This window comes from Haliotis asinina, chromosome 2 (genome assembly GCF_037392515.1).
Source record: "Haliotis asinina isolate JCU_RB_2024 chromosome 2, JCU_Hal_asi_v2, whole genome shotgun sequence".
NCBI lineage: Eukaryota > Metazoa > Mollusca > Gastropoda > Lepetellida > Haliotidae > Haliotis > Haliotis asinina.
The window spans coordinates 7,854,648-7,926,736 of record NC_090281.1 but is presented as its reverse complement, the minus strand read 5'-3'; the positions used below and the strand labels follow the sequence as shown (position 1 = coordinate 7,926,736).

General features: G+C 42.0%; 2 protein-coding genes across 2 annotated transcripts; both read right to left on the bottom strand.

Annotated features, from left to right (window-relative positions):
* Window positions 1-14,748: 14,748 nt before the first annotated feature.
* LOC137273192 (serine-rich adhesin for platelets-like) lies at window positions 14,749-38,814 on the bottom strand. Its single transcript, XM_067805689.1, has 2 exons — window positions 29,448-38,814; window positions 14,749-18,591 (listed from the first exon to the last, which is right to left on the bottom strand). Exons 1-2 carry the CDS (start codon window positions 38,587-38,589, stop codon window positions 18,578-18,580), a joined length of 9,156 nt encoding a protein of 3,051 aa, XP_067661790.1. The 5' UTR covers window positions 38,590-38,814; the 3' UTR covers window positions 14,749-18,577.
* A 12,430-nt stretch (window positions 38,815-51,244) lies between these two features.
* On the bottom strand, window positions 51,245-52,968 carry LOC137273193 (E3 ubiquitin-protein ligase TRIM50-like). The gene has a single exon (XM_067805690.1). The coding sequence runs from the start codon at window positions 52,930-52,932 to the stop codon at window positions 51,979-51,981; it is 954 nt and encodes a 317-aa protein (XP_067661791.1). The 5' UTR covers window positions 52,933-52,968; the 3' UTR covers window positions 51,245-51,978.
* Window positions 52,969-72,089: the final 19,121 nt, after the last annotated feature.

The window sequence follows — 72,089 nt, the reverse complement described above, 5'->3', positions numbered from 1 at the left end:
TGTTTGGAATCTTGCACACTTACTCTAATAAATTAATCTTAAAATTAAACTACAAAAGACATTGAATAAACGTTGAATGATTTGTTGACTACACAGTTTTGAACAGCGTCTGATAAATCTTAGTAAACTGTCTGACTTAGCCTGTGATATAGTAGAATTTGATGAATCCGTATTTACGTTTTTACGTTAATGCCATATGAAGCACTGGTACCAGGTTCACATTTTGAAAAAAACAAAAAACAAAAAAAAAAAACAACCCAAAAAACCAAACAACCCCCCCCCCCCAAAAAAAAAACCCCAAAAAACCCTGACAAAAAAACAAAAAAACCCAAAAAAAACCCCAAAAAACAAAACAAAACAAAAAACACCAAAAAACAAAAAATGCAACTGTCGAAACAATGAAATCGTTAAAGTAAAAGTTCATGTTTATGTTTCGATTTAAAACAGTGACCAAGAAAAACAGTGCTGCGTTTATTTTGCTGTGCTGTATAGTATCAACTGGATTAACCTGCATTAACACGACACCCGGGATGGGTGCACAATTACAACACTCTTTTCACCGTACTGTCACAGAGTATTCCATTTTCGTCACCACACGAGGTCACGTGTGTCACGAGAGGTCACGTGAGGTCACTTTGAGTAAATAACATGGCGGCCAGTTGTAATGACTTGGCGTGACCATGTAAGTTGGATGCAATAAACCATGGTCATCATTGCCGCCCGCTGCTTGTCAACGAACGTACTCGTACTTATGCTCCGTTTCAATATTGTGTAACTTGACACAGTTCCTCAGTGTGAACCCGGTGACGTCGATAAGGTTGTTACAGAGACAAAAACATTCACGTTTCGTGGGCGTCACCAAAGACATGTTTGTTTGCCGTAGAGTCGTACATGGGTGGAATGTATAACCGTCCCGATAAGGAGTCCCGCCTAGGCAGATGGTTTGTGAAGCCATGGTATGAGAAAGCATTAAAGAAAGATAAATGAGTGTTGGCAGAGTGAGTTATGTTTTATGCCGTCTTTAGTAATATTCCAGCAATATCACATGCAGAACACCAGAAATGAGTTTCAAACATTGTACCCATGGGGGGATCGAACCCGGGTCTTTGGCGTAACGTACGAACGCTTTAACCACTAGGCTACCCCTAGCAATAACTGCTTAGTTGCTGTGAAAGTGCATGTTAGACATATACCACCGGGTCCAATAATACACACGTTTCCAAGTTTGTTCATAAGACTTCCCTTGGTCTTCATTGGCCTCTTCATCCTAACAAATGTCGAAGACTTGCATTACTTCGGGTTTTCCTCCCTCATCAGGCAGGCAGGCTGTTTTTGTAGGAGTTCCCCATCCCAAACAATATTTATAAACTGATACAAACTAGAATTATTAACAAAACCTATCACAACAATTACTAGAGGACTCAAAGAAACTAAAAGTCCCTGATTAAGTACAATATATAGGGTTGAACTAGTTAGTGTTACCTCTGTTAATCTGCGGAAGAAAGAATATCGGGGAACGGAAGAAACTCTTGCCTACTGTTGTATTAAACTGATGAGAAACTCACTCACAAGATAGAGCAAGTATAGTGGACAAAAATATATATTTTTACATTTTGAAATTATGAATAATGATGCATTTATTCACTGAAATACTGATAAAATATCTGTCATAAAAGTACCATTATCCCTAACTTATTTTGTCCAGTATATATATGGATGACAGCTTCTTAAGTTCTAGTGCACGACGTTGCGATACAGGTTCTTGTATCGTTTTCAAGGATTAAAGAATCTAGACTTAAAGAGGTTGTCATCCATTTATACATGTTCTGTCAGACACATAATGAAACACCCATTATCCCTACCCTGAACCTTGTGGGCAACAACTGCTGGGAAACTCTACTACTACCCCAGATTCTCCTCCAGCAATGGGAGACCGTGAGAAAACATCCCGCGAACATTAACAACCTCAGATATCGGGATTACCTTCAGCGGGAACAATAGGATCCGCTCCACCCTGACGCTTCTCAATGCCGTAGGTTTTAACACTTACTCAATATTCAACCCAGTATATGTATCGTCGTACACCACGAGGTCACGTTACAATGAAACGACACTTTCTAAGGACTGATAAAGCAAAACCCTTTCAGTGATGCAGGAAAATATACCTGTATAATCGCAAAAGGGCCAAACTGTAAGCATTTATATATACAGTTATGTTTTATGTTTTGACAACCTTATTTCCACGTTTATTTTTCACGCGCTGTGGGCGAGCTGGCTAAGGATCCAGGCTAGTGATCCAGCAAGGTTGAGGTGTCGGGATCGGGCCCACCTGTAACCGGTTGTAAAATCCTTGGAGACAATTTTGTGTGCAAACTGTTTCAGATCTGTTACAACCCTGTGCACTTAAAAGAACCCACGAATCCGTTGGTATATGACCAGGTGGTGGCCACATGAATACGTGCAAACACATAGTTGCGTATACACCACGTGGACAAAGTACTGTGACTATGTGTCCCAGTCCACCCATCTGTTAATGGGTATCTCTTTTGGATAAGAAAGCCAAAATAACTCGGTGCTCCTAGTGGCTGCAAGAGTTGTATACTCCCCAGGGAGTTGAGATTAATAATATGATGTGCTGTTGAGATAGACATCCAGTGATCGAGGGAAAAATACCAGCGACCTGAGCATGCACTATGTGCGCTATATGAATATCCTATATCATATTTCAATGATTAGCTCATATCCAACTGAAACAGACTGACTGAATTCGTATATATGCGTCGAGTTAGGCAATGGAGTCGATCATACCGCCTTCCCCGTGGATTTCGAGTAACCATGTTTGGATTCGAATAACCAACGCCATGGAATAAATCGCTGTAACACCGCCTTGGTTCTACTTACAGCAACCACGTGACCTGGATGTCTTGTGTAACGACGTTTCATATATTTATTGTGTAATGTAATTGGATTTGTGGTGAGGTGATGTTATTTAGAGCCACACTGTTCAAGCCTGTCATTAATCTTTACAAGAACAGTAGCGCAGACGTCCCCTCCACGACAGGCAGTCGTGAATCTATCTATTCGTTTCCCGCTGTAGTCGACATACAACAACCATGGGACATGTGAGACCTGCATGTACTCCCCACGTCAGAGTGGAGACAACGATCGTATTACCGGCCAATCAACTGCCAGCAATAGCATCCCTAACAATTAGTTAAGCTCCTTTTTTGACAATGACAGCGACACCGATGTACACATCCGAACGTCATAACCTGCGTATGGAATGACATGCCTCGTCCACTTTAAACTGGGTCAGGCGCCGAGACAGGACTGATCTGATTTCCTGGCCTCTGTTAATCCGTTAATATTTGAGAGCCTGGACACACATGTTTATGTGGTATTTTAGGCAAAGGTCATCTCTCGACTGTCAATATGTGACATCGCAGTGTTTTGGATTATAAACGGATGTGCTATAAAACAAGGGGCCTAATGTCTGATCCGTCCACTGTCACTGGCATTGCAATGTATATATTAGGGTTATATAGCGATGCTCTGAAAAACATAAAGACAGAAAGTAAATTTAAATCTTTTCTGAAGTTGCCATTGACTACAGATAGGCCTGATGCTAGAGAACGTGTATACCGAAGACGTTACGCGACGTTGCTGAGTACAACTATGGTGTTGGAAGCGTGATGGTCTGGGGAGGGATTTGCCTATCGACCTCATCCGCTGCACTAAGTCAGTACATTTACATCTTATGCTAGAGGAGCTTCAAGATACGAGTCAGGTTAAAACGTATAATACACGGTTACGGTTGATCAGATTACGTCACCTGCCTTTGTTAGTTCAGATTTACGTCACCCGCCTTTGCTAGTTCAGATTTGTGCCACCTGTGTTTGCTTGTTCAGATTTACGTCACCTGCTTTTCACAGTTCAGATTTATGTCACCTGCTTTTGACAGTTCAGATTTACGTCACCTGCTTTTCACAGTTCAGATTTATGTCACCCGCCTTTGCTAGTTCAGATTTGTGCCACCTGTGTTTGCTTGTTCAGATTTACGTCACCTGCTTTTCACAGTTCAGATTTATGTCACCTGCTTTTGACAGTTCAGATTTACGTCACCTGCTTTTCACAGTTCAGATTTATGTCACAAGCCTTTGCTAGTTCAGGTTTATGTCACCTGCCTTTCACAGTTCAGATTTACGTCACCTGCTTTTCACAGTTCAGATTTATGTCACAAGCCTTTGATAGTTCAGATTTACGTCACCTGCCTTTCACAGTTCAGATTTACGTCACCTGTCTTTGTTAGTTCATATTGACATCACCTGCCTTTGACAGTTCAGATTTACGTCACCTGCTTTTCACAGTTCAGATTTATGTCACAAGCCTTTGATAGTTCAGATTTACGTCACCTGCCTTTCACAGTTCAGATTTACGTCACCTGTCTTTGTTAGTTCATATTGACATCACCTGCCTTTGACAGTTCAGATTTATGTCACCTGCCTTTGACAGTTCAGATTTACGTCAACTGCCTTTGTTAGTTCAGATTTACGTCAACTGCCTTTGTTAGTTCAGATTTACGTCACCTGCCTTTCACAGTTCAGATTTACGTCACCTGTCTTTGTTAGTTCATATTGACATCACCTGCCTTTCACAGTTCAGATTTACGTCAACTGCCTTTGTTAGTTCAGATTTACGTCACCTGCCCTTGGTAGTTCAGATTCACGTCACCTGCTATAGTTCAGTGTCGAGGGAACTTTTCAACCTAATCTGCTAATGGAAGTAGCAACACCATCGTATAGATTCGCTTTTTGCATCACGTTATTGATCAGTCGGGATACATCACGAACAAGTAATCTGTTCGACCTGATCAGATGACTCATGACAGACAGTGCGCGGTTCGCTGCTTATTATGCCAACTTTACAATTTATTGACTCCACATTGGTCCACATTGGATCAGGTACCATCAGTCAAGATAAAAACATATGTATGCGTGTAGTTGCGAGTGGATATGTGTGACTGATCATGCATATAGTCTGGGTTCGATTCAATAAAGCAATATCTACAGTGACTTCATTCAGTCCAGTTTCAACGCCAGTTGTTCCACTGGCAAGTCTTCCTAAAGACGCGCATTCAGAACGTAAATTGATTTTGCTTCTTAGCACCGCTTCTGAAAACAAATGAAAACAAAAACATATGACGAACAGGCCAGTTTTGTTCATGACTCCTACTGCTCCCCACAGTTCTTGTAATACATTCTCCAATTGTAGTCTCTAGGGAACCATAATTTACATGAATACATGTTAGTCTATGTCGCTACCTACTGCTCACCTGACCCCGCAGTGAACGGAGTTCTATAATGGCGTCTCTCTGAACATGGTCATGTTAGTGCCATCACACGGACACCACGATTTATGGTCTCTGCACCCATAAAAACACCGGCTGTGAGATATCACGTCTGATCCACATGTTATAATGCATTCTGTGGATATAGCAGTACATGGTAAAACGTGGGAATCAAAAGAAAGTGAATAAACAAGGTTTTGAAAATTGTGGACACTGCAAAAACCCAGGATGACATAAATGTTGATTTCACTAAACGTGAAGTCACCAATAATGTCCTCCTTTTACACAGTACTCTTATCACCAACGTGTATCTAGCGTCCTGGACGGTACAGTGTAGTACTAATGCTGGTTATGGACGTTCAGAAGCCGTCAGTCCGTGAATAGTAACCTGACTAGTTTGATATCTAGTTTGATACAGACAACGCCATCGAGGCAGGAACACAAGCACCGTGCTGCGTATCACAGAACCTCAGCACTGGATTATCCAACCAGGTTCTGCCCTACCTCGGACGCAGTATTGCTGACTAGGCACATGTAAAAGCAACATAAAAACATGCATACATTAACTTTTAATTTGAAAATATACCTATGTGTTGCCGTGTTAATTTTTATTCCCCCCTTTCCATTGTGAAAAACACATCCTTCGCCTTTGTAATTACGGGCAGACAACAAGGTGTTTTTTTCAAACCATCCATATTTATCCAGCCACTGTCCCAGCTCACTCCTGTGACACACATGGGGTCACAACAGAGTGTCACAAACAAATGACGTAGGTTTTCAGATACGAACTCCGCGCATTGTTTGCACTACCGTTTAGACCACAGCCGTGTAAAAGCAGTACACAAACATCCTCTGTGTGGAAACTCCGCACAGCATCACAGCAGTTCTGGACAAACTTGCACCACAAAGACACCAGAATTACACAATACACCACAAAGCCGTATTTTTATATATATTTCACAAGGCCACGACTGTGAAGGGTTTGTTTTTGTGGTATTTGATCTGAAAGGGTATGCAAGACACGGAGCCCTCCTGACTGGTAAGCCTCGTTAAGAGAACTTTCTCTGAAATAAAACCAGATCAAATTTCCAGTTAAAACAAAATTGTAAAGTGATATTTCTTTCACTATTCATTTAGCTTTTTAATCGGGACGAAATGAAGATTTATTCGACCTCTGAGATAATCGGCTAAAAAATGAAAACTTACACAGTTTTCTTGACAAAAAAGATTTCTTCCTGAATATGTTCAAATCCAGCTGCCTGGTATCGCGCGGACTGTGAATTACTGAGTGAGTGAATTAAAATCAAACATCACATTACCTATGTTGCCACCAAATGGCGCTGATGATCAAAAGAAACTACGCTTTTCAGATGATTTTATAACCTTTGATTTTATATTATCAATAAGTGCACTGGCGATACTTCTAAAGTGTATTATTTTAAGAAATATAATTAGTTCCATATACAAACTATCAGAAATCAAAATGAAAAAACTGTCTCATTAAACACAACAGCTGAACGGTATCATTGATATATATGTTATCGTTAATTCATTTTCTACCCTACTCTTCGTTAGACATATACTTCACCCAGACACTACATTTACAAATTGTTTTCAAAATAATCAAATTTACTTACATAAAAACAAACTCGGTATAACAGCTTACACAGAGAACGCAAATACACGTAAATTTACTTACATACCAACAACATGTATATGTCATAAACAGACAATTGTATAACTTAACGCTTATAGTTTACACTCCACGTAATGTCTTCATAAACTCAACAACTACTTCAAGTTTGGATGACTTAATTACGTACCTGAAATAGACCTCTGGAAGGATATGTTATCTAAGAAAGGGATTTGGAATTTTGAACTCCAAGGCTCATCGCCACCCAGAGCCTGCAGCGCAGGAGTCGTAATGATGTCCGTGACGTAATCCGGAGTCGAGTGACAATTTGTGAGGTTTGTAAAACCCTGTGTAATAAATCCTACTCTGTTTGGCTATTATACTAGTCGGGGTTAACGCCGGTTTATAGTGGTACCCACTAAGCTATCACAACAGTGTTCAATATGGCTAGCCAAGCGTTATAATTGTTATATTGACCAGTCGTGGTATTATTCCATAAAAGACCGGAAGGGGCCAGGTACCAGCTTCTAGTCCTGGCATGACAGGACCGGGGTTTCGAACCACGGACCTTTACTACATGTATTCTGTCGATTGGATGGAGGTGATAATTGTTCCTATAGCAACTGTGGAATATTTATACATCATTTGGTACGTTCTGACAGAGAGCACATGCTCATGAATGCTTATAAATAATTAACGGGACACTAATAGAAATAGCAAGTCTTATACCCAGCTATTGGGTCTTAGTCACGGGTCTCACAAGGAAAGTAGTCCATACCAGCTGTCAGACCAAAGTATTTGTGAACGGGGGCACCACCTGTTGTGGCGTAAAACAAAGTCTGGTCGACTCCGAGACAGTGTCTGAAGTTCAGCAGAGTAAACCCAGAGCCTTACTCAAGAGACCATTTCGTAACTTTTTGAAAATTGTCGACCAAACCATTTGAGCTAGGAAATAATGTTCTGGAGTAGTGCAGTAATGGTATTAATTCTAAGTATTGTAATTCTAAGTAATTCTATCAATATCTAAGTATTTCGATACCACCTCGAGCTCGGCTGCTAGGAGCGCATTTCAAATGGGAACGTAAATCTCCGCTTTGTGCCTGTAAGTTACCGGTCAGTATGGCGCGTAAATGGGCGTAGAGCCTGTGTTAAAAAGGAATCTCAAAGGTATCATTCAATCTCAGGGTTATGATTCATTTACCATACTTACTGCAGAAACCATATTTTATTAAAAGAAGAGCCAAGAGATGTTCTTCTTTCTGGAACACCATAATGTAGACTTACTGAACATATAAATTATAGACTGGTATAGGCTCTAGTGGATATGTATGTATGTATGTATGTATGTATGTATGTATGTATGTATGTATGTATGTATGTATGTATGTATGTATGTATGTATGTATGTATGTATGTATGTATGTATGTATGTATGTATGCATGTCTGTGTGTGTGTGTGTGTGTATATATGTCTCTCTCTGAGTGTGTGTGTGTACGTGTGTGTATGTATGTACATGTGTGTGCGTGCGTGTGTGTGTGTGCCAAAATAAAGAAAAACAAAACCAACAAACAAACAAACAAAAATCCAAAACAAAACAATAAGAATTACCCGCTTACGTTGGTCCCTTCAACATCGACACAGTGGTACTCGACTCAAAGGTGGGCTCGACACGTGTTGTTCCACGTGACAGCATGGGTACAGTAAACACGATGCAGTCCATTCCTCAGGTAGATAAATTACCTGTCCTGGCCACTGGAGACGTAGCTGATTTATATCACAGTAGCGTGACAGTCTTCTGTGTTGGGGCAACTGGAAACGATAAGATGGGGAGCACGTCCCCGTCTCCATTACGCTGCTCAAGGCCGCGTCTCCTACAATGAGCTGAGAGCTAGTGAGTTAGGTGTCATGCCACCTTTAGAAATATTCCAACAATATCACGGCGGGCGTCCTCTGCAACGAATGCCGTAAGTTTACAGCAAAAACTCCGAGACGAAACTCTTGTCTCACTGAGATGAGACGTGCTTATGAGGTGGCGGTTAGGGAAATAATCAATTTCGGAATTTTCTCTTCACATTTGTTTTAACACCGTTAGAATAGGAAGGCTGGTGATGTGGAAATATCATTCTTTGACTTAAGTAAACTAACCATTTTGAACGTTGAAGTCTGGAATCATCCACACTGGGCCTGTCGTGACTGATAACATGGCCAACGCTTGAATCAGCTGACATTCAATAATTGGGCCACAATTTGAGTTTCTTTGTGCTGTATGCGACTAGATTTTAATGAAACTCAACGAACTGTACTCTCTGGACTCTTGACAACATTAGGTCTGTAGAAACAACTCATTCCCGAGACACACACGCACATACCTGAAGTAACCTGTAGTGATCAATCGTGTCATACTGACATGACTATAACAGTCAATATATTTTATACATGTTTCAATATGTCGTCTACATTCTCAGTCACTATCAACAGCGTGTGCACAAAATACTTCGTCGTTAAAACTTTAAGAAACATGAACACATATAACACTCAGGATTGTGTTTCTTTGAACATTTACCATGGATTTTCTGGTAGAACAATAAACTCTCAAACAATATTTTATGCTGTCAAGTTCTTGATGCACCAATGAGAACACGCATTAAGACATTTTTTCACTTTTAAATGACATTATGCATTTATATATGACGGGCCTGTAAATGGAGTATAGACCAAATAATCCAGTAGTTGTTATTAGGAACAGTGAAACACGTCGCTGGGGCAGGATGATACACTGTAATCCAAGTCACCTCGCTTGACCACGAGATATATTTAGTCGCTTCTGGTCGTTGTGGACCCTAGGCCCAAGGCACTACGTAACTATGGTAACATGAACATGATATTTATATGAAAGTGATCACCAAAACCGTAAATTTCCATGACAGGAAAACTCCTAAACAGACGAAAAGCTAGCTTATATCCAGATTCTGCAAGAGTCACTGTAAGGGGCCGTTCATAATTTGTGGCTAGACTGGGTGATGATTTTATGGAGAAGCATGTACGTTATATGTGCCACCCACCTCCCCTTGTCATGATAAAAAGACAATGACGACCCCATCACTAAACGTTCACAATACTCCCCCACCACCTCCCCAGGACCTAGCACCTTAAAATCGCCACCCCTAGGCCTCTAGCCATGAATTATAAGCGGTCCCTCAGATCGGAGTGTTTGATAATATCCGTTGTGGCCGTGTACTTGTAAGCTAAGGTTTGTAACCTGACAGATTATGGACCATTTTTATGTTGTCATGTTACCATGCTTATCTCCCGCTATACCAATGTCATGAGGTCAAGGTCAAGGTTGTTTTACTTCGTAAGCTTGAATACTTGACATTTGTGGGCTACGATGCAACTGCGGTCCCGTCACGGACACCTGCGCACGTGCCATGCGCTATGGTTTGTAGTTGGTTACAGTGAGAACAAAGGTATGTTAGAGATGAACGTATTGTTTGCACGTGCCTTTCATGGTCGTAAGGAGCACTTGTTTTTTTGGTCAGGGTGTTTTGAAGTCGAAAGCTCTCCAGTTACTTTTATATGAAACGTGATTGTTCTGTATTGATATGTGTATTATAGCTGTTTCATTATAGCGCCTCTCATGTTGCGATAAATACAAACAGTTGTTCTGGAGTGCTAATCTAACGATTAGGAGCTGTGAGATAATCCAGTGGTTAAAGCGTTGGCTCGTCACACCGTTGACCCGCGTTCGATTCCCCATATTTCTACAATGTGTGAAGCTCATTTCTGGAGTCCGTCGATAATGCTGGAATATTGACAAAAGCGGCGTAAAAGTCACTTCTAAATGAGCCAGGGGCTTGTTTATTATATTACAGATAAATTAAACCCTCTCTCATAACGTCCCGAAAGTGAAAATGTTACTGTCATAAATTACCAGCTGTACATGTACAGCTTTAAATAAAATTTTAAATCAAATTTTCGTGACATATTACTGGATACGACCCTCCAGTACTGCTGTGAGTATTAGAGGTAGATTCAAACGACAATCCCCTTGTATTTTTATATCTTGTGTTGACAGAGAGAAACGAAAGAAACATTGTCAAGTCGTAAAAGCAATAACGACAATGAGAGTGCAAAGCGAAGAATTTCTGCACGTCCCACTTGTTAGCAACCTCTCCAAGCAGCTTGGAATTTCTACAGGTGCCACTTGTTAGCAACCTCTCCAAACAGCTTGGACTTTCTGCAGGTGCCACTTGTTAGCAACCTCTCCAAACAGCGTGGTTGTTGATACGGAATATGTCCACAGTGTATATTGTGACGATATTAGGCGATCATTAATTTTCAACAGCAGAGCATCACCACTTACCCAGAGGTTCTCTAGAGTGAGTGAGTGAGTGAGTTTAGTTTTGCGCCGCACTCAGCAATATTCCAGCTATATGGTGGCGGTCTGTAAATAATCAAGTCTGGACCAGACAATCCAGTGATCAACAGCATGAACATCGGTCTGCGCAATTGGGAACCGATGACATGTGTCAACCAAGTCAGCGAGCCTGACCACCTGATCCCGTTAGTCGCCTCTTACGACCAGCAAAGTCGCCTTTTGTGGCAAGCATGGGTTGCTGAAGGCCTATTCTACCCCGGAATAACATGGGTCAGGTTCTTTAGAGGCATGTAGAAGTTGGTATTCAGGAATAAGACAAACTGTTATGGATGTCAACTTCTTCTTTATTGTTTACACAACGTTTTTAACGTCCACCTGACGAAGGGGCAAGGAATGGTCCAGACACGTTGTGTAAACAATGAAGAAGAAGTTGACATCCATAACAGTTTGTCATATTCCTAAATGAAGAATTGAAAAAAAAAAACATTCCCAGATCCACCCGTCTCTGCCCCAGAATAACAAACGGTGTCTCCCTGATTATGCAAGCAGCGTTTACTGCCATGTATCCGCGAATGTAACAGCCCCCTGTCAGTGACTCACCTGGGCTCTACATTCCAGTACATGTTGCACAGCTGGTCGCCACAGCTGTAAGCCATATACATCAGTTTCATCACACGAGATATCGACATGACCAGGCTTGTGCAGCAGGAACGGTCCGGCCGACTACGGCTGGTTGTACATTGAAATATACATCACCTAATTTCTTAGCTGTTGAAATATACATGGAGTAAACAGGTGAGGTCCGTTAGTGCTTTGAGAGTGTGTTAACTGTGGTCCTGTCATCACAGATATGAGAAAGAGAAGGACGCATTAAGTCTTGTGGGTGGTGGTGTAGTCTAGAGGCTAACGCGTTTGCTCGTCACGTCAGGTTCAATTCCCCACATGGGTGTAATGTGTGAATCCCATTTCTGGTGTCCCCAGCCGTGATATTGCTGGAATATAGCCCAAAGCGACATAAAACCATACTCACTCACCCATTCAGTCTTGAGCTTAACTTAATTTCATAAATATTTTCAAATAATGGTTCGCTAAAACTTTCTTCTGTGACTCTGAAAATGCACTGACAAGTACATTCGACAACAATACAGTACATAATACAACCAATTACCAGGTGAATATTGTTTATTATTTCTCTAAAACTCGGTATAATACTGTAAACTATTGAAGCCATGTTGACGAAGGCATATTCTCGGATATATTAATCATGAGCATCTGGTCATACCTACTGTTTCCAATGGAGAGTCGAACCCGGAATCGATTAGATTCCAGCTGTTCACTACACTCCATGCGATCGACAAGCTATGACCTCAAGGCGTGCCTCGTCAGAGCGTTATAGCGATCATTACAACGCCCAACATGACTCCATACCATATACATATCTTCCAGCAATCAATATTCATAGATTGCAACACACCCAGGATGCAGGAAGAGTTATATATCATACTACAACGCACATATGTCGCGGCACTGATTATAAATCTGCCAATGTTGATCATGGCGCATTGGACAAGAGGTGGAATGTGGTTAATATGCACGTGTGTATGACTGTGCGTGCTTGTGCGTATTCTGACTTATGCTTGTGATGTAGTGAAACTGCAATGTACTTTTTAAACTAAAATTTATTTACAAACATATGTTTTGTGGGGCTGGCCTGACGTTAGCTAAAAAATGGGACAAATAAGTCCTATAAAAACATGGTTGCTTGCTATCAACCACCACTGGTATCCTCGCCTACAAGATGCTTCAAATACATACCATTAGTTCGAAATTTCCCCTGCTGTGGTGAGTCAGAAATGACAATCGTGGGTTCGAACCCTGGTCGTGTTGGATCGCGTCAACAGGATTGTCACTCACAGAAGGGTCATAACGTAACTACTGTTGAAACCAGACTTTCACTACCGGACTCACCAGGAGAATATAGCGATCTGGACGTGCGGAACAGAGGTTGGACCAATTGTCCTGTTGTTTGGAGACGCCCGGAAACGGCATCAGTGAATGAGATGGTGAGTGTGAGAGGTTTGTAGCTCACATTCGCAGAATCGACTCGTCAGACGTGTCATCTTGTGGATTTTTCATGGTCAAATCTTAAAACCCACAGTTGGTCAAACGTCCATCTATCGGTTTGCTTGACCAAAACTCGTAATACATTGTAAGTGAGTGGGTATGGTTTTACGTCGCCCTTGACAATATTCCAGCAATATCGTGGCGGGAGACGCCAGAAATGGGCTTCACACATGGTAACCATGAGGGTAATCGAACCCGGGCCTTCCACGAGACGAGCGAACGCTTTAACCACTAGGCTGCCTCTCGAAATGCTTATGTACTGTTCATGGAACCTACACCCTACACATGTATTATGTGCAATATCCGATATTGCTAAACCGTTATGTAAAGACCTCCCGCATTCACCCACATAAATAATCTAGAACAGTCTCCATTGATGACTTCTGTGGGTGTGTTCCAACATGTTCGAAGAGGAGTCGCCATTAAGACGGGAATTCTAGGGGAACACGTGCAGCACGTGATATATGATGACAGAAATGGACCTGGCAGCTCAACAGGGTCTGTCCCATCCGACAATGTGACATGTGTTCATGCTTGTACTTCACGTAGGCGGTCCAGGGCCTAGATTTCCGAAGCTCTCATGTATGGCACTTCCGACTATCTAAACGATATGACAGCGTTGAAAATCTAGGCTCAGGTCCCTGTTCCTCAAAGCGATCGTAGCGCTACGACAGTCGTAACTCCCATATGTAACTCCCGCAGCGCTACGACAGTCGTAACTCCCGTACGTAACTCCCGCAGCGCTACGACAGTCGTAACTCCCGTACGTAACTCCCGCAGCGCTACGACAGTCGTAATTCTCGTACGTAACTCCCGCAGCGCAACGACAGTCGTAACTCCCGTACGTAACTCCCGCAGCGCTACGATCGTCTTGAGGAATAGGGCCCAGGACAAACCTGTACACATGGCAAATGTTCCCATGGAAACCACTGAATCGGCTCTCTATCTGCGATGCGCCAAGCCGCCATTCCCTACATGCAAACACGAATTCGTGTGACTTGCACTCGACAATGTTCCAGCTATGTGGCGCCGGTCTGTAAATGATCGAGTCTAGACAAGACTATCCAGTTAGCTGAATAGTATTATCAACAGTATGACCATTGCTCTAAGCGACTGGGATACGATTACGTGTGTAAACCAGGTCAGTCTTACCATCCGAACCCATAAGTTGCCTTTTACGACAAACATGGGTTACTGAAGACAAATTATTACCCACGATATTTTCGGGTGCCGACCCAAGGCGATGAAAGAAACGTGCAACATTATAGAGGCAAGAAACAGTAATGTCTTTAATTAATCATCAATAATTATAGCATTGCTCCAAATAAATTACAACTTGAGTCAGGCATCAATTGTAATGTATTTCACAGGCACGCATTATAATCATAGATTAACCCTTCATATGACACGTCGCTAATGGCTTAACAGAAATATATCAAATCAGTTAAAATTACAATAAATTAACAATAGTGTGGCTATAAGCTTAATATTCTAATACAAATCTATGTTCAAATATAGTCAGCTTTTCCTGACAGATACACTACAAGACAAGACAAGACAAGACATAAAATTGTACATATTATTCACCATGCCTTAGCTTTTTACATATTGCATCATATGAAGGGTTAATCATAATCGGAAGGTAGTTCTTCAACTATTCAAATCCTACAAAAGCAAATGATCGGGTATAGACTATATCACTTAATCTCTATACAAATTTCGTGTTAGCTAAATAATCTGTTTGTTAGGTCTAGCCGGACCTCTATTTGTATCTGTACATATATTGCACGGTGTAGTTTTCATAAGAAATGTACAAAAACAAAAGATTATTTGCATAAAAACAAATCAGAATATTTTCTAACACAATGTACAAAATATAGCCCACCCCTTTAAGACTTTGACGAAATATACTTTTAAAAACTATTTATCACAAATATACAGTGAGTGTTGGCATACTATGTAAATATATCTGCTTCTAATTTGTAAATTGTTATGCTAATACATGGTTGCTAAAACTACCATTAAGGCACAATGAATTATTGGCATTTCGGGTCAAAGTTCAGCATATGAACGTGAAGGACAGCACGGCTGATAGTTCCATTAATACCATCGAAGCATGGTGTGTGAAATAATATATATTGCCATTTTGGACAGGATCGGATTAGGACATCTGCATCGCCGCATTTGACAAGTTTGGACAACTGTGTTTAAAACATGTATGATGTATTCGCCAGGAATACATTTTCAACATACAGTATGTGAAACATGCAAACAAGCAAACAAGCAAAAAATAATTTAAAAAAAAACGTCCACGGAAATGCGCTACATATTCTCGGAGGCATACGACACAGTAGGCGGTGTCCTAATACTGTTTCTGTTTGGTGTATCCTGGCAACAGGTCGTATTTACTTGGTAAATAGACATTTTACTTCTTCACTCAACTTATTCTCCATAATCACAATTTTAAAGGTGTAAAATGGAATAGTAAAACAATCATAAAACTCTCCTATAACACTTTAAGAACAAACACCTTTGTCTTATATCTTTGTTTCCTAGACAATCAAATATACTGATGACAACAAGTCCTGGAACGTTGTATGTCATCAGACTGTGTTTTACAGCAATGCTTCAAATTAAGAAAAAACAAACAAACAAACAGTGGCATGTAAATATTGACTGTGTTAACGCCATCAACACGTGGAGGTGTATTTGACACGAACAAAGAGGACGGCATGTCACTCACAACAGTTACCTTATTTCTTTCTGTCAGTATCCTAAAGAGACGTTTCTTCCATCACCATTTCAGAACTTCTGCAGCACCGATAACCTCCTCATAATCAATTTGTATTGACCTACCTGACCTATACAGAAGACATACCTAGACTATATGCAAAATTCTCGAGAACGTTACATTTACTAAAAATAAAATTCTTATATGAAATACAAGTTTCAGGTAAACACTTTTCCTCGATAAAACAATGGAAAAAAATGGAGTCATCACGAAATCAACACTATCCATAACACTATCAGTAGCAATTAACCAGTTGGTGGCACATGCTTGCCGAGTGAACCTCAGGCCCAGCCATCGACAGACATCGATCTGGGGAGCAGTGCCGTTTGTTGCAAGATTCATGTGTTAATTAAACACTGAAAAGGACGTGAGATGAGCTGCACCTCAGAGGAACACATCTGCTGAAACAAAATAGTTTCTTTCAGTTCCCCCTTGGGTTTTAAAGATTTATCATAAAAACCAAACAATTATTTCTGGAATAGTTTGAGAAAGGGGGTAATTTACTTCTTATGTCACATATACATTACAATACATTAACGTGAACACACTAGGACGCACGTTTCCGTGGACTTCCTATCAACAGAACCAGGCCTGTGCATGGGATTTTACCAATGTTGCCACGTTTTCGCCGCAACAAACGAACACTCTAAACACTAGGCCATCCCAAAATACATTCATGTACGATTGATAACGCCGTCCTTCACACATAAAATCAAATGGATGGATGTATGATGCACTTAGTTAATAATAATAAATGCCACTAAAACACCTTTCACAACAATATTTACAGTTATTTTGCTCTATTAGCACAAACACAACCAACTGAATGAATACAGGGAACAGGATAAAAGCCTCCGTGTAAAACACCTTGCAGTAAAAGCGTCGATCAGATACACACAGACTTTGTACATCGTAATGAACGTCCTTATTATATATCCATACAATATGTCAACATGTCACATATATGTGGGATGGCAATGAGACTCTGTCCGGGCTTAGAATTTTAGGGGGAGATTGGTGAAGTAGGACACCGGTCGTCCGTTGACAGGTCTACATCTGGCGGGAACTCTTGAGCTTGCACCCATTCTATTTCCGTTTCCGTTTCGGGCACAATGACACAGGTAAATCCTTCGCCCGTCTTGGGGTCAACAGGGGAGATAATCTGAGGAGGAAATGTCCTTCCGTCTGCAACGAAGTCTATCAATTTGTTGTAACTGTCTGGGAACTCGTGACGTAAGTTAACACCGCTATGACGTAACTTCCGTTGAATGTTCATGAAGCTTGCTTCCCTTGCCTCTCTGGTATCATGCCTGTCACTGGCTCGTTCTGTGGAGGCAGCTATGAGCGTGATATTGTTATGATCCTCGAGATCCGTGACATCATGAGCTGGGCTGAGACTCAGCTTGGCGCACTTTTGGATGAGGGGATCCGTGCTTCTGGGAGGGGGGATTTGTTCCAAGGCCGACCCCACCCCCACTGACACATGCATCACATACTTGACAGCAGGATTACATTGAATACACATGTCAATCATGTATGGTAACATTTTACCAAACTTCTCGGAGCTGGTGAGAGCTTTGAGAGGCACGAAAACTGGAGAAAATTTGCTACTATTAGGATCGTGTAGATATCGTTCAGCATTAAACAAGTCAGGGAGATACAGAGCCAAACACCCCCGACCACGTGACTGATATCCCAGTCTGGCTAATCGGGAATATCGATACTGAATATTCGCGTCTTTGTTTATTTTAACCATGATGTGTTTGCACGCGCTGTTTACGTTGCTATGGTGACATTTCTGTTTATGAGCCTCGAAGTCAAGCTTCCTACAAAGTCTGCTGCAGTAGTAGGTGAAACAATAGGGGCACAGTTTGTAAGATTTCTTGGCTTCGTTCAAAGGAAGAGAATTCACACATCCTTTGTTGTCACAGTTTACTGACACAGAATCCTCAATCGAAAAATCACATACACCTTTCTCTCCATTCTTGGAATAAAAGTTACACCCTGCCTCCGATCCAGTCCTTGGAAATAATACGTGTCCATTTCCTTCGAAAACTGCAGGATTCGATACAAGTTGTTCACGAACTGGGCGTTTACCGAAAGAAAGAAATCCTTCTAACACTTCCTCGACGCTGGCATTTCCCAAGATTCCAGATCTGTCCATGACGTCATGAGCTGTGACGTCATCGCCATCATCGAACGAGACTTGTTTCGGCGATTGTGGATCGGAATGTTTAGCCAAGGTCAGAAACAAACGGGAATCTCCGAGTCGATTGTGACGAGTATCTACACACACCTCCTCGCTATACCGTGGTTTCTGAAAGCATAAACATTTAGGTAACGTAAGCAACAGTGGGATGTATTAAACAACAGCAGAGTACGAGATATTAGTAGGTACACGTGTTATTCTGTTTACTGCTGCAGACAAAACAACAGATACATAACGTGGTGCACAAAACCACATTACCATGCACCAATTACCCATGCAAAGAATGATAATACATGGCTGCTAAAATGATTTCGTTGTTTATGGAATTTAATCACTATGACAAAGATCAAAAGTCGTATATCCCGTATAATTGTTTTAGCGATAAATGAGAAATTCATATCATCATACGATTGCCACGCACGTTTACCGTTATAGAAAACCGAGATCGGGGCCAACTGATAACGCCACTTCAGATATATCTTTGTGAGCAAGCAAATATTAACCAATCGTTTCCGACACACAATGCTACACAGGAAGTTCATACTTTATAAGACAAAAGCGAACCCGGATTTTTCATTGAACGTTACATTTTCAAAATAAACTCCAGCGCTGTAAAAGTACTTTTGAAAACTCGACTTCCTTCGAAAACAATTGTATATATTTTCATTCACCTATCATCACCATCACCATCACCATCATCATCATCATCACGAGTGTTCAGCGATCAGAGAGAAAACATATTACATAAAATACAGCTGAAAATAAGTTAAAACTGTTATATATTGTCATGTAAACTGGCCATATACTTGTCCGGAATAAATTATCTGACAAACATTTTGTTTTGTTTGCAAAGAAACATAGCCTCACTGAATTACATCAATATATACTGATTACACAAAGGCAAATTTTGCAGCCGTGTTTTGTAACCATGGCAACAGACATTTGTCAATTGCTTCAGCTGCTGACTCAGCACATCCACCAAGGTGAGACACCCTTAGTGAACATGTGACAGGCTGACAGCTGGTATCCAAACTTTTGCACATACTGCGACACCAACAGCTATTTTCATGGGGTATAAGAAACTACGAGATATTCGCACAATGCACTGGTGCTTAACATATTTTCAGGTGTATTATCTTTCTAAATCTTCAAAACAAACGTTAATGCTCACGACAAAGTCTAAACTTAGAAGAAAATATGTTCATAGCACGGTGTTGTTAGTTAATAACACGATCGGCAGTAGAAACACGTGTTGACGGTGGTTGGTCACCAGGCTAGTCACCAGGACGTGGTAGACGCTGCCGGAAGTCGGAATGGCTTCATTATTGTTGCTATGATGAGGAAATCCATTACAAAACCATAAATCTCCGCCTAAGGCATACATATCTATTTATCTGGCTACGCGATAAATAACCTAGCCTGCATTAAAATGTTCCCCCAAAGCCGACCTAAGGCTAAACATTTATACATTAGATCTGGCGGGCACTCATGCGACACCGCCATATGTTTGCAGTGTCTTAAGCTATTACCTGCTGAGGACAAGGTGTGTTCCTTGATTATAGCGTTGTGTTAGATCGCAAATAATCGGATTCCGTTTTTGTGTGGTTTTCGTTTTACTAACGTTTACTATAACCGTGTATCATGCTACTAGCAGTCTTTAGCAATGAACGTCCTGCACAGGACAACGGTTCTTACTTAAATTAATATTATGTACACATCACAAAAAAAGGCAGAAAAAATATATTTCTTATTCCACATCACTTATTTTTTAGAAAATGGAAGGTCGATCGAATTATGTTTTTATCTTTTAATATTATTTTCCTGATTTCTATTCAATGTTAGTCGTAAACTTGGAATGTCGGAAGCTGTGGCGAACTTTGAAAGTCTACCGGGTAAATACGCGCAAATTTTCCAGAGTCAAAAAAAAAATTAGAAAAAAAAATAGAAAAAACAACAACAAAAAAAACCCACAAAAAAACAAAACGAATTAAAAACCATTTAGGTTCGAGCAAAATTTTAAGTTCGGGCTTCAAGTTCGTTTGTTACAAAAAGTCTTTGTGGAAATATCCCAGACAAGTTTTATTTGTATTTTATTCAGATACCGGATTTAATTGTTGGGCTGTCAATGTTCGTTACTGCTCAACTGGTTGTGGCACCTGTCGGTGTGTATTTCAGTCGCTAGCTTGTACATTTCATATATTTCAGTTATGTCACTCGCTACATTAACGCTGTTGTCGAACATGAGTTATGTTCGTTAATTATAATGACAGTAGCTATATACAGACCATCTATGTATAATAACGTTATATAACGCTGTGTGTTTATGAGGCCATATACAGCGCCTATACAAGGGCACGTAATGTCTACTCTTCGTGTCTTAATAAAGTCGATATCCCACATCCATTCACGTAAATGGTTTAAAATTGACTTTTATTCTCCCTGGCGGAATACTGGTCACAGGAGTGTTCTACACGCGCTGAACAGGGTTGGATACGCAGCCAAAGACACAGATCGTCTCATCAATTCATTCAATCACCCCGTTATACCGCGGTGTTAATGACGCTTGCAAAGCCTCTTAACGATTGACCAAACTCACTGAAACATCACTTGGCAGTCATATCGCCCTGGGCCCTAACTGCAGTTAGTTTAAGCGTATTCAGTGAGAGATTCGCATGACCGGTCATGAATACTTCCACCCTAAGAACGAGAGGCGGTCGGCTTATACTAGTATGAATAATATCACATAGCGTTAATCGCAATGTTATGACACGTCCTGCACAACTGCTTGATCACCGAGCGAATGGGCCGTTATTGGAAGTCCCACACTGTACCTAGTCTTGGTAGAGGAATATCATTTATAGTCTTTAACAAACATCGTAAAGCTTAAAATATCGAGCTAGCTGTATTTGTTTTCAGAAGTTTTCCTTTCTATTTTAACCAATGCGCACTGCACATTCACAATTTAAGTCGGTTGATACCACTTGTTGCTATGGCAATTTGATTCCGTGTTTCCAGACATTAATCTTTATAAATAAATTATGCACAGAGTTTGTAATTGTGTGAAGGTGTACTAGGAAATTGAAACCGATATACAGGTACACTCCAACAACACGATCCGAGCTGTAGCTGAGAACAGTCTAACCAGGTGTATACAATACTGAATAAGGCCACACTTTGTTCCCCTCGGTGTGCTTACAGTGCAACTGCGCTAGATTGTCATGTGATAATGTCAGCAACTGCTTCGCGCTTTTGGACATGTACACACCTGTCTATGTAATAAAATCTATATTTACAATGTATGCTTATAGAATAATGTAGGTCTGTGTTTGACTACATCTGGTGCAGTGGCATAGACGGATGTGTGTGTGTGTGTGTGTGTGTGCGTGCGTGTGTGTACGTGTGCGTGCTCGCGTGAGTGAGAGAGCGAGAGAGAACGGGGGTTACACACACGCGCGCACTCTCTCTTGTCCTGAAAGTTTACTAAATGACAAGTGTATTCAAACTCTCGTGAAACGGGAGAAAGCCAGCTGTGAACCTGCAGGATCACCTAGCTTAGGGGTTCAAGCGTTCGCTCATCACGCCTAAGACCCGCGTCCGATTCCTTACATGGGTATGAGTGAAGTCCAGTTATGGTATCCCCGCCGTGATCATGCGAGAATATTGCTAAAAGCGGCGTAAAACTATATTCACTTACTCAATTCGGGAGGCAAACACGTACATTCTGTGCGGGTGGATACAGAAGTATACGCTTAATTAACGGACTTGGTCAGACAGCTGACATGACCTTTACGCCATGATACCACCTACAGAGTCGAACCTTCGACAAGACGAGACGAGCAAACGCATGAAAGGCGATACTACCATATACCCTCGTTTAATATGTGATCGAACAATGGCGACCAAGCCCCATCTGGGATCTTGACAATTGTATATGTACGGCGTTGAAGGTAATCACCGCTCACTATGTACTCCGACAAGAAATGGCATTTATTCTGCTGTGTGCAGCCTTTTACTAATTACGCCTCCTTCTGTTTAATTTTATCCTACAGAATGAAAACGGTCATCAAATGATGTATTATATGAACGACTGGTGGCAATAGTTACTCGGGTACGCTTCCATATTGTCTCCTCTGCATCTGTATCTCATAACGGCGCTGAAATGTCCCAGTGGCAGAAGCCGTCTCACGTCCGGGTTCTGCTCCCAGCATGATCACAATGACTGAATTCCATTATACCCAAAGCTGGTGCACCGCCCCATCACCCACAGGTATTTTTAGAATATTACTAAAGGCAACATATAACACCATTCAGTCGCTCTTTATATCTATATCATATTAACCCATCATTATAGAACCCATCTACCAGTTTCCCAACAGGTATCTTCAACATTTTACACTTTTATCGAAATGGGATCATTGTCAGAAGTTCCTGACATATTTGCCAGGTGTAATTTACATGTACCAGCTATGAATCATCAGCCGTCCCAGCACAACTACCTGTCCTGTGTATAGAGCGTTGTCTGGTGTATGTCAGTAACAATGACTTGAGAGTTTAGTTTTATTATCCCTAAACAGAAATGTTCATGTCTTGAGCAATGTAACCCATCAGGCGTATTTTGCGTATTGTACGCACGGAGCTACAATTGCATACCTGGTATTCTGTTTTGGTGGCTTCTGATAAATATATTGTACCTTGACAGGCCATAGGAAATCCGTCTCCCTCCCCCCATAACACGATGCTGAGAACTGATTATACTGATTCCCTTAAAACGGAATTCCCATTTGAAACAGAAACATTTTTTCTATTTTTCAAACCGAAATACATGCACTTGGGACCATTCAGGTGAGAAAATACGTCCACCCGTCCACAAAGTTGGCGAGCCTGACCATCAGATACCTTTAATCATCGTGTTGATCCCAACTTGTTGGACCTATAGTTATAATGCCTTCACTGTTGATTCCACGGTTAAGCATTACATTAGCGCATGATGCATTAACAAAGACTGGTGAAATAATCCACCCAAATGAAATGCCGCGTTATACTGGGGTATCAGCGTACATGAGCCATAGTGTTTTATCTCGAGCTATTTTCGCATTGATGATCCACTGTGATTATTGTTCAGACACGATACGATGTGCCCTGCCTGCAGACAGACAGATTGCAATTGATTCTGAACAAACACAAGTGTTCGTGATGCAGGTTTTGGCAGTATTCCAGCGTTTGCACACAAACACGAAGCATATACACGTCACTGATTGCACTAATGTCACGTTGCGCAGAGACGCATGTATAATCGATGTCCTGCCCTTATGTGACTAATTATATTCTGAGACAAACTCATATGATGAACATTCTTTCATTTGTAAATAACACATCTAATTCCATGCACTGCCATCACTGCTGTAATCAGACATGGTAATATACTGAGTGAAGAAATTAAGGGGACACATGAGGGCGATGGTGTTATTGTTTCCAAGGTCTTGAAAAGCTTGTGTATAGAATAGCTTGTGAAGAAACCTAGAAAAAAAACCATAAAAGAACACTCGTGCTTTCATGTGATGCCCTATTTTTCCCTCTGTATATACGAAAAATGTTTAAATTTTAGTTTAAAGTGACGAAACCTGGCACCTTCAGTCGGGCCGATGAAATGCAAATTTTATCATTGCACAAAACTGCCCCCTAAATGTAAATAGTACACGTGTTTATCATTTACTAATGCCCAACAGCTTTCGTATATTTGAACATTTTCCGGACTCCACCTAAAACGTGGTTAAAGAAACTATCATCATTGAAAACGCAAAAGTTGTTATCTGTCGCGGCGGGGTGAAACCGAAGAGGCGGAACAGCCATTATCTCGTCGCGCATGGGATACACATGCCCGATGAAAACTGAAGTTGAATGCTGATGTGAAACAGTTGATGACTGTAGTGTACGATTTTTCCATGCTGAAGCCGAAAGGGGCAAACCATTTTATGCCATTAATACATTCCGCAAGCGGGCATCAAACGTTTTAGGAGTATCAGCAAGGGTACTGACGAATGTTCTGGTACACAAACATTGTGAGGGTGATGCGAAGCAGGTAGGGGTCGTTTCAAAATCACACAAATTGAAACATTTGGACAACTTTCAAAAGAACCTTATAAGGGAGTCTATCAACAACCTCTATCCTGAACACAAATACATGTCGCTATTTTTTTCAAAAAAGCATTTGAATCAAGAACACACCCTCTCAGTATCAAAGTACACACTCTGGAGCTTCTTACACTTCGGGTATCGTTATAAGAAAATATCGGGGGGGAGGGGGGGGGGGGGGAGGGATAGGTCAGTACTCTGTGACCACCCTGATATCGTTCGTCTGAGAAATATTTTTTTCAGGGCAATAAAGAAGAAGCGCAAGGAAGGGTTCGAGCCAGTGCACTTGGGCGAGTCAATGCCTCGCACACTGCCAGCAGTCAGTGGGTACCCGATGGGGGTGTTAAGGGTCTTTAGGGAAAGGAGAGAGACCAATCATGCACTTCTCCATGTTGGCTGCTCCAGCAAAGGCTTTCTCCCAGGGTGCGACTTGGCATTCAGGACAAAGTCCACAGATTACAGAGACAACCATTCCGAGATGAATGGTGTTGTTTTCCTCGATTGGGTTAAAAACAAGTTGGTACCAGCTCTACCAGAGAAATCTTTTATCGTAGTGAACAATGCCTCATACCACAGCGTGCCGGAACCTGACAGTAAAGCCCCTATATCGAACAGTCGAAAAGGTGATATGATATCAGGGCTCGACATATTTCACATAGCACAGCCTTCTAAGGCATGAAGCCTCAGCTATGTGAGATCATAAAAACCCACATAGGTGAACCTTTCTACAAAGTTGACAGTTACATAAAAAATAAGGGTCACGATATTCTGCAACTTCCACCCTATCACTATGACCTTAACCCCATTGAAATGATATGGGGTATTGTCAAAGGAGATGTTGCCAGATCAAACACAACTTTTAGATTACGTGACATAGAGGTTTTAGTTGAGGAATCCCTTAACAAAATGACGACTGAAACTTGGCAAAACTGAGTCAACAAGGTAGCTGACGTCATTGAACAAGGTTACAGGTCTCGGGATGGCTTACAACAGGCAACTATGACGTCACTTGTCATCCCTTTAGGTCGTGACTATGACACTACAACAGACGAGGAACCGACAGGTCTCCCGGAATTGAGAATCTAGATATTGAGATGTCCCCCGCCATGACTGGCTCTTCCATGTCTGAGGTTTCAAACCGGCGCAACAGATAGCAACTTTTGCGTTTTCAATGACGATATTTTCTTAAACAACGTTTTAGGTGGAGTCCGGAAAAATTTTCAAATATAAGAAAGCTGTTTTGATGTATTAGTACATGATAAACATGTGTACTATTAATATTTATGTGGCGTGTACTATTAATATTTATGTGGCAGCTTTGTACAATGGACCGTTTCTGACTCAAATGAACTGTAATTTCGTTTAATATTTTCGTCCCGCCACTATTTAGTTTCAGAAGTGAGGTCATGAACCAAATCAGTCCCATTGCTTTCCCTCACTCATGACTGAAATCAACGACCAATAACACAATTAAGTACATGTGGATGAGTACGTAGTTCTACTCCGCTATTTGTCATATCCCTGCGATATCAGGGCGGGGGACCTCACACATTTGGGGGATAAGAACGCAGGTTTACCGTCATGAGCGAATGGGATGTTTAAAATTTTAGAAAGAAATATTTATGTTACTCATACGTATAATTTGAAATGACACGAAATGCAGAGAACAAGATACGACCTCGTTTCAGTTTGAAGAATACGTATCGTGGTTGTAGCGTCGCGACATGAAAACTCGATTGAAAACGAAGTTTTACTGACGAATGTGCCCTTGGTATTTGTCACCGAATAGAATTGAGAGGCGATAACCTTTATTGTCATAAAACGCTATTTACATTAATTACTTATTCATTTATTTACATTTTTCAAACCAAGTGGCTGTAATCAGTATTAAGTCGATGTTGATTCAATTTATCAGTTATACAATATTTTAAATTCTGCCATTTAGATGCCTCCACTGGTGCCTAGTCGATAAAGAAAACCGTGTGACCGGAAAGCGGACGTGGGGGGTAAGTAACACTACAAAACGTTAGAATATGGTATTTCTTGTTACCTTGCCCGACGCAAGGTATTGCAGAAATTAAACATGGACGGTTCGGAGTACTTATACTGTTAAATATTTTGTTATGTATGTCAAAACAGGCCGAGTATCTGAGTTCTGTCCCTATAGATTTATCGCTTAAAAAGACGTGCATGCACGTTGCCATGCGCAGTCATCTTGAATGCGACGCCAGCACTACTTCACGTCACGTTGGCCGTTCAGGACGCCGGAGGGAGAGCCACACACTGCACTGCCATTACCATCACCATGGCGCATAACATGGGTTATACATGAGCGGCAGAGCTTGGGATTATCTGAGGCTCAGAGGAAACAGATTGGTTAGATACTTACGAGGGATCCATGACCAGTTACTGCAGTTATATATACCTACCTTCCACATGCAGGGCCTGGGCTTGTGCGACGTACTAAATACTAGATACTACAGCAAAACAAACCACAGAAGCACTGCATCCTGGTTTTCCGAGTGTAAACATAGCATTTCGGTGTGTGGTGCGAGTACACAGTGTGATGCATTGCCCCAGTTGTCTTTGTGTGTGTGCTATATTTAACTGGCGCACAAGCAAACCTTCCACCCCGACAGTTTGTCTCTTGTTTCACGCTGCACTCAGCAATATTCCAGCTATACAGAGCCGATCTGTATAATCGGGACTGGACCAAACAATCCAGTGATCAACAGCATGAACATCCATATATGCATGGTACATGGTGACATGGGCCAACCAATTCAGCCTGGCTACCCTATCCCGTTAGTCGCCTCTTATGACAAGCATGAATTGATGAAGATCATTTCTAACCCGGATCTTAAAGGGTATGTACGCGTCATGCAGATCCGACTAAGACGTATTGCGTCTGTGGTTTGTTTGGCGGTAGCGTGTTGCGTGCAGCGGTGTTATAGCAGAGGTATAAAGGTAGGACGCTAGCGTACTCTTGAACCAGTTAGAATCTATAGGACGTTATTGAGATGTGCATCACACATAAGAGGGACTTGTGCATTTGGAACAAATGTCCATTTTACAATCTTGGAACCTGTTCCACAAAATAGTGTCACTGTGTTACGACTCATGGTTGTCATATTACAAGGACTGTTAGTCATCTGTGGTAGGCTATTTATAGTTCACACTAGCTATAAATTTTGTAGACGAACAGCTAGTCTCTGAAATGAACATATTTTACTGAAAAAACGTTCATATTGAAAAAAAAAAATATAATGATATAATCTTCATTTTCAGAAGCTATGGAAATCTAGACTTGCCACATTTTCTAGACTTGCGTGGGCTTTCATGGATATATATATATATATATATATATATATATATGCGAGGTATATATATACTTCAGGGTCTGTACGACAGACTATAAATTTTGTAACTATTATTATTATTTCAAAAATACATTTTCCTCCCGCCCAGACAGATACATGTAGTAGTAATAGTACTCAAATCCGAAAAGAAATTTATGTCAAGTTTAGAGTCGTGAAAATGATTTCCAAAGTCCTTTAAGGTTAACAACAGATACAAATATCTGAACAGCGAAAAATGAATTGTATTATTTTACCATATTTCAGGTGTTGGAAGAGATTATCGAACAGACAATGAACCTGCACAAAATCTGGTTGTTATTTTGGGCGACATAAGCCACGCAGTTGTAACTACACAACGAACTGAAGCGCATACGCTCCTAACTGCAATTAGGCAGATCGTGACATTCACTAACTACACATGCACAAGTCATAATGGTTGGTATAGCAATGTTTCCACGCTTAGGCACATTAACTGACAACAACAAAAACAGCTGAACAAACACTAATATGCACTGCTGTTCATGACTATTTCTTCCCCAGAATATTAATGGCACTGTAATATTGGATTGGATATCTCCGCCATGCCTATTTCGCAAATCAGGCTCTTTTAAATATACTTCGAAAACGGACAAAAGATCAATGACATTTTCCAAATTTGGTTTTGTGGATGAAAACATGCACGTGTTATCCTGATTTCACTGCTAATGAGGACGAAGACCAGAATAGCCCCATGTACAAATTGCAAGCCGTCATACTAGAGAAGCTATGCTCTGGGAAAATACACCCAATACACTTTAACACGTTCAGTAGCAAAGAGAGAGTAATTCGAAAAGCTAAATATGAAATAGGCACGGCAGGTTGTTCGATTCGATCTGTTTATAGTATTTAATGAAGGTGGGTTAGAATCCCGGTCTACCTAGCTCAGGCTAGATGTGTTAGCTGGTTTCAGGACAGTGTTTGACGTCACGCCATATTCTGCTGATACTCGGTCATAGAACAACACAACTGCTGAGGACACAACTCACTCACTCGCTCGCTCCCTCCCTCCCTCCCTCCCTCACTCACTCGCATTAGCCTGAAAATACAAGTGATGATTGTGACACTTCGAGGAAGGCGTCTTAACAAAACCATAGTTTTGTTCATTTCGAAATTTTACTGACGTCCCCCGCCGTGTTATTGCTGGAATATTGCTAAAAGCAGTATAAACCATATACACTCATTCACTCACTGAAATCCAAGAGCACGATGAGTGTCCTTGACAAACGTAGAAACACACCCGGAAGTACATGAGCTGATTCTACGACAATGGCCACAATCTCAACAATCCCCCATCTCTGAGAAAAGCATGCGCAAAGAAGCATATATAGCATAAACATAATAGGACATGGGAGATGAAACAAAATCACGACCCATCAAGTATTTTACATAGGGTCTAACAAATGACCACAAAATATATAGAAAACAAGACCTTACCTTTCATGCTTCGTTTCTTTTCTTCTGACGTTGAAGATCTAGAGAATGGTGTGGGTGTTAGCACAGGCGTGGGCAGGCTCTGCCCTGGATTACCTACCCTGACTGGACTCGCCGGGGGCTCATGTGAAGCCCCATTGCGAGGCTCTTGCCGAGTATGAGAATTGCGATCGTGTGAGAAAATTTCACTTGAGTTCCTTGCGGGCTCTGTTGCCATACGGGAAGGTGCTTTTAGGGTGGGGGCGGACTCAATGGATTGTGAATTAGGTGTTTGTAACACGGGAGCTTCCTCCACTAGTTTGGTTTCGGCTTCCGTGCGCGTGGGAGATTTAGGGGCTGCTCGGGAGTTTGGGGCTTGAATTGTTGGGGCAGATTCTATAGATTTGGAATTCCGTGAGAAGGGTTCGAACGCAGATTTGAGCTTGGTGGCTGGTACCTGTTTCTGCGGTGGGGATTTCGATGTGTCTTCAGCTTTGTTGTTTTTCTTATCTTTGTCGGACCGTTGGAACACTTGCAAACGTTTGAAAAAGTCTGTCTTTTTACCAGATGGTTTGGAAGGCTTGTTATCCTTAATTTCTATTTTCTCAGTCTCTACGAATCTCACTGTTGGGCCAAGGATGCCCTTTGGTCCACCCTTTTCGACTGGACTTTGTGGGGGACTTTCTGGGCTAGCTGGCTGCTCATTGTTGCCATATGCACTGTATCCTCTCGGGCTGAGAATCCCCCCAGGACTAATTGACCTTGGAGGGCTCATAGATCCTGTGGAACTCATGGACCGATTGTGAGGACCATCCGGATTTATTGGTCGCATCCTGTCTGAAGGGCTAAACGATCTGTTTGCATCCTCTGGACCGCTCAGTTGCCCAAGAGGACTAATTGATCTGGGACTTGAGCTTTCAGCAGGACTGAGGGGTCTTTGAGGACTTGTGGACGCTGTGGGACTTGTGGATCTATGCGAACTAGCTGATCCTAAGGGGCTCGTAGTTCTCTGAGGAATAGTGGTTTCAGTGGGACTAAGCGGCCTTTGTGGACTTACAGTACTCGGACTCAGTGGTCGCCTCCATGGCTGAGAAGTGTCTCCTGCATTTGCCGAAGGACCCTTCTGTAGTACAGGAGCATGTGAAATTTTAGCTTGATCTGGTGCAATAACTGGGGGACTCCTTGGTCGCTTTGGGCTACTTTCGAGAACAACAATTTCACTAGGGGACACAGTCACTACGGGCACGGGGCTTGCGGCTTTCACTGAAACTTTTGATGACACGGAGTCTTGGCGCACTGCACTGTCCTTCATTCTAGCTCGTTCATTAGCTGCTTTGGCTTCAAACATTGCCCTAATTTGAGCAAAAGGCACTATTGGGATTTTTTCCAAAGCTTTTGGTTTGTCACTCTTTTTTAACATTTCACTAGGCAGTTTAATGGGTGCTTTAGGTAGTCTCTCTTCAGGGGTTTTGGGTAAGGTTGGTACTGAGGCAAACTTAGGGGATTTAAAAAGTCTCATACTACTGGAAGGGGATACACGGGTTTTGATAACCACATTTCCAGTTGATGTTACAGACGGGCATGGAGATGATGTCAGACTGGGGTTGAAGCCCCATGACGACATTGTTGAAGTGGAACCATGCCTTAATATACAACTACCGCTCTTAGAGAGGCTGGAGTTCTTAAACCAGTCTGGTATATTTAACTTAGACAAGGACTTGGTAACACGAAGTTCATGCACTGATGGTACACGTTTAAGTTCATCTTCCTCATCATCGAGGTTAGTTTCAAGAGTCTGAAGACTCTTTGACTTAGGTACGTTACGATGCGCAAATCTCCCCTTTCCTGTCCCTATCCGATGAGAATGCTCACTGCGTAGGTCCGTCATACTGACAGCGCGTTCTATTGGATGCTGTAAAGAGAACCAAAGGTCTAGATCAGTTTCAGGGAAGGGTATTGTTTCAGATGTTTCACCCGTATCAATGTCAGTCTCATATAAGGATGTCACTGAACCGTAGCGTCTCAAATGAGCGCCAAGATCTAACGACAAATTTTCAATTGAAAGTGTTTTGTTCATAATATCTTTTCTGCCTTCTGGGGTAAAAATGCAGTTTTTGTGAAGCTCGTCGATGCTAGGTCTGCCTTCACTTGAATCATCCAAAAGGAAGTTTGGAAAGGCTAGAGTGAACCTCTCCAAGTTATCCTGACTGCGGTAACTGCTTGGGGTTTTCTGTCCTGGACGACGGGGGGACTTGTATTTTGTTGTAAGAGATTCTTTGTGTTCATTAAACTGGTCGTTGAGTTGGCTCTCGGAATCGTCCAGGAGGTTGCCTTCACTAAGGAACCTTTTTCTGTAAGCATTTATTTTGTGTCTGGCTGTGAGCACCGATTTGGGAGGTACAACAAACTGTCCGATGTTTGGTGTGGGGGGCATCTGCATAGATTTGAAGTTCTTGCTGGAGTATTTTCTCTTTATCTCTTTAAGAGATCTGTGTTTCTTTTGGCTCCCAAAAGACCATTGGTCCTCGAAGGACGTGTCTTCTTCAGTTGGCGCAGCAGTCATTGAAACTGGTGGCGAGTCCGGAATTGAAACAGTTGGCGAGGCAAGTATTGCTGGCGGTGCTGACAAGGACGGTGATTGCAGAATAGTTGGGGAAGTGGCAATCACCGGTGAATCGGGAATCAAAGGAGATGACAGAGTAGGAGATTGTGGAATCGTCGAGGAACGTGTTGGAGTAGAAATACTTGGAGATGCATCTGTCCGTTCTGAAGATTTGATAGCTGCTGACACTGGAATGGAAGGAGATTCTTCTATCAATGGAGACGCGTCTATGCGTTCTGAGGCCTTAACTGTGGGCGATATTGGAATGGAAGGCGATACCTCTATCAACGGAGGAGCGTGGACAAGCTGAGTCGATCTCATGTCCTTCATCGTCGTCACTGAAGGAGAACTGATCAATGGAGACGCGTCTATGCGTTCTGAGGCCTTTACTGTGGGCGATATTGGAATGGAAGGAGATTCCTCTATCAACGTAGGAGCGTGGACAGGTTGAGTCGACCTCTTGTCCTTCGTAATCGTCACTGAAGGAGAACTGATCAATGGAGACGCATCTGAGCGTTCTGAGGCCTTGATTGTGGGAGATACTGGAATGGAAGGAGATTCCACTATCAATGGAGGACCGTGGACAGGTTGAGTCGACCTCTTGTCCTTCGTCATCGTCACTGAAGGAGAACTGATCAATGGAGACGCATCTGAGCGTTCTGAGACATTAATTGTGGGCGATATTGGAATGGAAGGAGATTCTTCTATTAACGGAGGAGCGTGGACAGGTTGAGTCGATCTCATGTCTTTGGTCATTGTCAGTGAAGGAGAACTGATCAATGGAGACGCATCTGTGCGTTCCGAGGCCTTGATTGTGGGAGATACTGGAATGGAAGGAGATTCCTCTATCAACGGAGGAGCGTGGACAGGTTGAAACGATCTCATGTCCTTGGTCATCGTTATTGAAGGAGAGCTGATCAATGGAGACGCGTCTATGCGCTCTGAGGCCTTAACTGTGGTCATCATCACTGAAGGAGAACTAGTAATCGCAGGACTTTCTATCTTTGGTGCCGCCGATATGATAGGTGTTGCTCCAGTTAGTTTTGAAATTGTCGCACCAGAGGACTGATCAATCTGTTGAAATTCTGACGATCTAGGCACAGTCTTGTGAAGCTGAACTGTGGGAGACTGAACAATAGCAGGTACATGTCTTGTCATGGGAGATGCAGGTATCATGGACACAGGAGATTTGGATATCAAAGGAGATTGAGATATCACAGGGGATGACTCGATTCCAGCGGAAAATGTTGTCTCAGAGGGAGATTTCTTTTCAATAGAGGATGACTTAGTTCCTGCTGTTGAAAGCACTGCTGTTTCTGAAGCTGCTGCAGAATCCACCACATCATCTATGTCCGTGTGTATGACTTGGCGTGTTGTTTGCTGGGAATCTGAAGCCTTCGCCTTGGCAGCTGCTTTTATCACAGGCGATGAAGCAGTTGTTGAATACTTCTTAGTATAACGTGATGGCTTCTTGGTAAGTGGCGAAGCACCAGCCTTTGGTGTCATTTGAACTACTGGAGATGAAACAATCGCTGCCGACTCTCTTGTGTGTGAGATAGGTGCTTTGATGGAAGGGGAGTCATCAATTCCAACAAGATTTGGAACACTCTTTGATCCTTTTTTAGACATGAGAAATGCCATTGAAGGTGGGGAAACAACTGGGGAATCTGGAATTATTGGCGGACTCTGCACTGATGATGACAAGACTGGAGAGTCAGACTTCTTGGGTTGCATGGGCATAAAGACTGACTCATCATCTACCATACCCCATGATTTACGTCGGAGATGTTCCACACTCTTGGATCGCTTGAACTGCTCCAATATTTGCCTTGAAACGTCCGGACTTGGAAAACCCGAGTCATCTGGGCTTTCATTGCCATCAGCAACTGTTTGTTCTCCCCCGTGCTTGGGTGAAGATTCCGATGCTGGCCTTATTACAGTGCCAAAACCATCTGCACCATTAACACCACCGGCAAACATTTCAAAGTCGATTTCTCCCTCTGATTCAAGGTCTTTGCTAAGATGTGCCAGGTTTGACCTGGTACCATAAGAACCCATATCACCAGAGTTTATAGCAACAAGTGGGTTACTTTTGTCAGCCTCACTGTAAACCTGTCTCCTCGGGCGTGGGATGAGATGGGAGCCAGATATGATCACATCTTCCATGACAAACTTTCTCACAGCTGCAGGCGAGTTCTCTGCCTTTACAGAATCACTTAACGGCTTCCACGACACTTCATCTATTGCATCTAAGTGTAATTTGCCATCAGGATTAACCTGGGTTGTAATTGTTGGATCCATGTGATGATCAGCTCCATGTGGGGATTCTGCCAATCCACTCTCTGACCTCAGGCTTCTTCTGGGCTTTGGAGTTGGCCTGTCTGATGAAATGGGCTCAAGTGATATTTCTGTTTCCTTGCCCTGCAGGGCCTGTTGTGTCTGTACATATTGAGGTGAGGTTTGGGCTGCCTGATCCGAAGATTGTTGTGAACCTTCAGGCAAGCTTGGTTTGTGTTCTGGGGACAAGTGGATAATCCTGTGTTCCATCTTTCCAGGAATGAAACTCTTTTGACCTTCCGGTCCTGTCATAATAGTAAAGTCTTGCACCACTTCATCTACTACCCACTCTTCCTCATTTTCGTCTGCATCAATCTGTGTCTCATGGACTGCATCACTTTTCTTCTCACCAGAGACGTCGTCAAGCATATCTTCACTTCTGTTTGTGACATCACCAAAACTTTTATCAAGTTCATTTCCATTACTCTCATCCAACCCTTCACTGCTGCCCTCTCGATTTAAGGAAGCCCTATTCCTGAAGCGTTTCACATTTTCCTGATCTATGTTCAAAACTCTTTCAGGCAGTACTATTTCTGAAACATCGTCAATGTTAGTTTCATATATTCCTGGTGTCTCAACGTTCAATGTCCCATCAGCCACGTCTGTGACTCCTTCGTGACCAAACATGTGTTCAGTTGATGTGAAACGATTATCATCAATCAAGGTTTCACGTGTTCCTGGAATGTGCATGAGCGTTTCCTGTTTTACAGATGATCCTTTGCTAAGCCCATGGCGTGAAACAGCTGGATCATCAATGAGGGTTTCACGATGTCCACCAACAGAAAACATCCCACTGTCTACTTTTTCATGGGATGGTTTCCAGATCTGATGAGTTGGTTCGCCATCAGGGAAAGGAATTTTGTGCTGCACTTCGATGGGTTTCATCTTGTAGTCAGTACGTCCGTACAACACCATGTCTATCTCATCAATTAATGATTCACGGGACGCAGCTTTGGCGCGTTTCTCGTCTATCTGTTTTGAAACTACATCATCAATTAGTGTCTCCTGGGATCCATGTGCGGGAGATTTAACCTTCACCGGTCCTGAAGTCATAAACCTGGTAGATGATGTACTTCCAACGTCATCAATCACTGTTTCCCTACTGATGGGTGTGTCGCTTTGTTCTGTTCGATCCTGTAAACTAGTGCGGATTTTTGACGCTGGAACATCATCGATGAGTGTCTCTCTAGATATTTTGTTTGTATTCAGTTCTTGCGAGACTCTGTTGGCCACATCATCAATCACTGTTTCCCTACTTCTCGATGTTTCTCGTTGCCCTGTTCGATCCTGTAAACTAGTGTGGACTTTTGACGCTGGAACACCATCGATGAGTGTCTCTTTAGATGTTCTGTTTGTTTTCAGCTCTTCCGACTCAGAGCTGATAACGTCATCAATCACTGTTTCCCTACCTCTGATTGTTTCTCTTTGCCCTGTTCGATCCTGTAAACTAGTGCGGATTTTTGACGTTGGAACATCATCTATGAGTGTCTCCTTAGATGTTTTGTTTATGTTCAATTCCTGTGACACTATGCTGGCTATATCATCAATACGTGTTTCAAGGGGCTGGTGATCATGGTGAACTTCTTTCACATTCACAGTTCTGTGGATGGTACCAGTTTCTTGTCTAGGGCCGGAGACTCTGGGGTCGTCAATCAACGTTTCCCGCGACTGCGTCTGTTGCATGTGGTGAATGTCTTCTAACTTGTTTGTTTCTTGACTCTGCTTCTGGGACATTGTAAACTCAGAAAAATGCCTCGAGTCTGTTATTGTCTCCCGGGATTCAGTGACAAACGTCAACGTTTTCTCAGTTCCGAGAAGACCTTGACCTTTGCCTGTGTCTGAAAGAGTCGTTGAAGATTTACTGTCATCAATAACAGTCACTAGAGATTTACTACTGCCGATTCTCAGTATTTTTTCAGGGGGAGATTCCCCTTGGCTGGCGGATGAAAGTCGTTTAGCCATACTGGCTGTGTCGCCGATGTTTGTCTCCCGGGATTTCCCTCCATCGGTTTTCACCACTCTGTCAGCATCAGAAGTCTCCTTAGTCAGTGGCACAATGCGATGGGACCGGGAGCCATCCGTCTTATCCATCCTTAGAAATTTCTCGGGGGGAGCAGCAGAGTCCGTCATGGTTAATGTATGTTTTGTGATTCCGTTTGTTTCATGGCTTACTGCGTCTTGATATCTAAGCCCCTCATGGTCATCAATATTTGTTTCATGTTGGCTGCGCTGAAGGCGTTTGGTAGGGTCAGCAATGTTTGTTTGCTTATTTTCAGTACCTAGATGCATCCGTTTCTTCTCTGGTGAACCAGGCCTGAGAATAAGAGGTCGACTCCCTGAATCTGTTTCAAAGATTTCATCAACGTTAGTTTCTCGAGACGAACCAGCCTTTGCAAATGTTTTAGGCGATGTCTCAATCTTGTCCCCATCTCCCAGATTTGCAAACTGTTCACGAATATCAGCATCGGTTTGCTCAGTGGGAATAAACTTTTCCTCTGCAACAAGTTTTGCCACAACCGTGTGTGTTGCTCTGTCTGTTGTATACACCTTCTCCTCATAGTCGGTGGTTTCCAGTTCAAACCGAGAGAAAATAAACCCTTTTGGTGTTTTCTCGACAGCTGAGGAAACATAGGCATCCTTATAGTCAGGCACATCGGTCGCGTCACCATACACAATGTTCAATCTCCTTGCATTCTCATTTACTGAATCGTCTGACTCAACTGATTCCTTATTCACTGTTTCAATGTTCAGCACACGACTTGCATTCCTGGAAGCACTATAATTATCCGATTCTTTGGCACTGGGATCAACGTTACTGTTAATATCGAACTTTTCTTCAAGTTCGTCAATACCCTCGAGCGATCCGCGTACTTTCTCGTCGTCTACTCGAGTTTCAATCGAATAGACCCCTGAGTCCTGTGAAGGTGACGGTATATCGGTGGCTTCTGCAGAATTTTCATATTGTAAGCCCTCGTCAACGCCTGCTGTCGTAGCGGGCGTGTGTTGATCGTCAGTCGGATACGGTTCATCGGGTTGTATAGCCTGGAAGGTGGACTGAACAGATACGGGTGCAACATTTAAAACTTGGCTTGTTGCGCGTGTTCTCACAGGGACAATTTCGATTTGACCTGTGTTTGTAAAGCTGAATTCTTGTGAATTTATTGGGCTTTCTTTCTCTTCAGATAGTTGCCTCGTTACCACAGTTACCACAGACTCGTCACTACCATCAGAATTGCTATCGTCTGCTGTATCACCCGGAGGCAGCCCGCTCTTTCTCTGCGCATCGTAACGGTTGTCTGTACCCTCACTAGAACTAGCAACAGCTGGCTCGTCATATGAAACGTTGTCACCGAATTCATCCCTTACGGCCCTTACGGGCCACGTAGCACCACTAGCAATAGTTATCACACTCGTACTGAGTTCAGACCCGTCCTCCATCACGTGCACCGTGCAACCCCCTTCCTCAGCATGATCCCCCTCGTAATCCCCCTCAGCGTTAAGCTCATAGTAGCCAAACTCCCCAGTTCTCCCTAACGAATCAGCATCACTGCCCGTGCTTGTACTACACATGTCATCCGAATCTTCTTCCATTATAGTTTCTAACATTGTCCCACAATACATTTCCTCGTCGGAATCTAATTCACGTGGTTCAGTATTGTCCCCGAACTCCGCCCCTCCGTCAAAGGGACGGTACCTGTCGTCATCTAGAATGTCCCTATATTCTGGGTTCCCCCTGGAGAATCCGTTAACCCCTACATCCATTTCTGCCTCAGTAGAGAGCCCCTTTAATTGTGTCCTCTCTAACAGTCCCTCCTCATCGTCATTTAATCTTGGTCTCTCTTCCCAGCACGTTATAAACTGTTCGCTATGTAGGTCAGGTGACGTCACAGTATTTACACCTGAGCCGCTACCGATAAAATCATCCTTCTTACCTTCCTCACTGAGGCCCTGTTCCTTCTCCAGTTGTTTACTTTCTTCTGTGTATCCTGCAGCCTTTGCCATTTTAATGGCTTTTTTCATGACAACTTTGGGGACTTCCCTCCCCATAGACACAGGGGTCCCACCCACAGCACCTTCCCCACCCCCCAAATTCTCCTCCGTGGCGAGTAACCTCCATGAGAACATAATAGTAATGATAGCTGCAATTGCTGCTGTAAGAAATCTCTCAAACGCTCCATCGCCAGCGGTCGCCGGTGGTCCCGTGTTTGTCGCGAATAACTCGTCCATGATTGCAGTGGCTTCATGCACACCTGAGTCCCGGCGTTAGTTCTGATCCAGGTGGCGTTAATTCGCAAGAGCTTGTCGGCAATCCATGTCAGGGTAGGTTTAGATAGGGTACAACTCCATGTCACAAACTCACATCGCCGTCACGAAGCATTTTCATGGCGAATTCCACGTATTATTTCCCGATACAGGTGTGAATGAAAATAGAACAGCGCATTCCCGAACAATGTCAACATCCAATGAAATTGCCTCCTCCAGTCACGTGGTCATCCAGGGCGTGACAGGCCATTAACGGGATAACGTGTGTAGAACATTGTCCTGACCTCGTCTCTGGCGTATTTAATTATTTCAGTTGTTTTGAGGTGAGTTCATCCCGCGGCAATTGGCAGACCGTACAACTGACCAGCTAATCCTCCATTGTCTACAACCTGCTTCTCCAAATACCGCTCCCTGAGTTTTTTCAACCACGACAATGCGAGCGTGTCCCGTTATATCGAGGATCGACGGGACGCTTGCTGTTGTTTGAAATCGATTTGACTCAAGGATATGTTTCCCGTTGCGATCTATATTTCCTCTAACTTCCAAATCTGAACTGCGCATTTTTGTTTCGTTTCTGAGATGCTTGTGACATCCGCAAGTGAGAACTGACATTGTACGGGGGTAATATTATCGAAACAGGACACGTATTGTCCAAGCAAACATACATTGACAAGGTTATTAATTTCTAAATAATTACATTTATCCCGCTGACCCGGGCCATATCGGACACGTGCTGTTATTAATGCGTGCATGACATGCCCCGGGTTACTTGTGCAAGAATAAATCTCAAGTAATAAATAGTACGAGAGTATAATCAAATATGTATAGTCAGTTTCAAAATAGCTAGCTCTAGACAGACAAGCTCGGCAATATGTCGCAAGGTAAAGATTGAAAACATGTCGTGTGCGTCAACAAAACAACAATAGTAGTAATTAACACTAAATACCATGGTTCACACACACACACACACACACACACACACACACACACACACACACACACACACACATATATATATAATGGGAAGATAACAACGAATGGTATGGATTTGTAACTTCTTTATTATTTACAAATCGGCGTTTCTGGGCAACTTTTTGCTCCTTCGTCACATTGTGTGAATAAAGAGACGAGGCCCGGAAACTTCTAAATACTAAAGAAGCGTGCGTCCATACAATACGTTGTTATACATTACATCAACAAAATCTATATCGTGTTAAAATAGTTATTTTCAAATTAGATACGTAATTAGTATATGTTCAAACAGACTTGTTTAAATCATTTTTAGTAAGATGAAACCCAAGGATAACTCAAAGTTGCCCTCGAATAGTGTTGTTCATATTCATATATCGTTGCATTGAATATCATGTGTACTATTTCTGTCATTACACGTTCACGTGCATCCCGTGATATCATACTTCCTCTCTATCCTGGGAATCTATACACAATTAAGACAAAAGAAAAGTCGTTGAAAATTGTGTAGACATTCAAAGGCGTTTTGTCGTTGATCTCTCGTTAACCTTGCCACAGCTGCTGTGTTCAGAAAACAAGTGAACGATTGCCATTGAGTAATCTTTGCCTGAATGCATGCGTGCTGTGCATGAATCTCGATTTCAGTGTTGTTGTGTTTCCCTCTCCACAAACAAAAATAATTCTAACCTCAATCTCAAAGAATACTTTATTAGGCGAAACTGGCTATACGACCACGACAATGCTTTTCTCAAACTTGACTTCCGATGCATATTTACAAAAAATAGGTTCAGATACTTCACTGTCATTTCAAATATTACGACGTTTCTTTTGCCTTTCAGTATACATGTATTTCATTATTCAGCCACCAGGGACATCGATATTCCTCCCGAGGTGAAATATCGAACCACAAGACTCTTAACGTCATCCGAATTTTGAAGATGTAATGTTAGACCTGTTGAAAGTCTGACAGGAGTTTGAGGAGACACCATATGTGGGAATATTCGGACACATTATCTCCATGGCCGGAGGAAATGGGAAAAACGTGTTCACACTAAAACAGCGAGTCAGTGGTTGTACGCGCCGAACATACCACGTATCGGCATCCTTACCAATTTGCAAAAATAACATTTTCAAGATGACAGTTGTAATTTCTCTGTTTGACGTTGGATCATAATATTTTATCACAGACTAGAGACACAATATTCAGCACCATTCACACAAAGTCATAGCCCAAAAGGGCTGGTTGCTTCACAGGAGATGCTGAACGTGTAAAAAGTTTACTGACAGACGGACAAAGCTACGATATAAGCTCACTTGGCGTTCAGTCAGATAAATTAAAAAGGAAAACGCCCCTAAATTAACGCACCTTTAGTGTCAAACCATGCATCATGAACTATCAGATACAACCTGATGGTCAGGAAAGACTTACTGCCCCTTTTTAACAAAATAATTTAGTTCAATAAAGCATGAGAAATAACTTTCAGCTCCTTGTCTGAAATGTTGTAAACCCGTGCAGAAAATAACAAATATACTTGTTTTCAAAGATGAAAATTATGTCTAAGAGACCTGTAACTGTAGCTCCCGGTTACATACCTATCATTAGACTTCATTACGCTTTTTCTGATTGTTTAATGTCTTAAACCAAATTTTATTTACAAATGTAATCACGCGGGACCATTTCTACGGTCAATTTAGGATGAAAATAAAAAGCTTGCTTTGCTCGCCAGTGCGCTTGATTTTCAACGATGGAACAAACACACAACACAAACACACACATGCAATTAGCATTCCTAAAAGTAGTAAGCACAACGATTAACACAGCTTGTGCACATGCCAGACAGAAGAGGGACATTTGCAGCAGTTTAAATCACGTAGAGCGATCTGCAGTAGCACGGAACTACAACACCTTCTAATCACGTTTCTGTCGCCGATGTGAAGTGTTGCAAGAATTGTTTTGAATGTTGTTTTACGATACGTTCAGCATTTGAACTTTAACCTGTGACCTGTCAGTAACATGTGATCGCATGAACACCAACCTACGTCGTCAGTCACGTGAGACAGTCTGGTGTTGATTGCCGTTGGTCCTCTTGAACAACATGTGCAAGTGATGGAGTCACTTGCGCCATAGGGAATGTCGACAGTTACATAACGAGTATTTGTATAGTTTATTGCACAACCGATACTAAATAGATGTACTTTGTTTCAAAACATTATTCTCTGTCATTTGTTGCTTTATGGAAATTCTTATATGCCAATTCATTCATGCACAATCATGCAATTCTCTACTGGTGATTTTTGCCAAATATATTTTTATCGCATTTGAGAACAGCGCCTGCTTTAACTCGCAGTTTCAACTTAATCTTAAATACATTCTTGAATGAAGCCGCGGTAGGACATATGGGTAAACAAACACAGCGACCAATAACCATTCCAGAATTTGAACATAAAATAGTTTAGAATTTTGTTTCTTCGAAAATGATTGATCCACCCTTGATACAAAAAGAGAAAAAACATACTTGATATGTAAAGGGAAATAACTCTTGTATCGCTTGTACTGTTGTATTGGTAACGCAACACTGGTCTCCGACAAGAGTCACTGGACTTTCCTGACGCGTTCCGATTGGTGACATTACTGAGTGAGTTTAGTTTTAAGCATTACTCAAGAATATCCCACCTATACGGCGGCGGTCTGTAAATAATCGAGTCCAGGACCAGAGGACCAGACAGTCCAGTGATTAACAGCATGATCTTCGATCTACACAAGTGGGATACGATGACATGTGTGAGCCAAGTAAAAGTAAGTGAGTTTGACCACCTGATCTCTTTAGTAGCCTCTAAAGAAGAGCATCGGGTACAGAAGATCAGTTCTAACCCGGACCAGAACGGCGGTGACAGGACTGCTGCTGATGCAATGAGGATTTGAACGATCTCCAATCATAAACATTCATCCTACCCATGACCATCTAAGGACGATTATGGAACTATTGATATTTTTAATACTTTGTTGAGGTAGGATATTAGTCCTCGTGGTTATGACCCGTGAAGGTCCCGTGGTAGAATAGGCCTTCAGCAACCCCTGCTTGCCATAAAAGGCGACTATGCTTGTCGTAAGAGGCGACTAACGGGATCGGGTGGTCAGGCTCGCTGACTTGGTTTACACATGTCATCGGTTCCCAATTGCGCAGACCGATGCTCCTGTTGTTGATCACTGGATTGTCTGGTCCAGACTCGATTATTTACAGACTGCCGCCATATGGCTGGTATATTGCTGAGTGCGGCGTAAAACAAAACTCATTCCTTCACTCACACTCACTCCTCGTGGATACCCAAACTCACTGGGCTGGGTATTTCTTTACACGTAATAGCGGGACACCTCCAACTACTGGTATCACTAATCATGGAATGCCTGATTAATGATTTTAACAATCATCATCTTTACCTGGTGACTAAGCGACAGCATAGTTATCTCCCTTTGGCTCATTTAGAGAGTGAGAGGGATTACAGCTGTGTGCACCACCCAACCCTACCCCTATTTCTTTTAAAACGCCGTATCCGCCCCTGTCTTCATGTCGCTAACTTCAGACATTTTCAAGTTGCAATGAAACATACTTATGGTAATATGAACTAAGAGGCAAAGTGTTTGCTTGCGTGGTTTATTAGTCTGCTCTTTCTTTGAAGACAAATCCTGTCAAAGAAACATGAAGTTAAATGTTCTAATTCGCCAAATGTTGAATAGGTCTACATGTGCTGTTGACGTTTAACAAAAGACTGATATGACAATAATGTTCAGATATTAGACTTTTAAGTGCACAGTAACTACGGTACTAATGACAAATGAGGTGGGGTAGCCTAGTGGCTAAAGCGTTCGCTAGGTACGCCGAAGACCCGGGTTAGATTAGCCACATGGACACTATGTGTGAAGCCTATTTATGGTGTCCCCGCCGTGATATTGCTGGACTATTGATAAAAGCGGCGTGATACCATACTCACTCACTGACAAATACCTTTAGTTCGTGGTATCCGCAGTTCGGTATACGCATTTCGAGTAAAATATATCAATGACCGGGACAAAGAGAATGCATTATATCCTCCAGTTCGCCATAAACGTGTTCGATATAACCATACCTTACTGTAATGCCATAAACACCGTTCATTTGGTGATTTACACCACCTTACTATATCCGACATTCTAACAACTTATTCTGCTGCCACTTTGATCATATGCATGTTCCTAAAAGACACAGATCTACAAAATGTCGAGGTATGTACATTCACCATGAGATGGAAATTGTCGATATAAACAGTGCATCAATATTACTGACATAATATGTACAAGGAACAACCCTTGATACCCTAGTCGTATATCTCGGAGACAGTATGCCTATTAAAAAATAAATCTGACCCAAACAAACATTTTCATGTATCCCCGAACTGAGTTTAGTTTTGCGCCGCCTTTAGCAATATTCCAGCAAAATCACGGCTGAGGACACCAGAAATGGACTCCACACATCATACCCATGTGAAAAATCGAACCCAAGTCTTTGGTGTGACAAGCAAACGTTCTAACCACTAGGCTACCCCGCCGCATTTCCCCGAATGTTTTCAGTGGGCTAGATAATATGCAGCTGACTTTATAGTTAAGACCACCCTAACCATTTCAGTAAAGACAGACATAAGCAACAGTTTGTCTGTATATGCAGGTCTAGTGTGGGGCTCCCGCGGTGCGTCAGTCGTGTTTACATTCTCATTTGCAATGTTGGCAAGCTTACTAGTGTAGAACTACGTTAATCACTGACTTCATACATACCCAAATGCAATGATATCTGAGTTGCCATTCAGACATCAGAACTGTGACATTGACACAAGGTACATGGAACGTATAAACCAGAATATCAGTATGAAATATATACAAACCTGTAATACTTTGCACGAACAATACCGATCACATAGCCAGATACTGCCCATGTTTTACTATCCGACATGCGGTTGCACTATAAAGAACATGTTTTGACTGTGTAACCCAGGCAATTAGAGAGGGACTGACCAGTAACTTGCGCATCGAACTGAACACCAAATGTCGGACGGTGAAACCGGAGCAGCACATTGGTAGGCAACAAAGCGCTGACAGACTTAAAAAAATGCAATATCGGACATTAACAGACTTGATAATGAAAAGGCCCCAACATAAGAACGACTATGTTGACCGAACTGCGGTATACAAACAGCTCACCCGGAAGTCATGTTGTCTCTCTGCATGATACTGAACAAGATTTTGCTGCCGAGCATTTTATCATCAAATATGTATAAAGCTGTCCCATGCGACGCGGAATCTGCAGAATGGCCCTATTGCCATGGTAACACGACATGTTCGCTCGTGACGGGTTTATTTATCACTGCCATGATGGTGTGCAGTTTTGTTATTATGACATGTAGTGTTTTGTGAGACTTGTTCTGCAGCAAAACCCCACACAAATACCTGGTCCCTGACTGTCATGTCGGTAACAACCCGGGCGTCACACACAGAACAACAGAAGAAGCGCAACTCTGGCTTTTTGTCAAGTTTTCAAACAAGACACATAAACATAAACGCTTACTTTTACGATATTTAATTTTGTCGGAACATTTTATCTTTTACTGTTCGGCATATTTACACAATATACACTATCGGTAACATGCTATATCTTCACCGTTTCATCTCTCAATCTTCATATCGCTACGAATAACAAGTATCTTTCCCTTTCCATGGATTTCTCGTCCCATCTCCTAGTCACCGTTCCGAGAGATTGAGCGTATACCTCCCCAACTACCCGTGAACATATAGATTAGAATTTGTCTTCCGTAAACCGTGATTGTCGTAAGAGGTGACTAACACGATCGCGTGGTCAGAGTCGCTGACTTGGTTGACACATGTAATCGTATTTAGTTTGTTTAGATCGATGCTCATGCTGTTGATCACTGGACTCGATTACAGATCGCCGCCATATAGCTGGAATACTGCTGAGTGCGACGTTAAACATCAGCCAACCTCTGCTACTTGGACTTATCCATTCCCTTAGCTACCTCTGCTACTTGGATCTCTCGGTCACTTATCCATTCCCTTCGCTACCTCTGCTACTTGGACCTCTCGGTCACTTATCCATTCCCTTAGCTACCTCTTCTACTTGGACCTCTCGGTCACTTATCCATTCCCTTAGCTACCTCTTCTACTTGGACCTCTCGGTCACTTATCCATTCCCTTAGCTACCTCTTCTACTTGGACCTCTCGGTCACTTATCCATTCCCTTAGTTACCTCTGCTACTTGATCTCTCGGTCACTTATCCATTCCCTTAGCTACCTCTGCTACTTGGACCTCTCGGTCACTTATCCATTCCCTTAGCTACCTCTTCTACTTGGACCTCTCGGTCACTTATCCATTCCCTTAGCTACCTCTTCTACTTGGATCTCTCTCCCACTTATCCGTTATCGCAGCTGTCTCTCCTACTTGGATCTCTAGCTCACATATCCGTTCCCATAGTTAACTCTCCAACTTGGATCTCCCAGTTACATATCCGTTCCCATAGCCATAACGCCTTCCACCCGCCCTGTTCGAATCTAGACAAAGCTAAATATGTACCAAATGCAATCCGCATTACCAACGTTCGAAAATACTCAGTATTGCCTTCCACTTAAACTACACTAGACATTCCGTTCCCTCATACATACCGTTAGACTAACAGCTAGTCACTGACATGAACACATTTCACAGAATAAACAAGGATTTCTAAATAATGTTCATAGAATGTAATACAACATTTTCTGAATAATGTTCCTAGATTATAAACACACACGTCAAGAAACGTTCTTCCTTCTGTCTGTGGTAATCTAGACTTGCCTCACATAATAGATTTTCTGGACCGCATTGCCTAGATGGTGTATTGTTTCAGTGTTTTTATGGCAGACTGATGAAATGCATGTCTTCCTTCAAGGACCTCTCGGACGTCTATCTACATGCACCCCTTCCCCAGGAATCACTTGTCTCTTCTCGATATCACCCTGATTGGTTACTACATACCAAATTACTATAAAATCATCGTCGTCATCGAGTCGTCAGCACTATGATATGGTCAGTGACCTATCGGTAACTTGGTTGTGAGCTAGGTGCTTGCTGACCACGCCCTGGTCCAATGTACTCTGACCTGAAACCCGCGGATGTTGCGCGGGAGCTACTTCTAGGATGAAATATGCTTCTGGAATCGATGAATGTCTAGAACGTACAATTGGGAGTTGACAGGTCCATGGACCGTGAATCACGGTGTCACAGTCAACTACACAATGTCGACTACCCTGCTGTGTCCCATAGTGACTCCCTGGGTCGGGCTCTGAGTCTCAGCTGGCGGGTTATTGAAGAGAATGTTGACATGGGACAGCTACATAATACACACGTAATCCCTGATCAGTACGTTGATAACGTTTAATTAACATTCATTCTGACTTGTAGTGTTGTCACGATATCACTTCAGATAAGATGTTCTACAGAATGTACAGTATCTACAATTTAAGAAACATTCATCAAAATATTCCTGCCAGGGAATGTGAAGGCAGATAGGCAACGAAACATTCCCATAAATACACCATGTCCGACATGCTCTGTTAAAGTATCAGGCCGGTAGTTCACATAGGGTACTTTTCTCATTCATAATAACAACCAACCGATGAGTCAGTTCGACTGTTCCACAAAACTGCCATCCTCTTGATGAGAAAAAAATGGGCAAAAGGTATTCCCACACCAGTCGTTTTTGTTTGTAATGATTTGAAAACTGTCCTCTGTGAAATCACAACATAACGGTACTAGGATGATTGTTCGGTACATTATACCTGCAAATCTATGACAATGTGAATCAGGGGCCGTTTCTATGGTAATCAATAATAACAGAACACGTGTCGAAATCCGAGAATCAGATTCATGCAACCACGTGAACCATTCTCATGACGTTAACAGTCTGCATGCTTCGAGTATATGAAACAACGGCCACACAAAAGCCAAATATTCATGCAGTATGGGTGATCAATATAGGTAACGAAAATTATGTAAATGTTATCACATATAGTATTTACCTGTCTGCCTCCGAGTGTCTGTGTGTCCTCAGTTTACCTGTAACAGTTGAAGAATGAAATATGTCAATAGCCGTGCAAATCGATCACCTGCTTTCCGCGGGATGAAAGCTGTCACGCCAGTCGCTTGTCGATTGCAACATGTATTGATGAAACGTGGACCCTTCCCACCCTGTTCTAACGCGATTCTACCCTTATATACCACCAGTCTGCGACAGTACTGTATCAGGAAATGCGCCAAATGCGCCCGACAGGTCGTGATGACATGTGTATTTCATTACAGGTTTACGAGATGACAATGTAGCGTACCTCGTTATACCGCATGGTCGCCTTTCAGAAGAAACAGTCATCGTAATAAAGAGGTATTCGTGAGAAGGTACCGACCCATGACCGTGATTATCAGTGGCGGCTACAGTTTGATTGTTGAACGATTTGCACGTGAACTGTAAATGTGACAGGTGAAACTGACACAAGCGTTGTTCGTTTCATTATGGCGACGCCACTGGGAACGAGTGTCATGTTTGTTACGTGATTTGTTTGATAAAGTGAGCAAACACATTTCCAAAACCGAGATCTGAATCAACAGTGTTTCTTAAGGAAACTGATAAAGTGTTGAGTCATGATAGTATCCCGATAAAATGCTGTCATCATTGCCATGTATTTAGATATACACAATATCGTGGAGCTGAAAGAACGGTTCAGTAAAAAATGTACTTTTCAGGTGTATCAAACGATAGAATAAAACATATATTCACACACACACACACACACACACACACACACACAAACAACAAACTTTCAACCAGATCGTCTTGATTCTCTTACCGACAAATCAACTTCACCAAAAAAAAACACTCACTGAAACATTTCTTAACACACATGTATGATTGCTGAAGCAACTGTCTGAAGATGCGCATCGTGAAAGCAGAACCAATGTGACATATTCCCTGACACCAAGTCATATTGTCTAAGGAACACAGAAGACCCTTTGATGACGAGTTTAATTTGTTTCCAGTTTGAGACCTCAGTCATACTTTGACATCATTGTCTTGAAAATCCGGAAAGTTAGCTAGCTTATGTAATATGGGGAACAATGCGTTTTAGAGCATATTTTTACTCTTTCGTAAAGTGATGAAGAAGTAAGAATATATTCAAGTGCAATGGCGAAGGAATTATTACAGAAAGTGAAAACAATAAATTTCGTTTCATGTGAACCGCTTGTTAACTACCATTCAAAGACTTGACTGTGTAAGTTAGGTCCTGCCTCTCTGTATGGAACGGAACATACTGGCAACGTTTACAATACGTCTTTACACACGTGCCTCAGCATGTCCGTTCGTTAAGTCACCAGACACGAGGGTTCGGCGACGGGAGGTAACTCTATCCGTGTCTGTCAGTCCCTCCACGGCGTCTTTAACGACTAAAGTAACAATGCACAGAATGTAACGTCAAGGCAGAGCTGACTCGTGTGTAGAGCAGTACAGCACAGAAACTCTTCAGTGTTATCTTCATTCCCTCATCGCTTAATTTGTGTTCAGACCAGTCCATTCATAAACACCGATAATGTAGAAGGTATTATCTTCGTTCATCTCCAAAATGTATCCCTATAAGACACGTTACTTCCCGGTCGACCGTACACAAACTCAGACTGCACAGACTGGTACATTGTCTACAGTCGGTCTCACAGTTCATAAACCACATGTTTCCCCTTACCGCCACCCACACCCAACAATGCCATAAATATCTAAATGAAGCAAGTCTAGATATCCTCGTTTTCTGAATCTCACACCTTTCCAATTCAAATGGGATCATTTGGTACTTTGAGACTACGTAGACGTACAAGTACATTCAGAAATTGACAAGGGCAAACAACTCTGTGTCCACGATGTTCGTCAGGTCTCAGGTACGTTAAGGTATTGTAAATGAATATAAGCGATAAACATGAAACGTTTCGGAAGCTGCTTTGGAGGAAGATGTGGACGTCCTATGCCATGGCGGAATCAGCTACGACCGTTTCATGGATTAATCTGAACAAATATGACTTTACAGAAACAAACAAATTGATATGGTGCTCAAGACATACGTATGTTTCACAACAGTGGGGAAAAACAAAGACATATGTTTCACAAGCGAGATAATATTGTCGACTACTGAGTCAAATACTACTATGCGTGTCAGTTCAGCAATAGCCTGTTACATAATTACATACTGGAGCTGAATTGTGAGGCCTAGTGAAGTTTTAATTTCATCCCAAAACGAAATAGATAGTTGAATCCCTACCAGAAAAGACCGCTACATGGCAGAAAAAACAATACACATGTCACCAGAAAAACGACACTTATCAATAGTAGTTGATAAGTGTTCCAAATGACAATCAAATCACAGATAAAAATCACACAGCGCAATCCAAAATACGGAATAACCGAAACCTGAGCCAGCAACTGCATAGGAATGTGGTGTCACTCAGAGCGAGCAAGTCATCTGGCCTGGACACTGTTTCGTATAGTGTTATCTGTTGGAGGAAAGCCCCAAGTAACGCATGCGTTGGCCATAGATACGTTTGTCAGGACCTGGACCTGTGGAGAAGCGGGCTAGAAGATCCCCAGTATCCCATGCTTGACGTTAGGGGGCCAGTGGGTTCGGGAGGTCAGGCTCGCTGACTAGCTTGACAAGTCATCGTGTCCTAATTGTGTAGATAGATGCTCATGCTGTTGATCACTGGATTGCCAGGTACAGACTCGACTATTCTCAGAATGCCACCAAAAAGCTGGGGTATTGAGCGCGGTGTAAAACGTAACTCACTCACGTGTAAAAACTGTGGAAACGCTGCATTCATATACCAGTTTCAGAAAAAAAACCCCGCCAGCACATCATACACAAAACACATCAAAGTGGATTAAGCGTTTGCCATGACCTGGGTTCGAATCCCCACGTGGGTGTAATGTGTGAAGCCAAGGTTTGGTGTCCCCTGCCGTGATAAAGCTAGAAATATTTAATATTGCTTAAACGACGTAAATCCTTTCTCACCCATCCTTCAGTTCAAGGGCAGATATTACCTTGTTCACATGCATTATGGTATCAGCCAGCGAGTTGGGTTTAAACGCAGCCTAAAACAGTACATGTATGTGTTTTACCTGGGTCTGTCAGTTTAATGTGGGAGAAAAAGACTGGTAGGTGGTACTTGAATGAAAAACACAATCACAGGTTTGTGCAGAAAAACCGTTGTTGAGATTCTAACATAATGATTAGTTTCACACACGCCAGCAGAGGAGCAAAGAACTTGAAATCATAATACTTTTCAGCACGCCCGAAGGGAATGAGCTAGTGAGTTTAGTTTCACACCGATTTTAACAATAGTCCAGCAATATCACCACTAGGGACATAGGCTTCACACATTGTCCCCACAACAGGAATCTTGCCCAAGTCTTCCGCATGAGAAGTGAACCAGGCTACCCAACCATCTTGCCAGAAGTGAATCAAAAGATTCGAACAAGACTTGCAGTGCCTTAGACAACGGGGCCAATTTGCCCCCTCTCGCATACAAACAAATCATAAATATTCACCATAAAAGGGCAGGCAGATCTCCCGTCCTGTTTATTTAGTTTCTTGTGTGCGATTCCAAGTCTACATGCATTTCACACTTGTAATCCATACACCAAACATCTATATCAAAGTAAAACATAGTCATACACTATAGAAAGAAATATCCCCAAAGCATCGTATATTCAAGTGCAGCCAATCCAATGGTTCTTTACAGTAAACATGCAATAGGCCATACCCATACAATTAATGATAATGGGATGATACTATTGAATGGTAGGCAAAATCTAAGACATAAATAGCATACTTCTAATGAAAGTAGAGGAATCACGTTGTACAGATGTACAAATTCATAACTCAAACTCTTCACAGAGTGATTATTCATTTGTGATAGGAACGCAAATACAAGTGAGAAATGTTTGGACAACTATTCAGATTAGTGACACCTTATTAGAAACAGCATGAATAGAATAGAACTGATTAGAAATAGCATGCACATATACAGGTCAAGCAATATATACTGTCAATTTTATGAGTCACGTGATAAACCATCGTGATCTATAACTGAGAGGAAGATTCGATTATTATTTCACAATTTCTTGATAAAATGTTGATCTTGAGGTGTAACTTTTCCTTAATTAAACACCCGAGTCAATAAAAAGGAATAGTGACATTTATCACGTGTCGCAAAATGTTTCTTCAGTTCGTGTGGTTGTTCAGGCAGCCGTAACGAACACACTGAAAACGTCCAATTAGACAGCGGCACTCTCTTCGCCTCCCTCACCTGACACTGCGCTTTCCAGAACAGCTATCGTATCTTGGATCTTGGCTTTCTTCAAGACAGTCTGGAAGTGACCAATGGAGGCACACTCGTTGTGACGTTTCATGTTACGAATGGGAATGACACATGGGACACAGGGGTAACGCTTAGGGTCTTCGTCGTTTAGTATTTCAACGTCAGAACTTTCATTTACAGCTTTCTCAGCTTTCTTAAGAATCTCGGTTACTGAGTTCAGTATATTCTTGTGCTTGGCGTTAGCAACATCACGGTATCGGTTCTCATATTCCGTGTTCAGATTATTGAGACACATTTTTTCTTGCTTGTTGACAAGATCGTGAATTTTCTTGAAATCCTTTTTGGCCCGAACTTTAGAGGTTTCAAATTCGATCATAAGCATGAGACTTTGATGTTGAGAGAAGTTGTAGTTTTGGTCAGCGATCGTCCTTGCGGCGCGTATCTTTGTGAGCTGCTGATTGATATGAGCCCTTTCTCTCTCGGCTTCTGCTCTAAGGGGGACAACTCTGTCACACTTGCGGTGATCTACGCCCGCACAAACATGACAGATCGTCTTCCTGCAGTCACGGCAAAACAATACAACAGGGTTACCCGAGTGCTTCGCGCAGGTGTCACCGTTTTTCTTTTCCTTCTTTATGCTGTCTACCAGGGATCCCAGAAGAAAATCCGTTTTGAAACTGTCAGCCCATTCTCTCAGGGCGAGGGTACTTCCCCCGGCAGTCGGGGGTTTGGTGGTTTGTCGACAGGTCGGGCAACTAACACCATCGTTTGAACCTTTAGACAGAATATACTGGTGTAAGCAGTCTCGGCAGTACCGATGGAGGCACCCTAGAAGCTTTGGTGTTCTGAAGAAGTCCTGGCATATAGAGCAAGTTATGTCATCCTGGAGTTTTGCTAGGAGGTCCGCCATGTTTGTTTGCAACTGCGGAAATTCCAAGTTATAGTCTATTCCATACTATGAGCTGATCTATAGTGTGTTCGGGATTATATAGGTGTACTGGCGCAAACTTTAGGGGGCTGCTGTAATTTGCCACGTGTTTGGGGGAATTTTTTTAATGGCCCATCTTAAAGATTGCCTACATTTTGTGTTTGTCTTATGTCAGTGGAGACACCGGAAAGAGTTCAGTTTATAAATATTATTTGTGATAGGGGAACGAGAGGAACACTTACCGATATGGCTGACAAAATTAAGAATAACATATAAAAGGCGTAAAAGGGCAGTGTCCACAGGACAATATTTGTAAACTAATGTATTAACGAAGCCTAACGCAACAGTTACAAGAGGGATCACAAAAATAACTAAAATTCAAAATACCATTGTTTATATGGCTGAACCACTTAGTGAAACCTCTGTTAATTTGCGGAAGAAAGAATATAGGGAAACGAAGGGACTCTTTCTGCCATTTCTGGCACAAACCACACTACATGTCGACTGGGAGACGACTATCGCAGCATCCGATAGTGTTTTTGTGATGGCTTATTATGTAGCAATAAATCATTCAGCGGTAGTCTAAAGACTTGCAACGTTTTATTCAAAATTATCAGCTATAACACGTAAAATACAATACGATATATTGTTTATAACAGGGGCGTAGCAAAAACTAGAATTAGGAATACCATACACATGCTATAAGAGGCTTGACATTAGTCAACAGATTCGTGGAGTGAGTGAGTTGGCTTTAGCAGTATTCCAGCATCAGTCAGCAAACAGATGAAACACAGAGAGAGTGAGTGAGTTGGTTTTACGCTGCTTTTAGCTATATTCCGACACTTGTACTGCGGAGAACACCATAGTCTGTCATACAAAAATATGTATCGAATCGAAGAAAGCCCATGCAAGTATAGATTATTTGGCAAGATTTCAACACTTTCAGATGATGAAAGTCTCTGGACTCCTTTGAATTATATTTTGTGATTACAGTTTAGAAACTGTTTTTTTTCTCTCTGTAAAATATATTCATCTTATAGAGACTAGGCATTAGTCTAGGATAACAGAAATGGGATTTACACATTGCACCCATGTGGGGAATCGCACATGGGTCTTCGGTGTGATGAACTATCCTACTGCTCCACAGATACAAAGACACGTGTACAATAACACCATGTACAAATAGCTTCTTTTTGTTTGATCTTTGTAAAACATCCTCCTAAAATACACTCGATATCTCCGTGAATCGTGGAAAATTAGACATTATCTTCGAAACAAGACATCCTGTCATATTGGTAAGGGAGACAAATCGGGTCATATCTGGATATACAGTCACACGGTCTTTCTTCTACTAAACATAGATGTACTGGATAAACGGGTTTCCTGGGACGTATTGGTCAGGGAGGATAAGTGGCATGGCGATTTTGGGAACTAGTTTGGTCCTGGTGGGTATGTTCTTTATTCCGGAGACCACCGGTGAAGCTTTCGGTGGGCCGTATTCTGGTGGTGTGAGAAGAAGCTCTATGTCCGTCAATTTGTTTTTGTTTTTTTTTTCATCAAAGATATCATCTTCTTGTCGAACCTTATGTCCACTGGTTTGTCGAACTTGAAGTTAACTGGTCTACAGTGTCTTTGGCAGTTCTGATAAAAAAGTTGAATGTCTGTTTTGGTGAGAGAATTCTCGGTATACTTCTTAGCCTCAGTCCTTTCCCTGATGGTGTCACGCAGGCGCTCTTCCTGCGACTGGTATCCTGTCCTAGCTTTCCCTGATGGTGTCACGCAGGCGCTCTTCCTGCGACTGGTATCCTGTCCTAGCTTTTCCGAACTCCATATCAATTTCATTGATGAGTTGTTTCTCGCATAGATTGAGCTTTTCACGAACTGTGGCAAACCTCCTTCTGACTGTCTGAATTTCTGCGTGCCAGCTTGTTTCCACTATCTCGGTTTTATGCTTCCGCTCTTCATTTGCCTTCTCAAGCGTTGCTATTTTCGTTTTCAGTTTTAAGAGACGATAGAGGTGAGAGAGACATGGTTTCTCTCTTCAGCGGCAACCGACTGAAGGGAGACAACCCCTTCACACCCGCAATGGTAAATACCTGGACCAACATGACATAGCGCCTTCTCACATGACCTGCAGTACAGCACGACTGGGTTGCCGGTGTGACTATCGCAGAGAATCATATCTTCTCTCTTCTGTTTCAGAGCTTGGACAACATTTCTCACAACGGCATCTGTAACGAAGCGGTCAACACTAATAACACCGGATACTCGACTTTCATGTCTACATACGGGACAAGACACAGAGCTCGATCCCGAGCTCGTTCGAATTTGAATGTGGTTCTCCAAGCACTCCCGACAAAATCTATGAAAACTATTTTTTTCGATTGGGAGGTGTGTGTGTGTGTGTGTGTGTGTGTGTGTGTGTGTGTGTGTGTGTGTGTGTGTGTGTGTGTAAATTAAAAGGTGATGGTTTGAGCCTCGGAGGGTAATTTGGTAGGCTAGTGGTCAAATCGTCGGAAGGCCGATATATCACGTTCGATTCCCCACATGGGTACAATGTATGAAACCCACTTCTCATCTCCGTCTTGATACTGCTTGAATAATGCTCAAAACCCACACATATACTAGTATTGAACTGAATTATATATTAAATCAAAACGGCTACGCCCTTATAAATAAAATTGGTTTTCAATATGACTATGTAAATTCATACAATCAGATTTCAAAAGTCCTTCCGTAATCTGAAGAGATGTCTGTCAACACCAGCGACACGTTCCGATTCCGATCACTTCAATGCCATGTCCAACACTTGGTCACCAGGGGTGGTGGGGCAGCCCAGTTCGAGCGTCACGCCGGACTTCCGGGTTCATGGATATAATGGGTGAGGTCAATTTCTCGATTGTACCCGCTGTGATACTGATAAAAACGACGTAAAACTAAACGAACACATATGTGCTGTGTTTCTAGATTGACCAGCTTGCTGTAGGCGCCATTGGTGTCATGGTAGGTGCTGTCAGTGATAGCCATTACTAGAGATTGATCCCGGACAGACCCATGTCCACGGTGAGTCACTTGTTTTGGCGTTAATCTAATACTAACACAATGCTCAAATGCAATCAAAATATCAAGTCTTGTCCTTGAGGTTATGTTAATATCCCGCCAAATTTACAACATGATTCAATACTTTAGAGTAACCAGCATAGAAGCAGTAAATACGAAGATTCTGGTTCACTGGTACATCACCTTGGTGATATGTCCTGGCATCCCGAGGATTCTGATTAAGGTCCATCAATAAATGTCTTGGAATGGATCTACAGCCAGTTTTAAAATTATGTTCTTTATGCTGATCAAGAGGAGCTGTGTAAACCCTATGCCATTCGTCCATAGAGTTAGTAGCTAGTTCTGCTTGATCAAGATAAACGTTACGATGTTCTTTATTCATTTTAAGTTCGTACAAAGTTAAAGCACTGAGAATAACATATAGCTGACAAGTGACACTCATAAAGGACATCGTTAGCGTTTCACCTGTGCTAATTTCAGTTTAGATGTTTAATAATTTGGGGTTATATAGTCGTCTGAGGTTCACAAATGACTTCTGTACCTAAGTCCACATTGAGGGGCGAGATTGGGTGGAAACAAAGTCCTGAACGTCGAAGACTCAACTCAGTGTTGCCAGAGATTGGTATGACTGGATCGTGTGATCAGACTCACTGATGTTGCTGATGCGTGTCCCTCCACTCCGACAGCGTCTAGCGTCGTCCTCGATGTCACCCTGTGGTTTACCTCAGCCATATCGGCAGCCAACCACTGGTGCCAGGCTGGATAAGATACTTAAGGTGACTATTGAGGTGAAACAACTATTGCAATAGCGATAGTCTATTGCAACATACTATTGTAATAGCGATAGTCTATTGCAACATACTATTGTAATAGCGATAGTCTATTGCAACAAAGTATTGTAATAGCGATAGTCTATGGCAACATACTATTGTAATAGCGATAGTCTATTGCAACATAGTATTGTAATAGCGATAGTCTATGACAACATACTGTTGTAAGAGCGATAGTCTATTGCATCATACTATTGTAATAATCTTTTCTCCTTGAATCGTCTCGTTTGAAGTCATTTCCCAAATGGTTGTATACGTTATATGAAATAAAAGCAAACTAAATTAATCCGAGTCTCTTTTAATAACAGTAAAGAAACCTGAAGCCCAGATTAAGTTTGTTTGAAAGGTAACAGGGGCCGATAACTCTAAATCAAAGTGAACGAATCTGATACTTTCTGTATTATGCGCTGCGCATTTATCAATAGTATCCGTCGATAGATCGATGCATCGTTACAGCCCCATAAGATACCGTGCTTCTATGTTGGTATGCAAAACGGATGTTGGGATTCAAACCCAAGAATCATAATTATTGTAGAACTGGATGCACCCTCCCAAACCACATATTTCTACACATACGTCTACATCGATATCAGATTATTCCCTTGCTTTTCAAAATTGACTCAGATAAATCTACATACTGGGAGAAAATATTGGCCCGACGGACGCAGTCACACAAAAACGTGATAAAATTGTGTTCGTAGTTAACCGTTACAAAACACACCCGAAGTTGTCGGTATCAGTTAATTTTCGATATGTAAGCACGTCTATAATAATACAGGTTTTGCAAAGCCATAGTGTAGTATGTATTTCGTATCAAATGTTCGTTGTCTCTAACCAGCGGAGTTAGGCTAGCCATCCCCATATATAGGCAGTTGGTTTGTTCCTGAGCTACATCACATCCATGAGCCAAACCTTTACCTTCCTTACGTCTCACTTAGTACCTTGCATAGGGTATTCTCTGTGTCTTTTGCTCTATGTCTTTCTCTCCTCTCGTATGGCGATATTGGCTTAGGTTTGATTCAAGTAGGTGCCGTGAACAATGGTCTCATTGGAAAAACCTTCGAGAAGTAAAAGCCTTGGTGCTCGTTGTTGGAAGGTTTCCATGAAGCCAGCATCTGATTTTATATTGATGACTTCTGCTAATTCCTTTTCAACTGAAGTGCCGACAGTGATATTCATCCCTTCAAGCCTTTCTATCCGGTCAAGTTGTTATTGCGCCCTAGTTGAAGTTGGGAACATACTTTCCTCTCCCTACCATCCATGAGTTTTCTAACTTTAATTCGTCCCTCGCCTTTCCTTATTTCTGCTTGTAAACCTGTGACTCGTCTTTCATTTCCATAACGTCTACATCCGGTGGATGCTGTAAGGGAGACAACTGTTTCACTCCTGCCGTGCTTGAATGTCGCGCAGGCATAATAGATGCACACTCCCTAGTCACTGTTGTATGCTTGCATCGGTTGGTCGCGGTGTTCCCTCGCTTAACTCATCACACATTAAAGCAATAACGAAATCCGTTTTGAAACTGTCAGACCTCTTCTCCTTGGGCTTACACAGGTGATGGGTCAATAGCATGAACACACACCACTGGAAATGGTGACTCACAATCAACAATGTAACGCATGTACGTCTACTCATATGTATCTTATATAATCCCAAACCGGTGTATCCAGAAATGCCCTCGTGAACACGACCAAAGTCAGTCCTACTTGCAGTCGGTTTTCAAATACATTAGTCATGTGGTTCCCTAGTCTGTTGTACACACAAATATATCCAAGAAAGTCCATACATGTCTAGAAAAAGTCTAGATTCTTCATCTAGAAAATGAAGAAAGTCTCAGGGCTCCATTTTATATTTGTTTTTTATACTATGAACTTCTTTTCAGTAAAATATGTTCCTTTCAGAGACTAGTTAGTGGTTCCCATGGTATGTCTATATGCACATGGTAAACGAATGTTGACGTCATATTGTAATCGGCTTTCAAGACAGGTTGCATGCAAAACTCCAAAATAATCCCAGTGCGTTTACCTATTACCTGTTTGAAGAATCTTTCTGTGTGTGTGAACAGTGTGTACGTTTTATCAATATTAAGAACGTATGAATAGCCTTATCATCGTTTCGTTCCGTTTATTATGCTTCAAGATGGTATAGGTGAAAATTTCATTGGAAATTTACTTAGTGCAAATACTGTAAATTGAATGTCCTGGAAGATGAATTCCATGTCCTGCTAATTTGTGATAATTATAGAAACATTGCAAACAAATACATAGCTAGTTAGTTTACGAAACAAACGTCAAAACATAAATTGTCAGCCTACACTCTTCAAAAAGTGAAGAACGGTTTTATCAATCAGGATTGTCATGACGCATGAGCACAGCATGTGACTATGAAAGATTAAAATGAATCTCACATTTTCATCCACGATCTTCGCAACTACTGTACACGAAAATGGGACGTCTCAACGCTGCCGATTGAAATCAGGCAATTGGACGATTGCAAGCTGGCGAGTCAAAGCGTGACGTGGCAAGGATCTTCAACGTTTATCCCAGCACAATAACTCGATTGTGGAATCGATTTCGTCAACCAAATTCGACAAATGACTGTTAGTCTCATGAAATATGGACAAGATGCATTGCTCCACAAAATTTCATTCATGTATCTTTGTTTCCGCTGATCTGCACGTCCTTGAATAACACCAAATTTTCACTGATATTAGGGTTTTGCGTTTCTTTTTTGAGGAGTGTGTAACTGTACATTTACTGTAAATATTGCTGTGTATGTATGTCATGCTATTTTGAAAAATAATATCCACTGCTGTTGAACCTTGACGTGTATATAGTTGTGCTATGGGCCTGACTAAAGATTGATTGACATATACTGAGCAGCAAAAGAAACGAAAAGCCAGAGTTGTGTCACTTTTGCTGTTCAGCATATTTCAAGACATAGGTCTTACGGTACCGATGTTGTCACGATTTTCCCCACGTGTTAACGAACACAGCTGGAGTCTCGTTGTGGTCGTGTGTCACACCGTGACTTGTGATCTTACACCCATTCCATCTCAGGATTTTCACCGTTGGGCGTACAACGCTGGAATAGCGTCATGATGGATCTCAAGTCATGCATGCCGTGTATGGCCCAGAACAAAGAGTTCCATGCACTTCCCCGTGACCCTCCTACTCCTGAATCCTGGAGACTCTGAGTAATGCCGCTGACGGGTCAGTATAACACGTGGGCATGGGACTCCCAGGGTGACGACGTAACCAACACAAAATAAACTTACAGACTTAAGGATGACTGAATAGTTCTGGGCCCGACGTGATAGCAGCGTTGAGATGATCGTAACTCCCACACTTTAACACAGACTTACGACAGTCGTAGTGCTACGCTCGCTTTGTGGAATGGGGCCCTGAACCTGAATATGATGGACAGAGTTTATATGGAGAGGGTGTTGGTTTTACATTACACCAACCAATGGCTGAGGCGGTGTCGAAGTCCCTGACCTCCGTGTTACGTGCACTGTGAGCGAGTGCGAGCCTTACCAACTGACCTCGTTAGTCGCCTCTTACGACAAGCGACGACCAACTCTATCTTCAGGTCCCTGAATTGTTGGACTGCTCTAAAAGTGTGTACGGTGCTCAATGGCTAATGGTTGTAACAGCATCGAGGAGAATTTCCGTTCTACAAATATCTACAGCGATTTTCGGCACACGACAACCCCTGTTCATCACTGAAGTGACGGTTTGTTTCAGGTGTATCAAGCCAGTATCATGTCTCAATGATCACCTGAGATAACAGACTATGACTAGTGGTGTGACGATGCAGAAAATTCACGCTACGATACATATCGCGATGTCTTGGAACGATACGATTCCATTCGATGCACATGACGATATGCTATCTTAAGTTATTTTCTTTAAAAATGTGTATTTGTATATCATATAAAAATTTGACATAACCTTCAATGTCTAGTGAAAAGTAACCAATTAAAGTCAACGATTCGTATCGACATACGTATCGTCCGATAAAGTATGACGATTACTGATACTAGTACATGTATACATGTATATATCGTCACAGCTCTAGCTACGATATCTACGTTCATACTGTTCTGTAACAAAATCAGTTTAGTTAAACAACAATAAACAGTTAATGAACATGTTGTCGGGTAATACTCTGAACAAAGTCTTCCCGTCTCCTGGAGCACAGTACACCTGCATAGACGAACACTTTCAACTAACCCACTGTGCAAAACAGAAGTGATGAATCAGTCAACATATTATTGCTTCCTCATTTGATTGGGGGCGGTAGGGTAGCCTAGTGGTTAAAACGTTCGCACGTCACGCCGAAGACCCGTGTTCGATTCCTCACAGGGATACAATGTGCGAAACCCATTTCTGCTGTCCCCCGCCGTGGTTACTCTGGAACACTTCTAAAAGCGGCTTTAAACTATTCACTCACTTCATTCACTCACCCATCCTTTGTTTGAAGTATAATGAAACTCAAGTGACCTTTCCCTTGTGATGTGTTTCCACGTGCATATTGAATAACATGTAATGTATTCACCACATCTAGCCTCGTATAATCCACTCCTAAACTGGTGCAAGAATAGCCAAATGTGAACCAGTAATTATTATATCCTAGTCTCACTCAGAGACAGGGATGAACTGTACTGAGTTGTCGTGCATACGCTCGTTAAACCGAGTGCTGTCACCGCTAATCAATACTTGTAATAAAGCCATTAGATGAGTATCAAATGTGTGGCTACTGTAATGAAACACGGATGATAACGGGGGAGTAGTAATGTTTTATGTGCAGTTTTCGTCGATGTTTTGAGGACAAAAGTTAACGTCTTTGTTCCAAAAATGATACGTGTACATAATACACACTCATTTATATGTCAGTTCTCATGCTGGAATGTTAATCATATCTACAGTAATATGAGAATTTAGAGGGTTCCTTTTATCTTTAACGAAGCACTACCCACTTCCTGGTACAAACCCCAGTTTGTTTGATGGCTGGCACTGCCTGTCGTCCGGTGATATTTATACTAAATTGGACAAAAGTTTACCAATATTTTATAACGGTATGTGTTACTGAAAACTGGTAATTTACAGACCAACTGACCACATTCCGCAATGTTACACCTGTCAAGGGTCATAATGATAACGAGCATCAGACTTAAACCGTCACCAGTATCTCTTCAGCTAACAGAACCAAGGTGCAATGCATGTATCTGTCTCTACAGCTGTTTGTGGTTCACGCTGGTCAAATCACGTGCGTGCCACGCATACCTTCGTGGCATACTAAAGACTGGCCATCGATGCCTTGGTCCTTCTAAATGACACAATCAAAGGTTCCCAATAACAGCATTATCGTAAGTTTTATCCGTAAACGCGATTATCTGCGATGCTGGAATAGGTATACAATACGGATGACAGTCACAAATCAGGGGTGGCTGTCTAATAAGTTTTATCTATTGCATTACGTTGTGAATACTTGCTGTTTTGTAACTGGGTACAATGTAGATTGTGTAAACACCCTCTGGCTTGATGTGTAGAGTATTTAACGATGACACAGCGTTGTATACTTTTGAATGTGTGTCGTGATTAACATAGTGTGTATAACGAATATGTGTATGATGTTTATGTTCTTTGAAAGCTGATTAACAACTACAATTGTAGTATATTACTATTGCATTATCATGTAAAATCATCCTGTGACTGCGGGTATTAAACTACCTGTTTGTTGTACTCAGGTGTTGTGTTGTGTTGTGTTGTGTGTGGGTTGGTATAGTCATACCTCTTGCCAAGCGAGCCAATTTCCCAAACTCGCGATTTAATATTTATATCCCGCCGTCTGAACGAGTCAACATACAAGTGAAGAAGTGTGGTAGCAGTGACTACTCCCCATAACTTGAAAGAGGGAGTGGCCGTGTCCGCTCCCACAGGTGAAGAAAAGGGAGTAGCTGTGACTACAACCCATAGTGATGAGGAGTGGCCATGAATACTAGCCCAAGGAGGGACCAACCAGATTGGCCCAAGCGTCCCAAGGAGGGACACTTCCACCCCCAACACCAGGAGAAACAACACTGCGTCAAAAAGAGGGACACCCCGTGCATCCTAAGAAGGGATAGGTCTGCCGACAAGCCAGCAGGCGAAGACGACCTCAAAAGCACTTAATACAACAACAACAACAACAACAACAACAACAACAACAACAACAACAACAACAACAACAACGCGTCACCGGCCGTGTTTGCAATACTTAAATTTGTCGGTTGGTCATCGGGGCCAGCTGCCGCCTGCATGCTTTAAAATCTACAGGCCCCGAATAAAATCTGTTAATGTCAAGCCAATAAAACAAAGCAGATTACACAGTACCCAGTGTGTAACAGTACACTCTTTCTACAAAATCATTTGGCGAAGAATATGACGCAAAGAGACGCTTTTATTTGTTAAAGACTGGTGTTGACATTCCTATGCGCAAAGCGCTGAAATCCCAGGAAGTGAAGTTATCGTAGCACAATGAATCATGAGTGATTTCCGAACGTTGATACAAAAAAGAAATGAAAGATTCCAAAAAGAGGAGAATGTACTGAAGGCCACAAGGGCCTGCAGATGTTTGAAACTGCCGGCCAGATGGAATAACAGCCGGCGCTGGGACTCCGGGTCGGGGATTATTTCCAATGGGTTTCCCTTTAAAGCATATCGTTCGTTCGTTCGTTCGTGAGTGAGTGAGGTTGTACGACGCTTCCAGCAAAGGCTGGGGATACCAAACACAGACTTTAAATATTGTTTGTGCGTGCCTGCGCGCGCGTGTGTATATGTGATGCTTATAAACAAACATTCATCGTATATCTGGACTTATTTTTCGAATCTGTCTTATGAATTTCATTCAATATAACTAAGTTAACATTATTTCCGGCGAAAGCATGACTGCTAGGACAAAGCACCACGAATTACAGCAACCACTGCACATAACCTTTATGTAAGCATTGAATAGACACATATTATGTGATTATTTAACTCATCAAAATTCATATTTGCTGAAGCATGATACTCATTTTTCAATGTATACTGCATTGAAATAATCGAGACATTGACCTTACACTTAATTGACATGAGGTATGATCTATTCCCGTTATTGTGTGAAACGCCATGTGTTATGACTGCTTTTCAGCTGAAGTTCGGGTAGACTGGGAGAAGAAAATATGAAAAACGAAGAGAAAATCCAATAACTGACATACGAAGTATCATGACACCGACCATGTCATCGAGCATGGCTATCCGGTCACTAGTCTAGCATCTAGTCTCTGGAATCAGCTAATTTCACAGAAAAAAGTTCTTAAATTATAATCATAAAACCTTAAAACAATAAAATATATTTTTTCAGAAACTGTGGTTATCCAGACTTGCCACATATTCTAGACATGCATCAATTTTGGATTCTGTGATTTTAGTATTTCTGTGAATGGAAACCAAAAAGAAACTAAGGTCAAAGGTTTCTTGTTGGTTTCAATACCTGGAACTTGCAACTTAAGATTTCTGTAAATGGAAACCAACATAAAACCAGAAAATGTAGTTTCATTTTGGAACTAATTATCTTAAAAATTTGTACGCGAGTTGTACCTGTTGCCGTCGGTCACAACACTCCGCCTGTAGTAATGGTCGCCGACGATTGTAGGTCAGGTCTCTTTGAAACATTAATCATTCAGAATTGGCATTGCAGGTCACGTATATAGGGACTTGCAATTAGTATACTCAAGCCGGTTAATTAGATCCACAGGAGACACGCCTCTCCACACTGGAAATGCATGACTTGGTGTGGTTCATCAGTTTCGTCGGTGTTAATGCGTGAGATGACAAGCATGCATGAAGTATAATAACATGCCATTGACTGTTCATAGGCACATCGTTACGCTTAACCCCTCTCCGACTGAGAACAAAGTACATGCGTGGGTGAGGGAATGAGTTGAAATTAATCGTCTAATTGCCAGTATGTCAGCCATATAGCGTGGCGACCTAGACTAACAGCTGGTTTCTGAACTAAACATACTTTACAGAAAAATAGTTCAAAGTAATAAAAATAAGGCATAATGAAAAGGAGCCCTGAGACTTTCTTCATTTTCAGTAGCTGAGGGAATCTAGACTTGCGTGGGCTTTCCACTCAATTCAATTTCTATTATTCATGGTAATGAAGAGGCCATGGACCTGTAGTACAACACAAGTGTTTACAGTCAAATAATATTCAAAACAGATTTTCTTCACGGGTCGATATCCGTGTGAGGTGAGTGAGAAAGGTATCTCACAGATGAACTGTATACTCACCTTGACCAACTTATGCAGTTATGGTGACAAGGCATCCAACCGAGGGTTAGTTAGTCTGTGGTTCGAATCCCAATAGCTGAAATATCGTTTGCTTAGAATACTTCAGTCATACCACTGCGGGTCAGTGACAGAAGGCTTACTATTATCAGTCTCAGACAAACTGTCTTGACAAAACACACCAGAACGGAAGTGGTTCTGGGTGAGTGAGTTTAGTTTTACGCCGCACACAGCAATAGTCATGCCATATTGCGGCGTTCTATAAATAATCGAGTCTGAAACAGACAATCCAGTGATCAACACCATAAGTATCGATCTGCGCAACTGAGAACTGATGACATGTGTCAACCAAGTCAACGAGCCTGGCCACTTGATCCCGTTAATCGCCTCTTACGACAAGCACGGTCGCCTTTTGGGGGCAAACATGGGTTGCTGAAGACCTATTCTACCCGGATTTTCACGGATCGGATGTGGGTTCTGCAAAATCTTCAGTACTAAAGTGATCAAATGTAGGATTAGATCCCAGATTGAGATATAACGTTTATCAGCAGTGAGTGACTGCAGGATGTACAGAAATCTGGACCAACAGACAGAGATTGACAACATGGAGAATGACACACGTGCCAAGCAGGCACCGGTGTGGAGAACAGTGGTGTGGTAGTTAGCATGATGGCCTCTCACAATAAACGCCCGGGTTAGAGCTCCGGTGGAGACACAAAACATTTGTGACCTGGGTGTTATACTGGGTTGTGTCCCTGAGCAAGGAACTTCGTCCATATTGCCCTCAGTCTACTCAGATGTTTACAATGGGTACCTGAGAAGCGGATTACCGACTCGCATGGTCGCGCACTGGGCTCCGTAGCAGCTTTGTAAGTACAATTCCGTTGGGTAGTAAGGTAACGCCAGAGAACATTAGCATTATTGTTGTTTGCAATTTAGATGTCTGACACGGGTCATGCAACCTACACCCCGATGGTTGCCCGTGACAACTGAAGCTAGAAACTTTTAATCAGATTTTGTACATATTCTGGTCGCTATGTCTGTTCCAGGAACTCTGGGTTCTAGACTGAGTGCCGCTTTTAGACTGAATTTGCTTTAGCAGTCTTAGCCTTTACAATACTTACTAGTACACATCATAATTTCTAGATCATATAGATATAAAGAACAAATTGTTCCTACATATTAAGATCCCTACTATACGTTTATCTATATTTGCCCCAGACTGTGTGAAAACAATATTACAGGGACTGTCCACGGTCAGGTTCATTGACTTGGCTAACTCCTGTCATCGTATCACAATTGTGTTGATCGATGCTCATGCTGTTGATCACTGAATTGTTGGTAAAAGATTCAGATTATTTACAGATCGTCGCCATATGGTATATTGCTGAGTGCCGTGTTAGACAATCAACCATCCACCCGAATATTGTTTCTTATGAGGACAGAAATAGCACGTAGATCTTACGTACACGGTTCAGTTATACTGGTTTCAATCAGTCGCATGTCAGTATTCATTACAGCCCAACACCACATGCAGTTGATAATATTTGCTCTCTAATATTTCTCCACTCTAAGTCTTAACTAATATCTTACACGCGAAGTCAAAAACTCCCAGATGAGATCCTACAACACACGCAGACCTTCGCCGTCCTCTAATGCGTCCATGAGATCGCTGATGAGATCTCCATGAAATGCATGTAATAAAGCCTAAAGGATGAAGTCACGGTTGTATCCCAGAGTACTGTTATATCTGCAGCTACTAGGATGGGTACTGACAAGGACAGCCACTAATATCGCTGAAGACCACAAACATCAGAAAAACTATACGATGCTACAAATAACTGCCATTCTTCCCGACGAGCCGGTGTGCCTAGTGATATAAAACCAGCTTCGCCAACATCATTTTGTTTCCATGGAAACTGTTTGGCTCGTCTGTGATTTTGGCTGAAATTTATATCGGAAAACGCTATGCAGATTACCACATGTGGGGGTTGATATCCCTAAATAAAAATAAGGGAAACGATGTACGATTAAATGGATGGTTATTCTGTCAAGGATCGCGATGGGTTGTGTTCCCATTCAACATACGTATGTAACTGAATGTTTAATGCCTGCATTCAGCGGATGCCGGACAGCTGGTAAGTGTGCGTGAGTGTGTGTGCGTGCGTGCATGCGCGCGAGTATGAGTGTGCGAGTATGAGGATAAGTGCAGCATGAAAAGGGTTGCGTTTTACTGCTGTGGAGGGATTAGGATAAGGGATAGGGATACTGGTGGGGGTGGGGGACAATAAACCCAATTTTACCCGTATCCACGACATGCATCATGCCTGTGTGGGTGTGCGTACGTACGTGTGTGCTAAATGTTACTCTAAACACTAATTTTGGCATATGGTGGCGATGTGAAAGTAATTGGGCGCATGGACCAGACCTTCGACTGAGAGTCTGGACCAGAGAACTTGAGATTGAGCGTCTGGACTAAAGAACCTTCGATTGAGAGTCTGGACCAAACAACCTTTGATTGACAGTCTGGAGCAGAGAACTCTACGCTGCTTTACACCGTGGAGGATGTTGATCTTGTTTTCTGCCTCTTATCCTGCACGCATCCAATACCTCTAGACAGAAGTGAAGGGGACATTTATGCTCCGATGCTGAGGTGATTAATGAACTATTCGGACTGTGTTTGATGATACAGCACACTATTGGATCGTGAACACAATCTAGCAGATTCTAAAGCTTTGCATTCCTGAAATATATACACTCGAATTTTCGAAATTGTACAATCTATCTTATTTCTGAAACCCCTGAAACTGTATGCATTGTTTGCATTTGGAAACTGAATATTCTCACGCATTCTCATAATTTCTCATGTAACTGATGAATAAAGAATTAATGTTCAAGATGTAATTATTGTTCATGAAATGTTTTGGTGGGGCTGCTCCTCACTTCCGGTGACGATGACATGCGCGTGAACATGAACGTGGATTACGTGACGTCTGTAGCGATAATCTATCACGCGGACCCTGAAACAGAAGTATCCCCTAATCCAGAGGAATTCTAGAAGCCTCAGCAGGTCTGATGTCTCCAGAGGGTTCTCCTGCTGCTCCCTATAAAACATTCGAAGTTAGTTCAATATAAATAGGTACTTATTTTAGAGACGAAATCTTGGTTCAGATCGATCTTGTGATAAATATCTAAATCCACATACTGGTACGTCTCCACATTAGGAGACCAACTCATATATGCTACACATGCTTGTAATTCCCATGAACACGATCGTTTCCATGTCACTAACGGGTCACAAAAAAAACAGACGTAACAGGCTTGAAATTGTAAACATGTAGTCTTGCAGTGGGAAACCCTGACCCCGACCAGAGGTCGATGACATAATGTTTCCCTGACGAGGAATGCCGATAGTTGATTATCCCACTCAGCGAGAAACAGCTGAATCGCGTGGTCGCTCACATCACGCTGCTAAGTGAACCCCGTGTTATTTGCCGCGGAATTATATTTTCACGGGAAAAAAGTGCCACGAGCATCAGAGGTTGTGTGTGGGTCAAGAATTTATGGGCGGGGATTAGGTAAGGTCGATTGTTACAGAAACAAAATCATTGTTTTGCTAACCATCTGTAACATCTTGTGATTTATGATTAGGGTTTGTTTTGCAGTTCAGTGGTGAGAAAAAACAAAATGTTTCACAATCAAAATCAGTCAAGGGTTTCAATGTGTTAAAAATTAAAAAAGTCATTGTAAAAGACGTTTTAAAATATTTCAGTTACCATGGGAACAACGTAAGTAATGGTGCAACAGACCACACGAATAGCATTTCCATTATATTAGACGTCCCCAGTGCGCCAGTCCACGTCGACAGGCAACAGGTCACCCTAACCGCTGACACCTGTCTATCTCACAGTACCAGAACAGCATTAATTTCTCTACAGCCTAGCTCTCCCTGTAATCCTAAAGCCCTAAATGAAGCAAGTCCAGATTTCCCCAGGTTCACGAATCCCCAAAGAAACTTCAACTCCTCTTCACTTTCAATGGGCCTATTTGTTACTATCAAAACTATGTATATTCTGAGACTAAGCGTTAGTCAAAGGACTTAGCAAGACTATCCACTGACAACATGCTGAATATATGGAATATATAACTCTAGAGAAAACTAATACCCAGTCCTGACTACTAGTATCTTCAGAAGCATTTGATGTAAACTGATATGAAACTAATATGAATGGACCGCTGAAACATTCTGTTGTTTACGAATAAAGGCAACACGTTATACAACACTTACGAGATCCCACTATGGACTGCCCATCTTTACAGCTACCCCGTACTAAACCATCAGATATCTACCTTTACAGCTGGCTTCCTTCTAAAACTATCAAAGATCTACCTTTCAGTTGGCGTCGTACTGAAACCATCACAGATCTACCTTTACAGCTGACGCCCTACTAAAACCATCAGATATCTACCTTTACAGCTGGCTTCCTTTTAAAACCACCAAAGATCTACCTTTCAGTTGGCGTCGTACTAAAACCATCAGAGATCAAGCATTACAGCTGGTGCCCTAATAAAACCACCAGAGATCTGTTTTTACATTTGCGGACTTCATCTTTACAGTTGGCGTCCTACTCGACTAAGAGACGTAATGTAACCATTGACGTAATACACAAATTACTGGCGCTCGACTTAAACCATTGGTGAACCACTTCACTGTTATCTTCCTCTTCAGACTAACAGCCCTCTACTCAGGCGAATAGAGTTCCACGTAACTAGTGGCAGTTGTGGCGCCCCACTCATACTATTGGCACTAAACAAACGGCGAAAAGAACCGAAAAGGGAAACATCTTCAAGAAAAGTTAGTGCTCAAAGTTTTAGTGTTTTCATGAGTTGATTCTCTCAGTCACGTTATATGATGACAAGACGTATCAAAATATGATGTGTTCTACGTTTTTTTTCTGAAAATATCCTGAGACAAATTGTGCTGCAAAAATATGAACCGCGATATATAATTCCAAATGCTGTTTCAGGTAAATCGAGTCTTGCATGGCAAAACTATGAGCCATTGACTCAAACGTGGTCTCCTGACCAACGAGCTCACTCGGCTTGAAAACGCCTACGTCATAGAGGTCTTAAATTACCACTACAAATAATTGCCGTGTTTTTAACAGACCTGTACATCCTATGTTCGGGCTTAGGTTGCTATGCAACAAAATAAACAACTGTAATGATTCCGAGAGCTCTCCCTATACTGCACTTGGACACAACACGAACATGTCTGCGTGTGCGAAGTTTGAACAGTACAATTACACGTTAATGAAGACAACTCACTCCCTGATCTAAACACTGGCTATGTTGCCACAACAACGGATTAATTCATAGTCAGAGGCATTCTATTTCTGTGAAAGATAATTTCATGTTTTTTGTAACTCTGCAATTCATATTTTGAGATTAAGGATATCGGTTTGGTTATGATAAACCGCTAGGCAAAAAGGATATGTTGAAAATTGCACTTGACAAAATATGTACAATCGTTTTCAAGGGGTAGTGGGCTGCAAATACCAATAGTACCAATAGCTACAAACACCCTAAAAGGAAACTAACCCGTCGTAGAATGACATATAATTCCCCATCGAATACCAATTTCTTGTTTGTTGTTTACCGCCACACTCAGCATATTCAGCCATATGGTGGCAGTCTGTAAATAATCGAGTCTGGACCAGACAGTGATCCAGTGATCACATGCATGAGCACCGATTTACGCATTTGGAATATGATGACGTCCAAATCAACTCAGCGGGCCTGATCAGCCGATATTGTTAGTCGATTCTTGCGAGAAGCATAGATTACTGAAAACCAATTCTAACCCGGATCTTCACGGGTGTCAAGACGACACCGTTAGTCGATTCTTGCGAGAAGCATAGATTAATGAAGACAAAATGTAACCCGGATTTTTCGGGTTTCAAGCAACCCTGTTTTTGCTCTTCGGTTCATCAAGTAAGGGTGATCAAATACCGACTGTTATAATCACATCTTGCGGCGACAGTGATACATGTTTAAGAAACGGAATTACTGTTTGATTACTGAATCTGTAATTACTATTTTAATATATAACTTCATTTACATAAAATAATATAATAAAATAAAATAAAACAAATGTAGTCATAGCTTCAATGAGGTATTCAAACGCTATCTGTAAACATCAAACACAAAGCGTAACATCTGTTAAGTGGGCGTAGGGAGCGTAATTACGCACTTAATGTAATTAGGATTATCATCCGGTAATTACTGCGTACATACTACTATTAAAGTTCCCCGAGGGTTAATCATAAAACTAGTGTATCGTGTTACATAAGTAACCCATCCAGGATGCGTTCGACCTAACCCCACGCAACCGCCACCTGCATACGTAACCGTTACAATGCATTATGGGAAACGTTGCATATTAATGGCAGCTCGGTAATGCCGGAATGGATAAAAACCATTCCATACGTTTCAGATAATATTTGTAGGTAATGTAAACACTCCATTTGTTATGATTTGATATTACTTACTGGGCCATTCACTATCCGCATATTTCATACACTGAACACGACTTCATCAACTATTCAGACAACGTTTTCACGTAGTTCGTTTAACAGTAATTGTCTCGCTATAATACATTTAAATATTAACACAAATTCTAAAACGTCATATGCCAAACTATATCTAATATTTACTGATGTCACAACTACTTGAAGGAACTGGCCTTTTGTACTTACTAGTCAATCGCTTCAATGGACAAGATCGCTGAATAAGAAGTGTCAAAGTTCAACTGAAATAAGTGCAGGGTCACGTCTATCCATCCAGCGCTAGTTATCATTCCACGGAATGCCTGGCAGGCTGCAGGCGGTAATTCCACGTGCAACACGTGGTAGAACTCAACCTGCTT

Bases quoted from the DNA above. Each gene is read 5' to 3' on its own strand.
- LOC137273192 (XM_067805689.1), bottom strand. From the start codon at position 38,589: ATGGACGAGTTATTCGCGACAAACACGGGACCACCGGCGACCGCTGGC.
- LOC137273193 (XM_067805690.1), bottom strand. From the start codon at position 52,932: ATGGCGGACCTCCTAGCAAAACTCCAGGATGACATAACTTGCTCTATA.